The 72,089-nt window shown below is 34.8% G+C and overlaps 1 protein-coding gene and 1 pseudogene across 1 annotated transcript; both read right to left on the bottom strand.

Annotated features, from left to right (window-relative positions):
* Positions 1-19,602: 19,602 nt before the first annotated feature.
* Positions 19,603-62,264, bottom strand: LOC132557730 (hemicentin-1-like). Its single transcript, XM_060222250.1, has 34 exons — positions 62,242-62,264; positions 61,857-61,960; positions 60,551-60,832; positions 59,707-59,985; positions 58,748-59,086; positions 58,120-58,395; positions 57,557-57,640; positions 55,652-55,957; positions 55,105-55,383; positions 54,554-54,826; positions 51,637-51,921; positions 51,160-51,361; positions 50,883-51,055; positions 49,643-49,948; positions 47,227-47,553; positions 46,385-46,672; positions 45,863-46,162; positions 45,418-45,555; positions 42,979-43,140; positions 38,908-38,971; positions 38,028-38,302; positions 37,040-37,312; positions 35,159-35,452; positions 34,412-34,723; positions 33,848-34,147; positions 30,973-31,290; positions 29,421-29,720; positions 28,863-29,159; positions 28,098-28,358; positions 26,690-26,818; positions 25,929-26,109; positions 25,765-25,809; positions 20,092-20,151; positions 19,603-19,895 (listed from the first exon to the last, which is right to left on the bottom strand). The coding sequence occupies exons 1-34, from the start codon at positions 62,262-62,264 to the stop codon at positions 19,625-19,627; spliced, it is 7,806 nt and encodes a 2,601-aa protein (XP_060078233.1). The 3' UTR covers positions 19,603-19,624.
* Positions 62,265-65,102: 2,838 nt separating this feature from the next.
* Positions 65,103-67,896, bottom strand: LOC132557729 (uncharacterized; annotated as a pseudogene).
* Positions 67,897-72,089: the final 4,193 nt, after the last annotated feature.

Here is a 72,089-nt window from a genome sequence, read left to right as displayed (position 1 = left end):
CCCACTATAACGACTTTAAGTCTGTAGTTATTAGCATGATTGACATGTGTTTAATCTACCACATATTATGACTAAATTAGGATGATTTAGAGTCAGCTTTACATCTAATGGTATTTTTTGGTAAAGTAAACTAAAAAATGAAAAAATAAATGAATCTTAGTACTGAAGTACTGAGTTGCAGAGCCAAAGAGTCACAAAAGTAACACTGGACCGGTATGTATGATATGGCAAAAAATTCCAAAATGTCGAAACATTTTTGTCTCATACCAGGATTATACTACTTTAGAATAAATTTCTTTGTATAATTCTTCATAAGCATTTCATCCAGATTTCTTTTGACAGTAACCAGTAATTTTACTGAATGGTGTTGAAAAAAGGAATGCTGGTGTTGTTAGAAATGTAGATGCTTTTTCTCCTTGATGTATAGATGTTGATTTCAGGAATTCAACTTGCTTATGGGAATTTGGAATGTTAGTTTCTGCCATGTAAATTTTAGCTCAATGACATAGAATAGGTGGCAACAGAAAAGAAAAAGAGTGGGGTAAGGATGTAAGATAGGAGTAGGTAGGGGTAGATACATGTGATGTGGTTATAGACTGATGTAGGAAATGGGATGATGGAATGAAATAGTAAAGAAAGTTGGATTCACAGTTGATAAGGTAAATAACATAGAAAGAAGGGAAGGATTGATGTTTAAAGCAATAACATGTAAGTGAGTCACAGGATGGAGACCTGGATATCATGCAGTGGGTGTATGAGGAAATAAAGAAGTGAGGTGGGGAGGGAGTGATGGAAGATTCCTGGAGACGATACTGGTTTTATACCTGTACTGTCACAATCTCTCTCCCTGGAGACTGTATGATCCAGTCCACTCCCATGTCCCCAGGGTGATGGAGGGGATAGAAGGGTGTGTGAAATTGTTGAGGGTAGTGGGTTGCTGTGACAGTTCCTCCGGAGGATGGTAAGGTTCCCCTCGGGTACACTGTAACAGCATGTCAAAAATTCTACTTAACATTCTAATTAACCTATAATTAATTGATTTCTCTCTACAATAAACCTATAATTAACTGATTTCTCTCTACAATAAACCTATAATTAACTGATTTCTCTCTACAATAAACCCATAATTAACTGATTTCTCTCTAAACCCATAATTAACTGATTTCTCTCTACAATAAACCTATAATTAACTGATTTCTCTCTACAATAAACCCATAATTAACTGATTTCTCTCTACAATAAACCTATAATTAACTGATTTCTCTCTACAATAAACCTATAATTAACTGATTTCTCTCTACAATAAACCTATAATTAACTGATTTCTCTCTACAATAAACCTATAATTAACTGATTTCTCTCTACAATAAACCTATAATTAACTGATTTCTCTCTACAATAAACCTATAATTAACTGATTTCTTTCTAGAATTCACAATAGAATATTTCAATAGACCTCTTAATTCAACTACTTCTAATTCCACATGTCTTAGTAGCTTTAATTATAAATCAACCTACTTTTATATCACACTAAAATGTTGACCACTATAATTGTACCTTGACCTTTGACCTGATGACCCTGACTTCTGTGCAGATGTCTTCCACATTTCTAATTAATCCTTAAAGCCAGCAATCCCTCACTGATTATATCCTTATACAGTAATTAAAACAATATCACTAATTAATCATTCAATTGTGTAATTAAATCTTCCTTTTATTAAGGACATCATTCACATGCAATTTGTCTCATGAACAAAGCATTCAGCTTTCATCACTTTTTACCTGTAATTAAGACAAACATCTGTGTTCAAATTTTACTTGTAATTTAAGAAAAGCTGTTTTCTTTTTCTACTTTTTTATTTTGTGTTCAGTATTTTCTTGTGTTCATTATTTACCTGGATGTTCCCTCACCCCTGGACATGACTTGACATATAGCTGTGTACCATTCTCCTGTACAGGTATGGCAACCTCAGGTAAGAAATAGCACATCTCCTCCCCTGGGACATACCTCAGTCCCATACAGTTAATACTCTCCTCACATTGTCCTACACAATAAGCTATATCCTCGCCCTCTGGAATGGACATGACACCACCTGACTGACCGTCTGTCTCACGCTTATTCTCTAGCAGTGAGAGTTCACACCTGTATTCTGTAGAAATAAAAAAAAAATAGAATTTTCAGTAAATACTTCATCATCATCATCATCATCATCATCTCATCATCATCATCATCATCATCTCATCATCATCATCATCATCATCATCATCATCATCATCATCATCATCATCATCATCATCATCATCATCATCATCATCTTCTTCTTCTTCATCATCATCATCATCATCATCTTCTTCGTCGTCGTCATCATCATCATCATCATCATCAATGATTCATTTTCTTCATCACAAGTAATACCAGTTTTAAACATTTTTTGCAGAGTAAATTTAGAGATACCCTACAGCTAACAGCTGACAAATCTTCCTTATACAGTGGACCTTCAATAAACATAACTTTGACACCTTTGTTCCAGGGTACGGCTACTAAAATTACAGATAGAAGTAATATCTTTTCTGTCCTCCCTGTAACACATCTAATTTATGACATATCATTTACTTACATTTTTTAATGATAATTTTCCTAAAGTTTTGCATTATTAAAACAAAAATGTGTAAGAGAATGCATTCCTCCAAATTTTATTGGGTAAAAAACTTGATAAAATGACTTTTATTTTATGGTATATAAACTTACACTACATCACACAAATATAACATAATTGTCACCTTTACTACCTGGGTCACATATAGATACACAGCTATGAATTGCTGATCCAAATTTTGATAATTTTAAAGTTATTAATATTTTTTTATTTAACCAATTTCCATGATTCATTATAAATATATGGTCACTGATCTGCCGATAATCATGATCGTAACTACTTGGTGACACAAAATATGTCATAACTTTGATCACTTAGAACAAAATTGATTAATATCGTTGAACCTGTTTGAATTATACAAAATGATGCTCGCGAAAATAAATTAAGAGTTCGAGCTATCAGGGTCACTTTTAAAATAACGAAGAAATGTCCAAAAGTGTCCTTTCAGGACAGGAAACCACCAGTCGGAAATCATATTTTCTCGGGGAGCGATTGAAAAAATAATTTACTTTTGAAACACTTCTAGTACTGTCATACATGTTAATCGACTGTTCAGAAATCACAGGTCTCAATTTCATCTTCATAATTACGGGCACTGTGACAAAGAAAACACAATCCTGTTTGTGTATCGGCGGAAGTTATCAATTTAAGTCTCGCGATATGTTCAAAGCATTCGAAATGTAAGTGAAACAAAACAGAAAGGTTTCAAACTATCATTAGACAAAAAAGATATTGTTTTTATTGAATAAATTTTAAATTGAATGAGCCGACCAGAAGTCTGCTGTATATATTACCGGTTTCCGTGATTTGTACTATCGCTGAGTGACCAACGTGTTCCTCTTATTAAACCAGTTAAATATATCAATTTTATAAAATTGACTCTACTTACAAATTCACTAGGCCTCATCTTGTGATAATAAACACACTCCAAATCATGAAGTTCATACGTCAACTCTAAAATCTTATATCGGTAGTATGTTATATACCAGGAAACGGATTCTGGGTCGGGTTTCACGAAAATTCTTAAGTACGTTCTCATGCTCAAATTTGAGAACAGCCAATCAGAAATGACGTTATATGATCTAACGTCATTTCTGATTGGTTATTTTCAAATTTGAGCACGAGAACGTACTGAAGAATATTCGTGAAACCCGACCCTGGCTCAGGAAAGAGTGACGTCACACAAGAATCAATCAACTTTAATGGGAAACATTTTTCCAATATTCTTTTTCATTCTTGTATAGAATCATCAACTTATGCCTTCTGTCAAATTTGAACTAAAATACCTAGAATTTCATATTTCAGCTGAAACATCAAACTTTATTTTCACCGTTGGAGAGCAGTGAATGTTTCCCTCTAAATAGTAAACAGGCCCCACTTGTATAAAACATCTCAACTTGAGATTTCCTCAAGCCCAGATTTTCCTCAGCTAATATCTCCTTGAAAATATCTTGTATGAAAATTCCTCAAGGAATTTCAGGACATCATAGCCGAGGACTTCCTCCTGTTCCTTGAGAAAATTTTATACAAGCCGTTTTTGAGGAGATATCAGCAGAGGAAAATCTCGACTTGAGGAAATCTCAAGTTGAGATGTTTTATACAAGTTGGGCCAGGTCTTTAAAACCAGTCTTACCTGTGTACCATGACAATCTAAAGTTTCCAACATCCTGGTTAGATCCATCTGAGAAGAATCGGATGATGAGGAAATTGTTGAAACTAGAAAATGAGGACTCTATTTGTGATAATTCTCCCGTAAGTCGAGTTAAACACTGACTTTCCTCCACAGTAGCACCACCTACCCAAACCTCTACGTAGTCAAGGGCGTACTCCAGATCAAAATCTGTTACCTGTAAAATTTCCGAATTAATTATAATAAAAATGATTGTTAATTAGTACAGACAAAATTTCTAGCAAAGGTGACATTTTGACAGCTTTTAATATTGGAAATGATAATTAAAATGACATATAAACTTACAGTCACGTGTTTCTATTTTTATACCACACTGTGGAATTCCTTGTTATCTTTTACAACTTCCATGAATTTTAAAGAAAAATCAATTTTGTCGCCATTTCAATAGAAACCAAATGGCTTAAAAGATTGTCTCTATTTATATGAAAAAAATAAGTGCAATCCTGTATATACACTTTCGTCATAGTTAATTTTGTGCTGCAGTACTAGCAAACAAATAGAACACAATGTTCAAATTTTCAACAATACGAAGTACAAGCATTTGTAATTAATGTAGGGACGTATTGGGGATCTCATTATCAAAAATACAAGGTCAAAATGTTTCCAGGCTGTTTGTATAGTGTTATAGTTATTGGTTATTCTAAATCATTTCACGGGGTCTTGATAGCTGTCAGTTACAGGCTAAAGTGATGGCCTGTGTAACCTCAGTTGAAGACCAGATTCGATGCTCACTATACACTGTGGTTAGGTTTTTTTAGAGGCAGAGAAATGACCCGATCTATGCTGACACTGTTGCTAACTAAATTAAATGTAAAAGTCTCCCCTCCCACCCTCCCGCATGTTGTTCAGTGAGGCAGTCACCAGCTACTACAAGGAGAATCTATCTAACAAAAAAAAAAGAAAGAAAGAAAGTAAACCCGACTGTTCACGGGGTGACAAACACTCTTTTCGAATTCTTGTTTAATTGAAGGATTTTTATTTTATATAAGATTATAACCTGTATTACATTTATACTAAGCCTAAACCTGCTCCAGTGATTTAACATCACAGAAACAGAACTTTGGACATCTACATTTTAAATGTGTCTACAAACTCACATTGATTTGTATATATGACTCTGGTGGTCCCTGTATCAACCAAGTGCACATTGCACGATCAGGATATTGTCCGATTCCAGCTCCTTCAGGGCTGACCACCTCCCCCTCTAGGCCAGTTTGGTAGAAGGTACAGGTTGCTCCTGAAATCCACAGACAACTAATATACCTAACCGTTATGTTCTAAATCATAGACTGTTGAAGCTAATATTACAATAACTGCATCCTTGATACTCCAGAGGTTACGCCCACTATCATTCTACACCCCTGGTACCATACTCAATACTCCAGGGGTTACGCCCACTATCATTCTACACCCCTGGTACCATACTCTATACTCCAGGGGTTACGCCCACTATCATTCTACACCCCTGGTACCATCCTCAATACGTCAGGGGTTACGCCCACTATCATTCTACACCCCTGGTACCATACTCAATACTCCAGGGGTTACGCCTACTATCATTCTACACCCCTGGTACCATCCTCAATACTCCAGAGGTTACGCCCACTATCATTCTACACCCCTGGTACCATCCTCAATACTCCAGGGGTTACGCCCACTATCATTCTACACCCCTGGTACCATCCTCAATACGTCAGGGGTTACGCCCACTATCATTCTACACCCCTGGAACCATACTCAATACTCCAGGGGTTACGCCCACTATCGCTGGAAACATTACAAAATTGAAGGTTCCACGTGTGATACCTTGTAGATAAGACTAGTTTGATCGTTTGATGTCAATCAAACCAACCTCGCAGTAGCATAATGGTACAGTATGTTGTTCTGGCTTTAAAGTTGGGTATCACTCCTTTGAAAACTTCCAGAGTGAAATTTAACGTGATCGTAACCCCTTAATTACTGATGAGAATTCGAAAAAACCATAAACACTTACGACAATCTCTCTCATCTGACATGTCCCCGCAGTCATCCACCCTATTACACAGAGACATATTCCCTACACAGTGGCTATTGGCACACTGGAAACTTCCTGGAAATGAAACAAATTTTCCTTTTACATAGTAGTGAATTGCAGCAAGAAGCATCACATTAGAACATTTGAAAGGAAGCACACATAACAAAAATACTTTCTAATAACTGCATAAAATACTTTTTATATGGAAAAAATTATAAAAATTGTAAGAGAAAATTATTTTCACCCCTTAAGTACCAATTCATAACCAGGAAATTTTAAAAATTCTATATTCCAAAGCATTATTTACATGTTACATATTACACATTTTACAAATATTTTTTTTTTTTTAATTTTCTTCCTTTCTTTCAATTTCTTATATTTGTTTTTATCTAATATTTACATACCTTCTGGACATGGAGACATTTCACAAACAAAGGGAAGTAACCGATCACAAGAGTCCATGTACCAAAGGTGTTGATTGGTTGTCAGATTGACATATGTACATTTCCCTCTGTAAGTGTTTGGTTCAAACTCGGCCCAAACACCAACACTGACATCTGTCGCCCTTCCATCTCCCCACATACCGGAGAAGACATCGTTACCTTGGTAACCAATCACGTTGTAGCCTAATAAAACAGAGTCATCATGAAGTCACTTTGAAATAGAATGTAATTACTGTATAATGAAAACCAAACTTATTTATTCTAGGAATACAAGGTATAAACAAAACATTTAGAGTTATTTTGGTACTCAGATATCCGAGTCCTTGACTCATGCTTTTTCATCTGTGGTACTCAACTCAACATTAAAGAACTAATCTTTGTAATGGAACTTATCAAACATTTTAAAATGTCTGCATGAAGCTTAAAATATCCTATTAAAACACTAAATGTGACAGTACAATCTAAAGAAATTAAGTTTAGATACTCTCAATTTGGAATACTGTCCCCAGAACGAAAGTACATTTTTTGTTCGTTTGATCATTCACCACCAGTGAAAACCTTTACGAAAAATATTCATTTTCAAGATGGAGGACAATTTCTAGTTAGACAAATATTTGATTAGTTCTTGATCTCAACAATTGTTTCCTACAAAATCTACTTTCAATAATTTCTCGGAATAAACAAAACCCAAAGCAAAGAGATAGACTTCTTGGTCCCTACCAAAGTTACTCTTAATAATTTCTCGGAGAAAACAAAACACAGAGCAAAGAGATAGACTTCTTGGTCCCTACCATAGTTACTCTTAATAATTTCTGGGAGAAAACAAAACCCAGAGGAAAGAGATAGACTTATTTCAGCACAGTATTTGTTTGTACTGAAACTCAAAATGTGCGGATTTGTTACCAGACACATTAAGTAAATATCCTTTCAAACAACACAAACATTAAGACTAATTTGATTTTTTTTTATATTGGTATTCTTCACTCAGCGATATGTACCGATCCAAAAGGAGTTTACAGATATGTCCCACAGATCAGCCAGCCATTCATTCACCAGGTACCCAGTCGGCTCTCCTAGTCTTGCTCCATACCTTGTAACACAAACATTCATCTTGGAGAGTAAGCCTGTATAATTCTAGTCATACCATATTTTTATATATATATCTATGCTAACTTTCATAACCATTTCAGGAACAAATTAACTTATATGTGATATATCAAACATTTACAAATAATAAAAAACACTTTTTATTTTCGCAATTAAGTCATTGTCCAAGCTGAGATTTGTAAGCATAAAGTTTGCGTACACCTCCCTTACAGGTTACTGTATTCCCTGAACACGCACGTGTACATTTATAAAATACTTATTCCAATGTCTTACTTTTTGCAGTGATCATTAGCTGCTTGCCAAGACTTGGCAGTCCGAAATGGAAAATAACATCGTTCATAGCCTTTTGTCCAACCTGAAAATCACAGAAATAAATTTGTAAAATTATTCACTGTTCTCTGCTTAATGTTAAGGGACTTTTCTTAACTAGAGATCCCAAAGGGATCTTGGCGCCTGACATTGATCTTTTTTGTTCTTTATAAGTTGGGGCTTTTTTCTTTTCGATCTTTTCCTGTTTTTGCTCTTAATATTGAATTATGAAATTGCAGATTTCCTTTAAGAAATAGCGATAAAACATAATTGTCAAATTCAATATGGGAAGCATTATTTCTGATCAGTTCTATAGTGGAGAATCCACCACGTGGCTAAGAAACAACAGGACTTTCACAAGTAATTTCAGAAAGACCCATTGACTACTTCTAAGGGAATGGCAACACAAACTTCAAAAAAGACCTTAATATTCAGTTTCTGAAAAATCCAACAATTCCTTCTAAACACATAAATATATTAAACAATGTGTCAAAAGCAATCATTGTTTCAGGACCAACAATGGTTGACAAATAACAAAAATATGGACGGACGACCAATGCTTGGCGATAGCCTCTCTACCACCTGGGAATGAGAAGCTTAAACTAAGAAGAGAAAGTTTCGCCAATTTAGATCATCCAGCTTAGTTTAATCTTTTAAGTAATTAAATTTTGTATCTGAGAATAAATAATGTATACAAGAATGTAAAAGATATTCAAGTTGATTTTGAAACAAAAACAGGGATAAGAACTAACTTACCTTGTTGGCAAACAGTAACCAGTTTTTGTGCTTGTGTTTCCTGAAATTAAGCAGTCAAACTAATGATATATATATGTCAAAATATACTAAAAAATCATTAAATGTCATACAGAACTTCTTAGACGTCTCCATGTTAATCTGATGGTGCTATAATCAAACCACGTGTTGCTCAGTTGTACTGCAGTTGTTGTACACCAGAAGTTTGTTACAAGTGCAGAACTCAATAGCTGTAACACTGAATCTGAAGCTCCGCCCACATCAAGTGTTGGGGTGTCCTAATAGTAGCATCACGAGATCAAAGAAATAATACGCACATCGTGTTACAAAGAGTAGTAATCATGTGGTAAGTGGAGGTTATATATGTATTTCTCAACACACATTAACATGAGTAATATCACAGGACTTTGCATCTGTATTGATGAGACAGCCTACAACTACATACATGCACAGGACCTTGTTGTTATTAATTAGTGAAAGAAAGCGTCCTGCACAGACCATATCACAAAGCTATTAAAGACACCTATATATACATTTGTACTTATATATGATCTGATCAGATTACTGATCCTTTAGGACTCTATAAGATCGGAACTTCAGAAATCGGGGATCGCGCTTTCTACGCCAACCTGCCTCAACATTACTTGTTCATTCTAGCCAATGAAATACTTAAACTGAAAATATTTAGGCGGGAATATCAACATCTGAACACAACGTCTTCGGATAGTCGCAATATACAGAAATGTCTACACTCTGTGACCAGTGGCAGATTATCGCAGCCACTTTCTCAACCAAAAAAATGTTACAGAGATCACCGACTTTTATCACAGGGACTTGGCACAAGTCTTTACCCCACGGATAGACCAAGGGTTGGGGATTCGTGCCAACTCATGTGACCTATATAAGATCACTGCATGATAAAAACACAGGCAAAACCGTGTGAAGGTGCCTCCCAATCACATTGAAATTAATAATCAATTATTGCGTGATGTAGATTTCCCGGGCGGGGGTCCAGGAGTTTTTGGGTTAAAGAGGCGCACACTCTTTTACCTGAAAAATCTCGCCATCATTTTAAGTTTGTGCACAATCGGGAAAATGCCTACAAAAGAATATATGTATCTTGGATTATGACAAATTATTAGTAACCAAATTTCATATCTAGGTTTTCATATCTAACGGGCGCCTCTCCCTCCTCCTCTGGGCCCGTTAGCGAATCCTTATTATATAAACAGGCCTCGTGTCTAGAGTGTCTCCTCAGTTACTTATCCTCTTGTGCTTGTAGGCGATCTAACATCATAAACTTAATACCCACTCCATCTGAGATTTATAATCAACAAAGGGATCCCGAGTCAAATTGATAACAAAATCAATGTTGACGTCCCCAAGGTATTACGGTACTCTCACACAGGTACTAGTGACGAGGTGCAATTGTTCCTGGTATACACTCCGTGTTATCATAGTCCTGTGTTGTCTGAAGGTCTATTTGGCATTTTAGTGCCGTACGTTCTGGAGTCGATGAATTCCAGGTCGATATACAAAGAAATCGATGGAATGTCAGAATAATCCCGACTTAAGTTCACTTTCATTGCGAGTAATAAATAAGAAGGTCTCTGTGATTCCCACTTCATCGACCGAAAGTTTCTGTACATTTGTATCTGATTTATTTCTCTTACAATAAAGATGGCATACAAATAAAGGAATGACAACATTAACGAAATACAATATGGTATTGTATAATAAATACATGAATATTGAGTTATAGACAAAATCGTAATTCTAACTCAGAAATCGGAGAATGCGAGGTCAACACAACATATCGTATCAGAATTCCATTTTTGGGTATGTAACGCTGTGACTAACTTATTTTTTCTGAAATGTTTATTATTGAGTAATAACTGTTAAATATCCCATACATTTGGAATCCCCCTCTCCCTTTCTGCCCCCAAAATGGGGCGCACAGGTGTTCTGAGGAATAATCACTCACACTTATGATAAAATCGCTGTGCCCAATATAGCATCTTTGGGCCCATAACATAATCCTTTTTATTTTTATTTTCGGAAGATTTTACATGGTATTCATAATGACATAAACCACATTTACAGGGTCTCATGCTCACTGATTGATTATGATGATGATGGTAATTGATGATGATGATAATTGATGATAATTGATGATGATGATGATGATGATGATGATGATGATGATGATGATGGTAATTGATGATGATGATAATTGATGATGATGATGATGATGATGATGATGATGATGGTAATTGATGATGATGATGATGATGATGATGATGATGATGATGATGATGATGATGATGATGATGATGATAATTAATGATTCCCCGTGTATACCATTAGTGACAAGTGTAGACCCTTTTACCCCGGGCCGTCTTGTAAACGACCATATTAATTACTATAACGATTAAACAATTACACACATTACTCGTTCCATATCATTATTAATATGAAAATTCCCAAAATCTTGTTAACTTGACACGATGATCACTCGGTATAAAGAAAATCGTTTATCAAAGCCCTAAAGTTATAGGGTATCACATTAATACCTGGTTTTTTCAAGGTTGTTGAGACACCCTTGTCTACTCGTCTAAGCCCAGTCCTTAGATCGTGTACATTCCCTAACAGGTAACATCAACATATCGTAAAATGTTGTGAAGCTCATGTACTATATTTTTTAATCTTCAAGAAAACAGGAACTATTGCCCAGGTAGATCTGATGTGTTTGTTGCTTTCCTAGATAAGGCCTTCCACTCTGTATGGCAAGAAGGCCTATTTTATAAACTAAACAATATTAATACAAAGGGGGGAAATGGAATGTTACGGAACAGCTTTGTTATCGTTTTATTAGTAATGTTCTTCTGTGTTTTCAGGTCAGACCTTGTCAACTTGAGGAATGTACAGAAGACCCAAAATTGGACACCTGGCAATCTAATACGTGTTCTGTTCTAAAACATTTGTTCGAATTATTGATATATTTTCTGCTCTCTATCTCTGTTACTGATATAAAAGAAATAACATGACCAGTATGTTACTTGATAGAGCAGCTTGAGGGCTTACTGTAGACACTAGGTAATTTATCCTCTTATTTCGTGCCAAAATTTGTAAGAAGATGTGGAATTTTACAAAAAGTTTGAAATGCATTTGCTTTATATTTTCTTGATTCATTCTGTTTACATCATCACCTTACTGAGCGATGTAAACAGTTACAGAGTTAATGGGAAAGGTATGACACTTTTTACATCAATACCTTTGAATTGATAGACACACTAAAACAATTATTATCAGAGTGTAAGGGCATTTAACACTCGTTTTCTTTTTCTCGTTTAAATGGACTGGTCGTTCCCGAAACAGTTTGTCCATACAAGCTGGCTCCACAATAAAAGACTATAAAATACATTACACACTATTCAGATTGGTTGACAAGAAGCAGTATGTAAAAAAAATACATGAAAACGAAAGTTAATATTCCGTTAAGCTTAGGTATAAACCCATAACTGTCGATAGCAGGTTCATCAATTAAACACGAGCTACACTACACCTCGATGTGTGGAATTCACTGAACCGTGGTTTTACATGCTAGAGCTGAACGACAAATAGGACCGAAGCATTCGATTTATCGACAGCTTGTTAGATGTCATTGCATGCTGCTGTGTTCTAACACACCCAGTCGTTTTTGGCGCGATTGACCAGTCTTCAGGATTTAGTCAGTAACCGATTGTAATCTGGTTGTAATCAAGCTGGGTTTTTAACAAAGCGAGTTGAAGGAAGTCCATAACTATACATATTTTGCTTAAGATAAAGTACAATTTTCATAAATTAACACGTATCTATCGCATTTCTGGGAACGAAGCATTGGTAATATTATGTATTTTACTGGAGTGTTTGGTAGGAAACGTTATTAACAAATCTTTTTCGGAATAAATCTGAAAGAATTCTGAATGCGCTCGTGCGAATTCTTGTGAGAAAATATAGTATTCATTGTGATAAGGTTATACCATATAATAGTTAACATAAAACCTAACTTTAAAAAAATTGCCTTTGTAATGTTGAAATAACTTGTGCCTAATCCATTTGATAAGATTAAACGTTGATATAACACGTGTCATTGAAATATTAAATATTAAGGGTCAACCCGACAGCGTTTCTGGTATATTTCACTTACCGTTACTATGGCAACACCCATCAACAACATCACCGATGCCAAACGCTCCATAGCTTCTCTGAAATTCGTGTTCATTGTGCAGCTCTCCTTACAATACAAACAAGTTGTACACTTATATATTTCATCGACAAACCAACATATATGCTTGGTTTTCAAGTTCAGTAATAATCCAGCTTATAACCATCATGTCCAGCATCACATCTATATCCCAATACTTCTGATTTGTACGTCTTTTACCTTGTCTTTCTGTTCAACGTTTCAATTCACACCTGCCTATAACGTCCATTATGTGTCACCATATTGATAGAAATCTCAAGTGTTATTTCGAGCAAAATATTGCTTCTAGAATGGTCTCCACCTTTCAGCATCCACTTCCGTTTATCTGTCCTTATAACTTTCTATTATCAACATGATTAAATGTCGTTATTGTATTTAAACTTTGCCTCGGAAATATATCAAAATGCGATCATTTGTCTTTTGATTCATCAGAAAAAAATATCTGTAGCCGTTTTTAGTTTCTTTTCACAAAACATGTAATACGTTCTATAATCTGAGCGGTAACTTTGGCACTGTTTTTAATTCGAAATGTTCGTAAATATTTTCTTTTGATTGTAAACAACAGTGTGAATCCACAATAAACGTAACACAATATATTGACAGGTACAGCATCTTCAGGTCCGTGTCAGAGAAAGCACTCTATCCACACATTTCAATTAGCAAGCACTTTGATCGTGATTGTAAGCCAAATACAAAGCATTAGAGTAAATGATTTACATGAATTGCAATGATAAACCAAGATGTGTTCCGGAATATTTTTGTCATTGTCGTTTGTCACGCGTCACCATAGATACACGTATGATGGAGCTGAACCATCACCGATAGATTTATCTGTGGATATATATGTCATGCTTTCCCAGGCGTATAGCGGTTGAATGAAACAGGCTCATTAACCAGATACCTATGATCAACTGCTGATAGAAGCCTTATGCAGTCACTGACACGAAAATATCAATATATAAGTACCTCACTATCGCATATAAGTGATAGCATTACAAATATGCACCACACGTGATCAGAGATATTGATGGAAGAAATACTTGTTTGACTTGGAATCAGGTGTATGTGTTATTCTTTAATTTATATAAATCTCTACAGACCCTAAAAATCTCCTTCTAGTATGATATTATACACTGATGAAGCCAACTTACTGCCAACCAAGCCATAATTAAGCAATTATGACTACAGCAAACAACATATAAGTGAGCTGTACAAAATAAAAAGACATAATACAAATGATTTGTACTGGGTAATCCCAAGGGAGTACGGACGGTTGTATAAACAGCAATAGTACCTATAACTAAGCATCAGTGTAGATGAAAATCTTATATAAAAAGTGCGTGGAACAAACTGTGCCTCTGTCTCGTCTAACTTGATTGTTTTCATTTTAGGCTGAAGCAAATTACATATACACAGATCCTGCCATGTCCTTCAAATTCACCTTCAGATATATCGATGACGTATTGCCTTTAAATAAAAAGAGACGTATAAACCACATGAATTGTAAACTGAACCAAATAAAAACGCAATTTTACTATGGTGGCCATCTTGATGACGTCATAACCGGAAGTTCGTCCCAACTTACACAATGTTAACATTCATATTCGTGATCAGGACGTCATGGGGCTTCAGAAAAATATTGGTTCGGAGGTTTGTGGGGGGTTGGGGGTGGAGGGGGTGGACCCTTTTAGCTCCCGACTGAACCAAATAAAACGCAAGTACATTATCACGTGAAAAATTTGAAGTTGTGAGTGCAAAAGATGAAATGGCGTACTTTTTGTTCACTACCGACACTGTTCACACCGACGCATGTGCAATGCGTAAAATCGTGAATTCTGTACGTGCAATCACGGGTGTTGCCAATACATGTGAGTTTTCACCGAGACGTGCCCTTTATAAATTTTCCGTCCAAAAAATTCATTCAATGAAGGTAGCACATGGAACACGATCTCAATATTTACACAATTTCAGAGAGGAATCGCTCTTGGAAGTTTTTTTTTATTATTTTTTCAAACCACACATGACAAAACATAACAATACATAATATGGATTCACTTATAGGCTCACTCAATCGCTCAATCTTCATCATCATCATCATTATTCATCATCATCATCATCATCATCATACACACTTAAAATCATCGAATTCCCTATCATTGCCATGATCATCCTCATCGAAATTATCATCAACAACCTATCTTATACCATAATCATCTTCAGTATCATCTGCTTATAAACACCGATTTCCAATCAGCCAACAATCACACAATGTTACCATATTTTTAAACATAATCAACATGTCAATCATCCACAGATAGGAAGTGTAATTAGATATCATCAATGATTCAATATGTTAGCCTTGTATTAATTTCATTATTACACAATCATCATCAATCAATTGAACATTTCATCTTTTCACACTCATCAGTGCCATAGTCATCAGACATCACTGCAACATTCTTCAACATCATAAAGTTTAAACGCCGATCTTCAGTTCAAACACTAAATGAGAGACAGCTATGTGAATCTCTATTTACTTTGGAGCAAGAGTGTGTGTGTTTGTGTGTGTGTGTGTGTGTTTTTTTTTTTTTTTTTTTTTGAAAAGTGTAGAAATTAAGGTACTTGGAAGTTTGCAGGAGGGTCCCTCCGCCACTGTTGCAGCCCGGCGCTTGGGATGAAATGTAAAGACTATCACAATTCTTGTTGGACGCTTCCAACATACGGGTTCTGTTTCTGATCATCCACATTACTGGAAAATAATGTCACAACAGAATTTTTACATCAGCCGTTTTGAAGTTTTGATAAAGTTCTCATTTGGAAATATGTTATCACTTTGTGCGATATGTGGTTGGGCATGTTTGGTGCTGTTCGTAAGCCTGGTAGTGATGGCGGTTGTCGTCGATGAAGTTAGAAGACCATCTCCTTGTGACGACGGTAGAAGACCATATCCTTGTTATGCTTAAGTAACCCACAGGTAACATCTTCCAGGGCAAAATGGTAAAACAAAGTCGATTTCCTTTTTATTGTATTCAATTGTTTTTGTTCTCATCAAAATAATGAACCTTGACGTATTTTGCAATGTTTTAGAAGAACGTGTACCTTTGTATGATGACGTCGGGTTTTTAGTCTTTGCCATTAAAGAAGTGTTGTTTTCAGTCATATAATAAGATATAAAATTATCGTATATAGTGTAAATAGATTTCTTACAAGGATTTAGATATTTTATCCAATACTAAGGTTTAAGTGAACATTCAAATTCGCCTGCTAAATTTCAACAGTTTAAGCCTAGTGACGAGTCCTACGTGAACGAAACAGCTGTTTGACTTAGTTTAAATAATTATTCGCTTCTTCTATTTGCGACTCACTAATTGTCTTTTGTGAAATATTTTTAATATGGCGGGTGGTAGGCTATTTTGAACATGTACTTCCCCAACCTGTCCGAGACATTTGAATGGTGCAGCGGTTCAGAATACACCTTTGAAAAAACTCAATATAAAAAATTATGAAATTGAATTAATTCTGGTGTAAGAGCACCTTCTGGTATTTAGCAGTTATATCGACCAATTGAGCTTTTCTCATCTGCTTCCTATGTTTCAACAATTTAAGCAGTTAGCATCACTTTTGAACCCTAGAAGGACGAAACAACTGTATTTTTTGGGCTATTTTTCCGTTATTGGACTCTCCTACATCTCATCTAAAGTTGTAACGAAATGTGCTTTCCACTTGTGTGTCTTTTGTCAATGATATATAACAACTATTTGAATAAATGATTGGACTGGTCATCACTCAGTTCCAGTATCCGATACTTGCATACCTTAATGAAGTGGAGTGACATTGACTATAGTGTCTAGAGACGAGTATTAAGCTCTTGGCGTCATAATAAAATCAGTCATTCCCAAGTTATTTCTTAATTCTGAAATATTAAAAGGATAATAAAACCAGGTGGGCCGAGATTAAGGTTAAGCGTTTTCTCTATCTTGATCAAGATCCCCTGAAGTCTTGACACTGATATATTTTTGATCATCAGGTAAGGTACATGTTTTGTGCGTCGCACCATGTGACAAAATTAATGATATTTTTTTATACATTCTGACATTATGAAAATTCTTCAGGGGGTAAAACGAGACGAGGTATCTGCTGAAGTTTGACGTTAACAGAATGAAATTAAAATTACTTTAAATGCATTTTTTTCTGGAAAAAACTAAACAAATTTTCCAATATGTAAATGTATCAATAGATTTAAAAGCATTTTGGTATTGTATAAAAGCCGTTTCAAGATATTTTTTATCAGTATCGCTCACGAATTCAATGTGGATGCCGCTGGATGAGATTTGTTCACAACATACATTTATTTACAACATTACTGATTGTATAAATAAATAAATAAGATTTGTATTTGTTCAAAAGAATGAATATTGTTCAGTTTTTTCTTCAATTAAGGATGATATAAACAAGACAGATTGTGATACCTGTAACCTTTATTAAATTTAGCAGTACACACTAAAGACATAATGGTTGTTAGATTTTTACACAATACTCGCATAAATTATTATCTCTGCCATATACACTGTCGTTCGTTCTATGTAGAATTATACAAATGTTGTACACTTAGAAAGGTCAATCTGATAACTATATATACACAAACAAATAAAAAAAATCATGATTACCTTCATGGCACATTGTTGGGCAAGTACTTATTGAACTCTACATGCACATTTACAAAAAAATAAAAAACGCTGATATGTACATCTAAAGTCAATTTACATTTTTCAAAACACTGTCTACATTGTATATTTACTGAAAATTACATAGAATAACTTAATTATGATGAAAAACCCTTAAAGATGAGACAATGAATTTTATATTACGCAACGCAAAATAATGAATTTTTGTGATTTGACTCTATAATCTTCAGTGTCTTGATCGTTCCAGGTGAAAATAAACATCAAGTGCCTTAAAGGCATGAAGTCACCATTAGAACATTAGATTGGACTTGTTTCCAGAGTATTTGATTATATGTTGTAGAACATCAAGGAAGGCTATACAATCGAGGACAAAGCAGTAAAGATAAGTAACATAATCCTAATTATCATTTCATGCTGATCTTTTCAAGCCTTATGAACATACAAGCGAATTTAATATAAAATATTTTTGGTCTTTTAATCTTATTGGACACGTTTTGAAAACAAAAACAAACCCAAAAAAAAATCTATAATTGAATAAATGAAGATTTTTTCATTGATAAAGAAATCGTCAAATATCTACTGAAAAATATTAAACTAATTCTCGCTTAATATGTACAGCTGTGACACTACCTGTAGTCTGGAAAGTCAGTAAGTTGGAGGTGATCTAGGAGTTTCGACCCTAATTTCATACCATATTGGATTGAAGACCAATGCATGATCGAAGAGCTTTGGTCGACCTTCCCGATTGGCTGTGCATTTAAATGGAGATTATAAAATAAGTATCAGTGTTCACTCTGGTATCAATTTATACAATGCCTTAAACGGTTCCCCCGCTCATGTTTGTTTCATTTGTTCTATAGATTGGCAAAGCCAATATCTTCGCAGCTTTCCTTGATTTTCCCGTTATTTAATTTGTCGATTATCTTGGAGTGTTTGAATTCTTTGACAAAGCATAAAGCAGTTTATCGAAAATACACAGCGGGATTAATTTGGCATAAAGAAATCGCGTCTCTGAATATTATAAATAATAGATAAATCATATGGAACATAATATTATTTACATAAATATTATTTTCTTTTTAAATAGATAATACGTAAACAATACTGTTTGAATATAAAATTGAAATATAAATTACTTCAATACTTTCTGGTATCTATATCACAGAAACTTCGTTAGAAAAATAACCCTTAATCGGCAATCCTATTATAGAGTATATTAATCACACTTTTTCCTGGGAAAAATAGCACTTTTTTACTAGAAGAGTTATAGAAAGAAGATTCCTGCTTTGATTTCTTCATGGCTCAATTTTCTTGCACAGGAAATTCGTAATTCTACACTCCAATAGACAGCGACGTACTACAGAGCATAACATTCAGGTACTGAAGTTCCCTGAGTTTTTCCTTTTTTCAGTTTTTACGGAATTATGTAAAAAGATAAAATCAATATTCTATTTTAACATAAATCAACAAATAAATAAATTCAGTAAGTTCAAACCTTTCACACACTTACTAGGGTCCGTATCGCTAGCAAACGTCTCTGAATCAAAACCATCCATGTGACATTGGAAAGAGCACATATATATCGTTAACATTCATATATTCGAGTTAGGCTTTCGATACTTTCTAAAATGCTTTTGCTAAATCTTCAGAACTTGATTTCAATATTTGTAACTATCACTTCTTCAGATATCCGCTGATCTTTACCCGAATTCCGCATTGTTTAATTTTTGAATTTATCTCCTAGTAAGATTTTTGTGTCCGCAGCCGCGTCCTTTTCTGGCCGATTATCGTCTATAACTATCGGCTGAGAGGTGTCTTTAGATTTTTCCGGGTTTTCCATGCCCTCGGCTGCCTGTCGTTCTTGTTGTCGCTTCCTCTTTGCTTTCCTGCGCCGATCCTTCCGTCGTTTTGCCTCCTTCGTGTAAAGAGCCGTGGTCACAGGAGGAAGCACTTTCGGCCGTCTTTGCCGGAATCCGGTGTCTCTGTAAAACCTGAAAGGGTGTAACATTAATGTATAATACTACTGACAAGAATGTTAAATTATTCTGTCTTAAAGAATTTGATCCAATTTTTTCTCTCATATGAATTAGGACGAAACCACACAATCCGGTGTATTGTAGCTTTAGCAACTAAAGAGGAATGCTTCCCACTGATAGCTAAAATCACTATGGAATGCCTATCACTTACATGTTATCCACTTCGCTGCCAGGTGCGGCAAAGTAGTACGCATTCGGATCAAACCCGTCCCTGTTTGAATCAAGAGATGGATGAGAGAGAAAGATTAGTATTACATTCATCGAGCTTTTCAAACATATATGGAGACTTATGCGCATCACAGTTTTTCAGTATGAACAAGGTTGATATATGTCTATTCTGGTCTTAGTTTTGGTAACAAAAGCGTGACTTTAGAATGTCTATACGTTCTTATCCGCTAAGACCGAGGTATTTATGACCTGGATATTTGGTAATTCTGAGCTGGTGTGACTGAGATGTTTGTTTGTACTGAGCTGGTGTGACTGAGGTGTTTGTTCTGAGCTGGTGTGACTGAGGTGTTTGTTCTGAGCTGGTGTGACTGAGGTGTTTGTTCTGGGCTGGTGTGACTGAGGTGTTTGTTCTGTGCTGGTGTGACTGATGTATATATGACCTGTATATTTGGTAATTCTAAGCTGGTGTGACTGAGGTATTTGTTTGTTCCGAGCTGGTGTGACTGAGGTGTTTGTTCTGAGCTGATGTGATTTGGATGTTTGTTCTGAGCTGGTATAACAAGGGTATTTGTTCTGAGCTGTTGTGATCGAGGTGTTTGTTTGTTCTGAGCTGGTGTGATTGATGTATATATGACCTGGATATTTGGTAATTCTAAGCTGGTGTGACTGAGGTATTTGTTTGTTCGGAGCTGGTGTGACTGAGGTGTTTGTTCTGAGCTGTTGTGATTTGGATGTTTGTTCTGAGCTGGTATTACTAGGGTATTTGTTCTGAGCTGTTGTGACCGAGGTGTTTGTTTGTTCTGAGCTGTTGTGACCGAGGTGTTTGTTCTGAGCTGGTGTGACTGAGGGTGTTTGCTCTGAGCTGGTGTGACTGAGGTGTTTGTTCTGTGAGCTGGTGTGACTGATGTATATATGACCTGTATATTTGGTTCTGAGCTGGTGTGACTGAGGTGTTTGTTCTGAACTGGTGTGACTGAGGTGTTTGTTTGTACTGAGCTGGTGTGACTTAGGTGTGTGTTCTGAGCTGGTATGACTGAGGTGTTTGTTATGAGCTGGTGTGACCGAGGTGTTTGTTCTCAGCTGGTGTGACAGGTGTTTGTTTGTTCTGAGCTGGTGTGATTGAGGTGTTTGTTATGAGCTGGTGTGAACGAGGTTTTTGTTCTGAGCTGATGTGACTGAGGTGTTTGTTATGAGCTGGTGTGACTGAGGTGTTTGTTCTGAGCTGGTGTGACCGAGGTGTTTGTTTGTTCTGAGTTGATGTGACTTAGGTGTTTGTTCTGAGCTGGTGTGACCGAGGTGTTTGTTTGTTCTGAGCTGGTGTGACTGAGGTGATTGTTCTGAGCTGGTGTGACCGAGGTGTTTGTTCTGAGCTGGTGTGACTGAGGTGTTTATTTGTTCTGAGCTTGTGATGTGTTTGTTGTGACTTGGTGTTTGGGGTGTGACTTGTTTTGTTCTGAGTGGTGTGACTTAGGTGTGTGTTCTGAGCTGGTGTGACTGAGGTGTTTGTTCTGGGCTGGTGTGACTGAGGTGTTTGTTCTGGGCTGGTGTGACCGAGGTGTTTGTTTGTTCTGAGCTGGTGTGACTGAGGTGTTTGTTACGAGCTGGTTGGCCTGAGGTTTTTGTTCTGAGCGGATGTGACTGAGGTGTTTGTTTGTTCTGAGCTGGTGTGACTGAGGTGTTTGTTATGAGCTGGTGTGAACGAGGTTTTTGTTCTGAACTGGTGTGACTGAGGTGTTTGTTCTGAGCTGGTGTGACTGAGGTGTTTGTTCTGAGCTGGTGTGACTGAGGTTTTTGTTCTGAGCGGGTGTGACTGAGGTGTTTGTTCTGAGCTGGTGTGACTGAGGTGTTTGTTCTGGGCTGGTGTTACCGAGGTGTTTGTTTGTTCTGAGCTGGTGTGACCGGTGTTGAGCTTTGTGACATGTTTGTTCTGAGCTTGTGTGACTGAGATGTTTGTTCTGAGCTGGTGTGACAGGTGGTTGTTCTGAGCTGGTGTGCCTGAGGTGTTTGTTTGTTCCGAGCTGGTGTGACTGAGGTGTTTGTTCAGGGCTGGTGTGACTGAGGTGTTTGTTCTGAGCTGGTGTGACTGAGGTGTTTGTTTGTTCTGAGCTGGTGTGACTAAGGTGTTTGTTATGAGCTGGTGTGACTAAGGTGTTTTTGTTCTGAGCTTGTGTGACTGAGATGTTTGTTCTGAGCTGGTGTGACAGGTGGTTGTTCTGAGCTGGTGTGCCTGAGGTGTTTGTTTGTTCTGAGCTGGTGTGACCGAGGTGTTTGTTTGTTCTGAGCTGTTGTGACCGAGGCGTTTGTTCTGAGATGGTATTACTAGGGTATTTGTTCTGAGCTGGTGTGACTGAGGTGTTTGTTCTGAGCTGGTGTGACTGAGGTGTTTGTTCTGAGCTGGTGTGACTGAGGTGTTTTTGTTCTGAGCTTGTGTGACTGAGATGTTTGTTCAGGGTGTGACTGAGGTGTTTGTTCAGGGCTGGTGTGACTGTGGTATTTGTTTGTTCCGAGCTGGTGTGACTGAGGTGTTTGTTTGTTCTGAGCTGGTGTGACCGAGGTGTTTGATTGTTCTGAGCTGATGTGACTGAGGTGTTTATCATGAGCTGGTGTGACTGAGGTGTTTGTTCTGAGCTGGTGTGACTGAGGTGTTTGTTTGTTCTGAGCTGAGGTGTTTGTTATGAGCTGGTTGGCCTGAGGTGATTGTTCTGAGCTGGTGTGACTGAGGTGTTTGTTTGTTATGAGCTGGTGTGACTGAGATGTTTGTTCTGAGCTGGTGTGACTGAGGTGTTTATCATGAGCTGGTGTGACTGAGGTGTTTGTTCTGAGCTGGTGTGACTGAGGTGTTTGTTTGTTCTGAGTTGGCGTGACTGAGGTGTTTGTTATGAGCTGGTGTGACTGAGGTGTTTGTTCTCAGCTGTTGTGACCGAGGTGTTCGATTGTTCTGAGTTGGTGTAACTGAGGTGTTTGTTCTGAGCTGGTGTGATCGAAGTGTTTGTTTGTTCTGAGCTGGTGTGACCGAGGTGTTTGTTTGTTCTGAGTTGGTGTAACTGAGGTGTTTGTTCTGAGCTGGTGTGACCGAGAGTGTTTGTTCTCAGCTGGTGTGACTGATGTTTGTTTTCAGTTGGTATGATTGAGGTGTTTGTTTGTTCTGAGCTGTTGTGACTGAGGCGTTTGTTTGTTCTGAGCTGGTGTGACTGAGGTGTTTGTTATGAGCTGGTGTGACTTGGATGTTTGTTCTCAGCTGGTGTGACTGAGGTGTTTGTTTGTTCTGAGCTGGGTTTGTTCTTAGCTGGTATGACTGTTTGTTCTGAGCTGGTGTGACTGAGGTGTTTGTTCTGAGCGGGTGTGACTGAGGTGTTTGTTCTGAGTTGGTGTGACTGTGGTGTTTGTTACGAGCTGGTGTGACTGAGGTGTTTGTTCTGAGCTGGTGTGACCGAGCTGTTTGTTCTGAACTGGTGTGACTGAGGTATTTGTTTGTTCTGAGTGACTGAGTGTGACTGGTGGTGTTTGTTTGTTCTGAGGTGGATTGTTATGAGCTGGTGTGACTGAGATGTTTGTTCTTAGCTCGTGTGACCGAGGTGTTTGTTTGTTCGGAGTTGGTATGAATGAGGTGACTGTTCTGAGCTGGTGTGACTGAGAGTTTGTTCTGAGCTGGTGTGACTGATGTTTGTTTTCAGTTGGTATGACTGAGGTGTTTGTTTGTTCTGAGCTGGTGTGACTGAGGTGTTTGTTATGAGCTGGTGTGACTGAGGTGTTTGTTCTGAGCTGGTGTGACTGAGGTGTTTGTTCTCAACTGGTGTGACCGAGGTGTTTGTTCTCTGGCTGGTGAGACTGAGGTGTTTGTTATGAGCTGGTTGGCCTGAGGTGATTGTTATGAGCTGGTGTGACTGAGATGTTTGTTCTTAGCTCGTGTGACTGAGGTGTTTGTTTGTTATGAGTTGATGTGACTGGGGTGTTTGTTTGTTCTGAGTTGATGACGGAGGTGTTTGTTCTTAGCTGGTGTGACTGAGAGGTTTGTTCTGAGCTGGTGTGACTGAGGTGTTTGTTCTGAGCTGGTGTGACTGAGGTGTTTGTTCTGAGCTGGTGTGACCGAGGTGTTTGTTTGTTCTGAGCTGGTGTGACTGAGGTGTTTGTTCTGAGCTGGTGTGACCGAGGTGTTTCTTTGTTCTGAGTTGATGTGACTGGGGTGTTTGTTTGTTCTGAGTTGGTGACAGAGGTGTTTGTTCTTAGCTGGTGTGACTGAGGTGTTTGTTCTGAGCTGGTGTGACTGAGGTGTTTGTTCTGAGCTGGTGTGACTGGGTGTGTTTGTTCTGACTGAGAGCTGTGTGACTGTTTGTTCTGAGCTGGTGTGACTGAGGTGTTTGTTGTGAGCGGGTGTGACTGAGGTTTTTGTTCTGAGCGGGTGTGACTGAGGTGTTTGTTCTGAGCTGGTGTGACTGAGGTGTTTGTTATGAGCTGGTGTGACTGAGGTGTTTGTTCTGAGCTGGTGTGATCGAAGTGTTTGTTTGTTCTGAGCTGGTGTGACCAAGGTGTTTGTTATGAGCTGGTGTGACTGAGGTGTTTGTTCTCAGCTGGTGTGACCAAGGTGTTTGTTATGAGCTGGTGTGACTGAGGTGTTTGTTCGGAGCTGGTGTGACCGAGGTGTTTGTTTGTTGATGAGGTGATTGTGACTGGGTGTGTTTGACTGGTGTGAGAGGTGTTTGTTCTGGGCTGGTGTGACCGAGAGGTTTGTTCTGAGCTGGTGTGACTGAGGTGTTTGTTCTGAGCTGGTGTGATCGAAGTGTTTGTTTGTTCTGAGCTGGTGTGACCGAGGTGTTTGTTCTGAGCTGGTGTGACTGAGGTGTTTGTTCTGAGCTGGTGTGACTGAGGTGTTTGTTCTGAGCTGGTGTGACTGAGGTGTTTGTTCTGAGCTGGTGTGACCGAGGTGTTTGATTGTTCTGAGCTGGTGTGACTGAGGTGTTTGTTATGAGCTGGTGTGACTGAGGTGTTTGTTCTGAGCTGGTGTGACCGAGGTGTTTGTTTGTTCTGAGTTGATGTGACTGGGGTGTTTGTTTGTTCTGAGTTGGTGACGGAGGTGTTTGTTCTTAGCTGGTATGACTGAGAGGTTTGTTCTGAGCTGGTGTGACTGAGGTGTTTGTTCTGAGCGGGTGTGACTGAGGTGTTTGTTCTCAGCTGGTGTGACTGAGGTGTTTGTTCTGAGCTGGTGTGACTGAGGTGTTTGTTCTGAGCGGGTGTGACTGAGGTGTTTGTTCTGAGTTGGTGTGACTGAGCTGGCTGGTGTGACTGAGGTGTTTGTTCTGAGCTGGTGTGACTGAGGTGTTTGTTCTCAGCTGATGTGACTGAGGTGTTTGTTCTCAGCTGGTGTGACTGAGGTGTTTGTTATTAGCTGGTGTGACTGAGTCTGAAGAAATTCTCTATATATTCTTAAAATGGAGGAACACTAGCCTTAGAACACTATTATCATAGTCATGATTACACCCAAAAGTCGATCGAACCAAGGAACATCCTAAGCAGAAGTTGATACAGGGACATTTGAATAAGTACATGTATAATAAGACCAGATGTTACGGAAAGGTTTGCATTTGCTAGATTATAAAATTGATGTAATTTTTTCCAAATTCGCAACACCTATACAAGAATGCATACAAGAAAAACTAACCTGTGGCTGTAATCTCGTTCAATAAATGAACCGGCATGAATCTCCCTACAAACAAATACAGCAATTAAGATTTATCTTAGAAACTGAAAATGAAAAGGATATATGTGTCTAAGGTCTGTTCACATTCTGCAGTACACAAACACTATCTACATATTGTGGCATACCTTGGATAGTGACGCTGTTCATCATACTGATGTCGAGCTGGTCCAAAAATTAAGGCTGGGTCCTTGCTTCTGGGGTAGAGCGTCGAATGTTTGTCTTCGGTGTCAGGTACCACGGAACTTGGTTTATGTTTAGGCTTTTTCTTCTTTTCTGGACTCCTGGCCTTTTCTTTTTTCTGTTTGTCTGTATTTGAAAATATGCTTCCGATAAAGATAGTATTCCGAGGTAGACGAAGAATGGTCATAGCAGACAAAATATGAAGAGATAAGACATATGTATTGTTATTGGGTGATATCTTCTTAAAAAATATAGAAGTATTTGGTATTTGTGGCTTTTGTAAATCCCATCAAGGAAAATATGAACAGTCTATACGACTATACTAACAATCTGATAAAGGGAACTCAACATACTACAAATCGCGAGTCATTTAAGCTGTGACGTCTAAATTGTAGCCAAAGAAATGCACAAATACCAGATGAATAATTCATAGTTTAGTCTATGTCGAATAAGAATCTGCAGTGATAAATGTTATTAATGACCTCGTCTTGTTAGGAAACTTAGCATTGTGCTTGAATTATTGACTCATCAAAATCGAGGGAAATGTTAAGGAAGGAACAGAGATCTGAAATCTGAGTGCTAGGAACACAAACCAGACAAGATTTATGGAACCTGAGACCGCAGCACATATCCAATGATCTACCGACGGAGGCAGTTTAACGCTTTATTAACAAACTTTATAGTTTGTATAATCAGTTCCATTTACCTTTGTAAGCTTTACAGCCAACACAGCAGATGATGAGAATGAGGAGAAAGAAAATAACACCAAGAACAATGGCGGCGATGACGGCACTTGAAAGGCCTTCATCCGCGGTAGAGGCGCCCGTAGCAGGTGCTGAAATATCCATATAGTTCAACTTAGGTCTTACGATAACATTCAAGTGTAAAACATTTATCAATCATATATTCATTAGGCTATATATATATCAACATTCTGTAGTATTTAGTTCTAAACGTCACTGGATTGTCAAATTATCGAAAGAGTTATTATTTCAAACACTATTTTAAGATGTTTTCAAAGCAACTAAAGCCATTAAAAGTTAATACTGTTTTATTGAAACTCATCACAGTGTTAGTCACATAATGACAATGAAATGGAGGATGACAATGACTTACAAGATTGCGATTTATGATAAAAATGTTTCTATTACGTTACAGTCTGTATCTCACACAAGCGAATAGTTTGTCTTAACACTATATCACGGTCATTTAAATAAAACATGGATGCAAAAATGAGACATTCTATACTATTTATTGTGTAAATACATGTATTTGTTAAATTATAGTTCATGTATCAAGAAAAAAATAACACTTTGAAAAAAAAACACGTTTATATGAAATATCACTTGGAACAATAAAACTGTTAGTTAGAACACTCCCTCACAATAGAGTGAATCTTCAGAAATGACAGTTCATTTACACATTATGTTTTAATTTTTCTTTGTAAATTTAACTTTCAAGCGTAGTTTGTTAAAATAGTACATGATCTGGGCAAACATGTAATGATTTGCATTACTACAAATATAATTTACTAGATTTATACATAAATACTTACCAAGTTAATTGCAAAAGACACTTCAAATGATAAATCATTAGATTTGTGTTCAGTATTATTCACAAGGGTATTTACATCACAATATTATTTTTAAAAATTATCAATCAACAGATATTTCACAAGATAGTATACATACTGATCAATAAGTCATTAAGAAAATATTGTATTTAGTAAGACATTACAAAATTCATTTGATGTGATCCAATCAACTATGTGGCAAATATAAAGTTTTATCAACAACACTTTAAAACAAATTGAAATAATACCTAACGTTCTGAAACTGTGTTTTTCAAGTCCTGTAACTATTTATTATTAGGTTTGATCTTCAAAATAAAATTGTTAAATGGTATGAGGGTCTTACTCGAGCGGGAAAATTTACTTAAATTAGTGAATGTGATTTTGTAAAGCTCAGAACATTTGTTTATAATGAATATAATAGCATGTGTATCACGTATTACCAGAATTGCCTGTTTCCTAATTAGTACAAACCTTAAGGTGCTATCACACAATTTTCAATATATTAATATGGGAGTAGAAAAAAACTTCTATTCAAGCTTACCACTGTCACCTAGAGCTTCAATGGTATAGATGAATCCCTCCGAGGACCCGAGAGCATTCGTTGCCACGCAAGTGTAAATGTTCGTTCCAGATTCTACTGACACTTCAAGAGTCTCCGATGTTCCAACTGCTTCATTCTCGTGCATCCATGTGTAACCAGTTGGAGCAGGATTTGCAAGGACTTTGCACACGAGTTGTACGAGTTCATCTACATTTTCAGTGTATTCAGTCTGAACATTGTTGGTATCCAACTCTGGTGGATCTATATAATGAAAAAACATACTTTAAGAAAGGCTTCGATGCCATCAAGATAGAAACAATAATCCAGCAGATTGGATTGTGCGACAATCAAATGAGCGGCCAATTGTCAATGAGTTTTAGCTTAACTTGAAACTCCATTTGTCCAGAAACAGCAGACAGCAAAAATTATGTCTTTTCAGTTATCAGAAAATTGTTTGACTATGCATGTATTCTGAACTGATGTTTCACATTAATGATATTTGCCTAATATCAGGTTATTCCTAATAGGGATCGTAGGTTTATCAAAGTAATATACAATATGTGTATTCAGCTTGAAATCAGTCAGATAATCTAATGGATGTCTTATGAAATAGATCTGCATGAAGGCAGTCATGTTCCGCCATCAACATGTCAAATGAACATGATCTCCGGATCATAAATGTTAAGAGAGAATGGCGATAAAACTCTTATAGGAAACATTGGGATAGTGAAGTTAAATGTTTGTAAGGAAAGTAAATCCATTTACATTGTACATCAACTGAAAACGAGGCGCTGCTGTTGCCCAAATGGTTGACGGCTTTGCACGTGTATAGCCCAGAGTTTTGCCTGGTTGCTCTTGGAATGTTAAGTTCATCATTGCTAACATAGGAGGAGTCAACTTCTGTCATCACACTGGGACTGTCAATCCTGGAGAAGTACCACATGAATGAGGCATTGTTGGCAGGATGGACATCCGTCAGACAACGTGCACTGATATCACCACTGGTCTCAGTAACAGCAACGGCGCTTAACCCGTTCTCAAAAGAAGTTGAGGTTGGTTTAGCTTAAAATAGACAAAGACAGCTATTTAACTTTTAACACAACGCACTGCAATTAGATAATTAAAAGATATAAAGACATTCAATAAGTTTAAGGTTGTTCATGAATAGTAACGGTATCCTCGATATTGGGTCATAAACACATACAGATCTTTATAAAAATAGACATTTGTATCAGCTTTGATCCATTTTCATATAGAACTGAAAATATAAGAATGATAACACTGAAACATTTATTTATATTTTAAGACATTTGATGAACTTACTATAAACTGTTAGCCATACTTCAGCTCTTTGGGAAACCCCAGCAGCAGATTGTACGATGCAAAAGTAGACGCCGTTATCATCGACGTCAATGTTGTAGATAATTAACTTATGCATCGGATGAATATTCGATACCGAGAACTGTTCATTTACTCCTTGAAGTAATGTTGCTTGTGTATTGCTGATACTTTTGTACCAAGTAACATTGTAAGGGGTGAGTGAGGACACAACACTACAGGTGAAGGTTTTAGTTTCACCGAGGATGGAGGTTGTGTTGGACAAAGCAGTTGCTGAAGGTGGTCCTGATGAAACAAATTAGATATAGTAGTGTTAAGTGGTATATATATTGTAAAATCATTTACAACACAAAAAATATGCATATACAAAAAATGATGACTGGTTTGAAATTTGATCATTTTATGAATTGCTGAAGTTGATAATTATAAAAATAAATTGGCAGAAAATCTGCTGAGAGAGAATCCAACTCTTAGCAGGAAGATATCATTATTGATAACAGATCAATTAAAAATTCAGTTCTGTCATCTGAAATCCGCATTGATTTTCATAAACTGAATACATTGTTAATGTCATAATGCATAAATGTTAAGTTAGATGTTAATATCTAGTCATTCAATAACATACATGCAACGTAAAAGAGAAGCGTTAGTCTGTATTCTCATCCAGTCTCGAATACTAATACCAGTATCATGCCATACAACAACAGACATGTTTGAAAAGTGATTTTGCTAATGCTGCAGCTTTTGAACATCTTCTGGTATAATGGATATATTGGTTGAAACACTCATGAGAAGATGAGATAAAATTTTCTGTCACAATAACGATTCGACCTTAACTATTGAAATAATCTTACACGTGTCTCGAATGATTGCACAAAAGACACATAATGGAAAACACATTCAAAGACAATTATAACCATATACAGTATGGCTATCTAATGAATAGAACTGCATCATATAACTATGTCAGCCATCTTGGAATCGTCTGTTATTAGGAAAACTTGATATGTTCATCATACATCAGCAAGTGAACAGTTTTAACAGAGATGGGGATGGAAGAAATTTGTTTCGTGTCTGCGTCTGTGTCAGGAAATTGCAAATAACCTAGCAGGGTGTTTGTCGAAATCTTCTGAAGTGCATAGTATACTTGAAATATTACATGATTGTGCGTTTCTGTCTTGTTGGTTAATAGAAACTTGCAGGTTGCCTGACAAGTTAAGGACATGTAAATATTGAATTCATTTCAAATTATCAGCCTGTGTTATTGGTACATATATACTGATGGTCAGCGATGATCAACTACTTCCGGAACCTCACTTTGAAATACTTAATTCCTAATAACAATGCATTTGAAATCTTTCAAAATAACATACAAGCCAAACTTGCAACAACATCTTTCATTGATATTAGAGAATATTAACACAGCAAATGTGATGTCTGAAAATTCTTAATTCGTTGAAATCTAAAACCATGTAACTTAACATTTCATATCGTTATGTAAAATGCTATAAATTTGTAACTAGTCGATAAAGATTACCATGAACGGTGATTGGCAGTGACCCATCAGCAACGTGCTGTAATCCAAGTTGTGTTGAGGCACATTCGATAGCTTTTCCAGTATCATCCTGGTCAGGAACGAAGTATACTGTGGACTCGACACTTACTAATCCATTTGCGGGCTGCTGGATAACCGTATACGTGCTTACAGGTAAGTTCTCGGACGCACCGGACATAGAAAGCATCGACCAATGTAACCTAGGCTCAGGATGACTGGGTCTTGTTTTACACGTAAAAGATGTGTTCTTACCAGATATGACATCCGAATTTCCTGTTAGCGATTCCAATTCCGCTTCAACTATAAAAAAATGTATTGTAAATTGATAACATAAATATAAAATCAATATCAACCAACATATAATTGGTGATTCTAAATTCAGCATCCTCATCAATACTCCCCAGTTTTCACTTTTGAGCATCCATTCTTATTTTACCAACATACTAGGCACTATCTTTCATTGTGGCTACATATACAGTTTTTCCTTTACTTTTTTGTTATTTTTCTTCTGCAATTACTCATTAAAACATTTTATATTGATATATTTTTTAAACTTCCTGTTTAAACAAGATTGAAGATATCATTCAGAATAAAAAAAGAAGCACAAAAGAAATTGTTAATAACTCCAATTATTTAGAAATATCTCTGTCCTAGCTAATGACATATTAAAAATGTTTAAAAAATATTTAAGGAAGATAGGAGAATATGAGCAACTACTTCCAAAATTCAAACCAGTCAATGATATATCTTTATTATATTGCACGCGTGTATACGATCAATTCATTGGACCATGAAATGTTTTATGGAAGTTTTGTTCGTTACGGAGAAACGTAAATATATATTTATTCAGTTGCATCTTCATTTTCAGTGATACATTTTCAATTATAATTAAGTTATATATCAATATGTATGCAAGAGATTATCAAATAGATGCAAAACATAAGAAAACCAATTCCTACAAAATACGAAACTAAAGTGATCAACTGTCAAAAGAACAATAAGTGGCGTACATTTGTATGCTGAGTGGGCGTGAACTAACCTGGTCCTCATTATGATATTTTACAATTGACCAGTGAACAGAAGAAGTGTATCAAGGTACTGTTATTGATATATACAGCACAATGAAGAGCTTCAGTGGCAATACTTAACTTCAGATTAAAAAATTAGAAAGAGGCTGTGTGCATATTTCCTGGCAATAAAATAGTGTTTGAACAAAACATTGCTAAAACGAATAGATATTACCAGGCTTGCGTTGCTTATTTATCTGTACAAGCAACAAGTGATTAATGATAATAAACATCAACCTGTTAATTGTAGTTAAGTAAACAGACAACAATATAATTAGAAGTAAACATAAGAATCAGCATTAAACCTCTCTGACAACCATTAAAACATAATACATGCACAGAAAAAAATATTTAAAGAAACAACAATAAAATCATAAACATAATCTGAAACAAAACAAAACAAAAATAAAAATGCAAAAACCACAAAAGGTATACAGTACAACTAAATCGGTATTTTAGCACAAATAAGACCATGATTGAAAAATCCATCAATAATTTAGCACATTTGATTTCGATTTTTATCAATGCTAATAATGCAGTTAAAAACGTCATACTCCTCATAATACCTCATAATGTTACATTAAAACAATATGCCTGTTTGTAATGTATAAAACGTAAATATTTTCAAATTTGATCTAAAAACACCGAATTCCTTGTATTCATAAACCCTGAGTATTTACGCGTACCTTTCCTTCTATGTAATCTGACTTTCTTGTGGAAACGTTGATGTAATGAATTTTTGAACGTTTCGAACTTTTTCACTTTCCTTATGAGATGTATATAACCTTATTCTCAGTTATCATTGCTTTTTTGGATTGACCGAGATTTACATATTGGGTGTCGTCGATGAAGCAGAGGACGCTCACCCTTTTGGAGTAGAAGTATTGTTTTCCTTGTACTTTCTTCGGGCTTTTCTTGTAGATCTTTCTTTTGTTTATTTGCTGTCCTAGTTTTATTGAATTTGAATTGAAATGCGGCATATTGTTATTTTCCTTGTTTTTATTTTCCCATTTTTACTGTTTTTAAAAATATCATGCAGGAGTAGAAATACAAAACTGGATTATTTTTATTACAATGCAATTTAATATAACCTTTCAAAATGAAATATACACTGCGAGATCTTCAGAGATAGCCTAGAAAATGCAATTACAATGCTGTGAATGAGGGCAGCATCAGTTCCGTCATCCAGGAATATACGTGTTCTATCAAAATCCTGAATGATCACATGAAACATTTACTATGTTAATTTGACAGCTTTTTAAATTACTATTCAGTTTTCGAGTTATTTGTACATGAGCATATGTTTTTCAATATACAATATAGAACAATGGTCAATAGGTATTACAAAGTATATAGATTGTCACACTGTTGCAAGCTGTAAACATGACTTTTTCAAGGGAAAAGGCATTCTATAATATTCTGGCATGTTCTTCAAAATTTTACATTGATACATTTATTTTAATGGTATGCATAATTGGTTGGAGTTATCCAATTATATTCAGAACTTCTGATTTAAGACATAGATATAGATATAGACAAATGGGAAAATATTAAATTGTTCCAATACACATATGGATTATCTGTGTACACGAATCATGAAGAGGGGAAATAATAATTTTTTTATTTTTGAGCATCAAGAATCATGTTTCAATGATTTTCGTATATTCCACAATCTATGATCAATGTTTCCTTTGATATATCCTAACGAACAAAAACAAAACCACCATGAAAAAATCATTTTTGCAGCATCAGGTTAACATTGTTATGTATAGGTCGGTGCACTGCCCTACCATATACATCCTTTAGGCTAACTGCTATGCTCATTCCATTGATATCATTCTGAGCTGTGCATCTGAACTCAGCTCCTTTCTCCGTTAGCTGTACTGACAAATTATAGGTAGCGGTAGTGACGATTGGTTCTGTACTGCGGTCCTGGTCGGGGATACTTGGGATTGGCACACCATTTCTGTACCACATGAGGGTCGGAACAGGATATCCCCCGATGGTTTTACATACCAGCTGATGATTCCTGCCAACTGTACTTATGTTTGTGTTGGGAAATCCGTCGATAGTTGGAACTGAAGGTGCGGCTGATAACGAAGAATGTATATTTTGTCTTTGTATTTGAATCTGATTTAATTTTCATGCAAGTTAAGGATAGACAAATATTCTAGCAATAGGTCCGACCTGGCCTGTATTTTGAATTTTGAATCGTGATTTGGACTATATTTGTATAACTTCAATTTGTTCAAAGACGAACTTCATTTGTTTCAAATTTTCAATATCTTACTAGCAGCTGATAGCAAATCGCAATACTTATACGATTTCATAAAGAAGGACTCTTTGCTACTTACAGTTCACGGTAAGAGTGGCAGCTACATCAAAGGCTGTGCTTGTCTCAGGATGTCTAACCGCAGCCACAAGCACTTTTTTATTGTATTCCGCTCTTTGTACAAAAGTGATACTAGCAATTGCATTCAGATAGCCTGCAGCCGTTTCTACCGAAGTTACTGATGGCACGTTGCTAGGTAACGTATTTCCTCCTACTGACCAAGAGACTGCAGGTGCTGGGTTGACCCTTGTAAAGTTAATGGAGAATGTGACTACGTTCCCTTCTTCGCTAGTAGTCGGACCAGCCAGTGAATTGGCTATATTGACAGGTGGGACTAAAATTTGAAAAAAAATAATAATAAAACAAACATAAATCAGAATTCAGCTATATTGCCAAGAAAGTTTTCTGTCAGCACGATTGACAGCAAACTTCTGAAATGACTGGAAAATTTATATATCGTAATAAGTCAAACAGCATGGGGAAAAAATCAGATACACAGGATCGATTAAATTTTGATATGGAGACATTTCTTTCCAGTCTGTATTCATATTAATAATACCCAGTTTATAAAGTATGAAGAAGTCTAAAAAATACGCCTTGCTAAACAATATCTTTAGGCCTTGAAAAATCGACAATATGTTTGTTCTATTCATAACTTCTGATCCAAACATTGCTAAATGTATTCTGAATAAACAATATCTGTCTCTTATTTCTGATATTTACTTAAAAAATCCATATGCCAACATTAACATACATATGTATCACTTACTATAGACGTCTTCAAACGTTTTATGTCTGGTCTTATTTGCGACACTGTTCGTCACAAGACATGTAAAGTTGGCATCACGGTCGGCGAATGCCACAGTATAGAACCAAATGTTGGTTTTAACTGTCACACCATTGCTTATACTAGGAAAGTCTGTGGCATCTTTAGTCTCATTATTCTTTTTCCAGATGACATCAGGAGTTGGCTTTCCTCCTTCTGAAGTACACGTTAATGGTAGAGTAGAACCTTCCGTTGGTTTGAGTACAAAGTTAGTGATGGCCGGGAAACCGCCTCCAGCTGAAAATTTAAGGTGTGGTTAACTGTTATATGGTAAACAACAATACAAATCACTTCATACCGTGAATCAAACCAAGTCAATTGTGAGGTCCAGATAATTTGATAACCTTGGAACCCATTTATATCGTAATATAAGATCAAACACATTTCTAAATTCTGAACCATACCACTATTTGGATGAATTGTAAACTGGCATGCAGGTTACGCCAAACCTCGGGGACTTTAAGTTTAAAATATGGTACTGACTATGACAGCTCTCTCTCTCTCTCTATATATATATATACTATACATGGTTTTGATTATTACAGCTCCTTTTTACTGGAAAGATATTTAAATATATTTATCTACGGTACTGACTATGCCAGCAATGTTTCCTTATACTGGGGAAATATTTATATATACTTACATTTAGTACAGAGAGTGATGGAATTGTTCCTTTATACGCGGAAGATGTATATAGATGTACACTTGGATATGGTACTGACTATGACAACATTGCTCCTTTACACTCGGGAGATAATAATATATATTTACATTGCCAGTACGTAATATCTATTGGGTCCTAACAGCAAAACAGATATTTACATGTAATTCCTATGTCATATCTGACATCCTTTCTCTCCAAAATGGAATCAGCTATTTTGCTATTCCATTAATTGTCTGGTCGTTTCGTAATTGTTTATAATGTCCAATGAAGGGCTTTTATTATCTTACTCAGGTAGCGTAGACAAACGTGTATCAGTGAAACAGATGAATGATCCCCTAAAACTTACTTGGACAAAAAATTAAGAAGAGTTAATGAATCTAAAATTTAGAGGTCGAGAACACTGAATTTGGAACCCTGTGCATCATGACCAATGAAAGCAAAGTTATGCTACGGATCTAAAATTTGAAGGACGGGGGTTGCGGAACCTTAATTTGGTTTACCGCACATCCTCTAAGTAACATCATGTATACACCAAGCTTTCAAATACTAGCTTAACTGAAAGCAAGTCTACGCTGTGGACACAAATGGTTTAACAATGGGCAATAACTAGTTTAATGTAAGCAAAGCTCTGCTCCAGACAAAAAATTTCAACAACGGGAAACAACTCTGTAATTTAGAAGTCACGGGTTCTTGCTTTGATAAACAATACATTGGTTTTGTTTGAATAATGTTTATACAAAATTAAATAATCCTAGTTTAAATGCACGAAATTTTAACAAAGAGTAACAAATCTGTAATTGAAGGAAATGGGCCCTGCATCTTGTACACTACACATTGCCTTCGTATGATCAACATATATCCCAAGTTTCATGATTATTTTAACTGCGAGCACTTTTAAAAAGAATGGGCAACGTGACCCTCATATGTTCCCTTGAATATTTTTGTTGAGTATAAAAACTACCAAAAGTAAACAAGATAAATAAAGTAAAAAAAGATTGTTTGCTTGTACGTGGCATTTAAAAGATCTGTATACACTAATAAACAAAAGGACATATACACTATATAGATATATGGTTTACACAATTACACTTTTCCTTATACATCAATATACGTGACACTTTATGGTAGAGTATTCGGGTTGTTTCTATCTTCATACTCACATATAACGCTGAGTAAAGCAGCATTGCTCATGGTTGATTGACCAGCAGCATTTGTAGCTGTGCAGCTGTACGGACCCTCATCAGAGGACTGGACACTAAAAATTGTCAAAACATCGCCACTCAACATGTACTTGGCACCGTTGGATAACTCTGTGGCTCCTTTGTACCACTTTACAGAGTATGTAAGTGATGACGTCGTGTTACACTGACCAGTGAAATCATTGTTTACAATGACGTCAACTGAATCTAGTGAAATCATAACACTCGGTGGACCTTTAAAACAAAACAAAATATTAAATTCTAATTTAAAATTTGGAAACTAGTTTTAACTATGTCATTATTGCTCAACCTGTAAATTGCATTCCGCATGAGCCTTACAGTGTTTTAGTTAAAACTTGAATCTGTAGTTATCTCCCTTACAACCTTGACTTTGATCAACATAATATTCGAATTGCAATTATCTTCTTTATAATTTTTATTTTTTATTACCTCCCTTACAATGTTAAATCTAGTTATCACTCTCACAATTTTGAAGTAACCTCCCTTTGTAGTCACCTCCTTTACGATGATAAATCTTTTTTTATCACCATCACAATGTTGAATTCGTAATTATCTCCCTCACAAACTCGAATTTGTAATTATTTCCCGCAAAATATTGAATTTGTGTTTATTGTATTTACAAACTGTAATTTACAATCACCTCCTGTATGATAATTATTTCGTATTGATGTCCCTCGCAATGTAGAATTTGTCTTTATCTGCCTCATCAACTTGAACTTGTAGTTAAACATGAATTAGTAGCTATATTCCTTCAAAACTTTAATATAAAACTTCAATTCTAATCTTAGATATGTAGATATTTCCCTTGCTTTCTTGAATTCATCCCTTTTGCAAGATTAAATTTGTAGCTATTATCTAACAAGCATATGTTATCGCTGATTTCCCCTATAAACTTGTACGTGGCCCTTTGAATCCCCTGTTAACCTACCATGGACAACCAACTGAGTATTTCTATTCTCAACTGTTGATGTCTGAGGATGAAACACGTTGAACGTCAACTGCTGACCATTATCAGCAAGTGTCGGGGTATAGTACAGAGTGGTCACAGTTCTGACGGTTCCGTCCGTGTTATTAGTAACAACTAACGTGTAGTTGCTAGGGTTTCGGTTCCCAATAATCCAGTCCACCACACACTGTGGTTGCGAACGTGCAACTGCTCCCAGCCATCTGTAAGGCTTCCCGGAGATCAAATTAGGATAAAGACTGAAAATTTGATAAAGCTGGTGTGTTAGCAAACATTTTTTAAGAAAGAAACGAAATTTTTTACATCAACATTATGGTATATGATGTGGAATTATTCACAGAATACTCTTCCTGGTATTATTTCATTTCATGAGAACAAACAGCAGCACGTGATCCTGGTGATAAGAAAGCAACAATATTTTATAACTGATCGGCAGATTCTTTTCAATATTTCGTAGTTTGTATAAGTTCATTACTGCATTTTAAGTTCAAGTGGTATTCTTTGCGAAAAAGGCAACATATATTTGACACTCAATATTGCGTAGGAACCCAGTGTTTCACTAACTTTTAAATGCAATACGCTAAACACCGAAGATGACTTTGTGTTGAAAAATTTGATCGGTTTTTCAAAGGCAACACAGCAGCAACGTAATGTACATATACAATAAGCGAAAAACTAAAGAAAAAACATATTTTCTGTTGATAAAACTATAATTTTGATATACATATGTAAAGTTTTGCCTTTATCACTTATTCATTGTCATAATTAAACTAGAATTAACATCCATGCACATTTATGACGATTTGTAGCTTAGTTAGTAATGTATGAAAAAAATTAAACTTACAACTGCGGTTCAGATGCAGTTAGTGGTTCACTCGGTAGTACCAGTTCAATGCCTGAAGGTGGAGCTGGAAAAAAATAGGATCAATGCCTAAAGTAGATGTAAATGGTAAATAACAAATTAAATATATTTAGCACACGTAATTTCTGCATCAGATCATAGTACAGCAAATTAACAATTTAAATTTGCTACTTTCACATTTTTTTTAATTAAAGTTAATTTAGCAGTATCGAGTATGGAACATATAAACACATAACAATATAACATTCTACTTTAACATGAGCATAATTAACATTTTATCGAATATGGATCAGTAGGAATGTGTTATAATATTATTAAGGTGGCCAAAATATAAAGTTAATCAATAAATATCAATCTTAGAACTGGCAAAATATATTTTGAAATCATGACTGATGGCGTAAACATTGTTAGCAAGCAAGCATAAATCGATACAGTAAAATATTACGTAATTGTTGCTAGTCAAATTATCATTTCAAATTTGGTTACATCTAGATTACATCATCAGAATTGGACAAAGTTCCTGGAAAAATAGATAAGAAATTTCTTCTTTAACATGTCATTGATTACAAACTTTCAAGCGAAAAGCTAGTTCTTATTTTCTTGATTTTTATTTATGAAAATCCTCAACAGAACAAATAATTTACTTTGTAAGATCGACATTAATTACCAATATTCATCACCAGTCATTTTATTTACGCTAAGCAATATCTAAAATCAGACATTAACAAAGTTCTTCAATGTTTTTGAAATATTTGTCTACACAGATGTTAACCTATTTTCAGTTTTTAAGAGTAATAAACTTATATCGGTAATCACTAAATGAACAGATATACACATTAGTACATTAATGTTACTTTTAATGTAAGTTCTGATAAAGATAAACTAATATTAGGAAGCACGTCACCAGAACTAAATACCTATTTCAAACTTTTTAATAAAAACTAAAACCACCTTAGAATTTAGATAATTAGATAATATACATAAGTAATCCAACTATGTGATGGAAAAGCTCATATATAAATAGTAAATGTTGAACTAGTATATTTAAAGAAAATACCTGCCCAAATGTATATGGATCTTTTGAAATTTGGTTAAGACTAGCTCTGTAATTAATTTGCCAAAATCGATACAGAATAACCTCCTTGTCCTACCGTTTATCTGCCCCAACTGCACGGTTGCTGACGAGTTCCTGACAACATGTTCCGATTGACAAGTGTATTCTGCAAAGCTGTCCCCCTGAATAGAGGCTATAAAGCTGTATCGGTTTGTCGTGATGTTGTTTCCTTGTCCATCAGTCGTTTCGTTGGAAATGATGCTAGGGATAGGGATGCTATTTTTTAACCACCTGACCACGGGTCTTGGATTCCCATTTCTAACGGTACAAAGATAAGACTGTAGGGTGTTTTCTGTTATATTCATCTGATAACCTGTAATAACTGGATCATCTGTTCGAACTGGAAAACAAGCATAATATGATTCCCAGATAAATATATTCGGTTCTTGAATAAGGTAAAACACAACATGCACTTAACACAATGTTTCATCTCATACCTCATATTGGTAGCAGAATTGTTAAAACTGCTATAACTATTTAATTCTCGTTCATGTTTACATATGGCACACCACTATCCAAACGATTTTCAGACAAAACAATATAAGATCATATACAAACGATATATAGTAAGCGGAAGTGTTATATCCAACTGGCACAATCATTCAAACATATTTTATCCTCGCAGAGTAGTGAAGACAACTAAACTGTTTTCTTCATTTCACATAAATCACTGATACTGCTTCGATTCTTTTCAAAACAATGATGTAACGTTGTAACACAAAAAGGCCAAGGGAGATTTCAATATCATAAAAAATGATTGGCAGAATCATTAATGCCTCAGATCTTTGAAGTGATTATTCATTATTCGCTGATCTCCAAAATTCAATAATCACAAACAAACAAACAAAAGAGATAATAAAGTTTCTAAGACTTCCGCCATTTTGAATACGGTTCAAATGCTAGTTATTGCATTTTCAGCTAGGACCACGAGGGAACAACGAAAAGATCAATAGATAAAGGAGCTCCGAATGACTTTTCATTCGGAAAAAGATCCTGGGAATGAAATTATGTTGTCTCTTACATATAGAAGAAATATAGGTAAGAAATATATGTAATCTGGCGAATTGTGTAAATTTCATGGGTCCGACTTCGGACTAGGATGTAAGGATGTAAAACTAGACAAAATAGCAAAATAACAGGTTGTAGGCTTTCAACAGCATCCGCATCGATTCCCAGCTAGATCAATGACAACAGTGGATTATGAACAGAAATGTGTTTTGTGAAATGTGACAGTATCATATCAGGAGCATTTCTATTACGTTGAAAATATAGTTCAACATCTGAAAGATTTACACATGATGCAAGGCGGAACGACGGATGAAACACAATGGCTTTGCCAGAAATTACACGGACTTTAAAAGACTTTTATCAACACGCAATTTTGCTGGAACCAAGACGAAATGCTTTCTTTTTCTCGCTTTTTACTTGAGAAAATAACGCTGCTTTTTTAGTTTTTCGTCTTTCTTTAAAATATACTGTAAACATAATGTTAGTCTCAAAAATAAACCAAAATGTTAGTGTGACAAACGATGGTACAAAACGTGAACGATGGTTTCTTTTTGATTTATCATATTTATAGTATTCATTTAAGGTTAATATATTATATTATATATATGAAAAACTTTCTGGTATAACTCTCGAGTTACTTTATCGTACATCTTACTTTTTAATTTATCATATTTATAGTATTCATTTAAGGTTAATATATTATATTATATGTATGAAAAACTTTCTGGTATAACTCTCGAGTTACTTTATCGTACATCTTACTTTTTAATTTATCATATTTATAGTATTCATTTAAGGTTAATATATTATATTATATATATGAAAAACTTTCTGGTAGAGTTACTTTATATTTTTATTTTTATTTATATATATATATATATATATATATATATATATATAGTATTCATTTAAGGCTCATATATATATATATATATATAGAAAAAATTTTCTGGTATAACTCCCAAGTTACTTTATCTAACATCTTACTTTTTCTTTATTTCCAATGAGATTAACGTATTTATAACCATGCAAACTTTAATGTATTTATTCATTTATCATATTATCGCACATTTGATATCATTGGTTTAAGTCGATATAAGATTCGGTACTTCTAGGCCTTATTAGTAAGTTTCTTTTACAATTATATCTAAATAACTATGTTTTTTCTTTTCCCTTTCTTTTACAATGCATCCAAACAATGATGTGTTTTTATCTTACATTTAAAATTCCTATTGACTTATAAGGCATTTGCTTAATTCTGCATCAAGTAGTTTACAAAAAATATGATTACTGGAGTCAACAGTGAAGAATATGACTGTAATGGACCTATATGTCCACCAATTAAATTCCAATGAAATTTTAAAAAAAAATCATAACCAATGTTAGACATATCCAGCGGTGTACAAATATTTCTTATAAAGTAAATAGTTACAGAGTGTTCAATTCTGTACTGTCCGGGGTATCTATATATTTCTGTATAATATTCATACAAACATATATTTAAAATCCCAATTCTATATTCTAGTTTTGTTAAATTAAAGAAGTCTAATTCCCTTCCATGTCTTTTAGCTAAATTTCTTTTCATGCATTTTCTCCAAATTTCCTAGGAAAGAAGGATGGCGCAGAGTTAACGCACCTACATCTACCATGTGGGTATTCCCATGCTAAGATATTTTACAAGGCAAGCTTCCATAGGAACAACAACACTGAAAATAAATGGAAAGAAATGTTTCGCATTTGCTGTTAAGTGTGATTTAGAATTTCCGTGATTTCTTCTATACATTTATATCTCCAATGGTTAGCCTATGGAATAGTAGGGTTCCTCTTAATTTCTGGAGATTTAACCAACATGAATGCCTGTGTCTACAACAGCATATGGACATTAAAATAATCAATTACATGTATTCGTATAATTGTCATATTACACATACATTGTACATTAAGTGTACGAGAAGCATTTGTTTTACGTCCTTCTGAAGAATGCTGCATGATACAGACGAGGTCATGGCCGTTATCACTCCTGGTTGGCATAAAGGTTAAACTTGAATTGGTGCTGAAGGTTTCATCCGTTTTATCAAATGAAATAGTCACGCCTGCAAATATAAGCAATTAGGATTAAATTGGAGAAATGATACACCTGCATATTTACACAGAAAAAACAAACAAAGCATTCCTTGATCACCCAAAACTGTGCTCTATATTTTTATCATATTCAGTCAAATTTTTAAAGTGAACCCTGAGTGAAAATAGAAATGAATATAATATTATCATTTATGATTGAAAATTTAAATAATGTTTAAAACAATCTCAAAATCGGCAGACCCAATACCGAGATATTGTCGTGTAAGATGTACGATTTTCACATGTCCTTCTACTAGTTATCAGCTTAAGGGTGGCTAGAGCTCAATGGGATCCAGGCGGATGTGACGTCACAAATTCAACGACTGGTAGCAGCCGCGATGGAAGAAATAGGCTAGATCGAGAAGGGCCGTGCTATGCAACGTCTGATTGTAAATAAATGACTATTGATTTTAATGAATAAGATAATTCTGAATATAGCATTATCTAGACGGTAAACAGTCATATCAAATTTGCCAGAATTTTCAGAGAGTGATTGATTTAAACATTTTTATTGTCAATATTAAGAGGGATGAGGACAACTTATTACAACATAACATCTTCTCCCAATATTTTTAACATTTACAAAGTGAAAATGGAAAACAATTACTACCACAGAAACATGCATATATCTTTAATAACAATTTATTAAAATCTGTATTGACTTATTGACGGACTGCACGTGACGAACGCTCTGCGGTAAGATGAGGATTTCGGGAAAAAATTGAACGCAACATTCAAAGTACCGTAGTAAAATTTAGCAAAGATTTTTTTTCTTTAACTGATATAACGATAACAACACAAAAAGTAGTGAAATAGTTTTCAAGAGGATTACCACAAGTATACGAAGCATTATCAACTAGCGAATTTAATTGAAAAAAAAAAAAACCCAGACAGCTCGAGGGCAACGAAACCTGGTAGCATTGTATATAATTTATGAGCACTGATGAGAAATTTGCCGTAATTCGTTACAGAATATCTATAATCCGAAGTTATATACCGCGGAACACCACAGTACAGAAATGTATCAAAGAAAAAATATTTACAAAATGACTTAAACGTTGTTGTGTGGTGTTTTTTTATTAATATGATTTATGACATGCTATATATGTCTTAATGACAAATTGACGTCATCGTGCGTTACTTATGTTAGGTCGGCAAATGAAATATTTAATTTTACTGACAGTACTTATGTATGAGAAGCTTAAATACATCACGGGCCTATGTAGAATATAACCGTAATTAAAATATTCTCCTTACACATGCAAAATACAAATTGCTTCCGGTTTTTATAACTACAGATAAAAATACACGTGTTGCTGCTTTTTATGAGTAAAGATGTTTGTACTGGTGTATTTGTTCCAACGGTAAATGTATATTTTCAATTTATGGTGGATGCGCTTTCGTTAATTTGACTGAATTCTCAATCGGTTGTCAGCTTGTGTTGTATAAATACCGGACTTGCATAAGTCCGTATATAAATTTAGGATTCGTTATATTTTCTAGCGACCAATTGGATAATAAAAAATATTTATTTATATTAAGAAAAAATCCGTTGGTTTGATCAAACACGGAGTTATATATCTATTCTAAGTCCATGGTTCAGACACTCGTATACAATTCATCGTTTTCTACTTAAAAGATGATAATTTCATAATTGAATTAGTAAAACGTCAGATCTATATGTGTGTACCACTTAAAGTATAACCCACAGAAGTGAAGTGTCAACTTAATGTATCACTTAATTAGCTAAAAAAACATCGTTCACATGATGTTAGCTTCCCCATACATTTCTGTACGGCAGTTTTGACAGCGTTGGACTTGTGACGTCACAGATGTGGTCTACCCATATTTGTGCTTTTCAGATATATCACAATAACTAGGAAACAGAATTAGCTACCACGTTCACACTTTCTTCACATCTTATTTTATCATAAGGAGTATTTCATAGCTGAATTTAGCAAAACACTCAGGATGTACTTTAGGAATTATTCAGGTAGTGACGCTAGGTAGGGGAGATAACTCGTATAAAAAAGTATACGCCCGAAAATGATTACATTAAATTATAAATCTATAAATTGTTTTTTGTCCTATTATCATTATGATATTCTGGATAACATCCCCTAATTGCTTGGCTTGAACCACAAACCAACAGTGCTACTTTGCTGTCGATCGTCTAGGACAATATCTAAAGTATACATCTGGCTCAAAATACAAGTTCTGGTACTGCATAAGTTTATCAAAATAAATACCATTGGACCTCCTGAAACCATTTATCATCCAGATGACTTCAGGTTGCACAAACATTCCCTTGGTCTCACAGTAAACCGTGTACGTCATAAATTCAGTAACTGTGCTGATGTCTGTCAGAGATATATCATGTGAAAATTCTGCAAAAATAAAGTTTCAGATTTCAACAGGTGCTGCCTATCAGTTTCATTAGTTTTTATTCAAAACAAATTAGCATGAGTAAAGACAGAGTTTCATTGATTTGGCATGAATAATAAACTATATTTAGCCTTAAATAAGTCCCTGTAAAGACACATCGCCTCTCAGTCCAAGTCTTGGGGGGAATTCATCAGCATATACTGAAACATTCTGTCGTATAAACAAGATAATGCTCAATAATGTATGGTCAATAACAGATGTTGTTTAACATCATTAACACGTACGATCCATCGTTACAAAGCCACTTACTATAAACATCAGCAAATCTTCTTTCGCTGGAGGTAGTACTGTAAGCATTGGATGCAGTACATTTGAAAACTGCACCTCTGTCAGTTGTAAAGTTTACGACAAATGTTAAAACACTCGAAATGGGATTGGTATTGTCGTTGCCATATATTGACAGAAAGCCTGTCTGTAGAGACACACCATTCCTTTCCCATTCAATTGCCGCTTGAGGGTTACCACCAGAGGAATTGCAATACACGGATACTGTGTCACCGTGGTAAACGATACGATTAAATCCGGACATGATCGGCAATCCAGCTTCCTCTATAAATCAATGTAAAAGTGACATTGAAAAAGTATTTCTTCTGGACTGAAAAACAGTTTATTACAATCAAAAATTCGTTGAATGATTGAAGATATAGGGAATTATAATCAAAGATTATACAGACACAAAAATGATAATCAGAACGAGATGATAATAGATATTTTGTAAATATTTTAATGTAAGTGAAACGATCGCAGTAAAACAGGTATAAATCAACCTACCGTATACCCTCAGGTAAAACTCCGCGGTATTTATTGCCATCCCCACACTGTTCATGGACGAACAGACATACGTCACACTGTCCGTGTAATCTGCATTTAGAACAGTCAGTATTTGGCCGTTGGTACCCGTGATGAAGTACTTGGTTGAGGTAACAATCCTCGTGCCAGATGCCTTATTCGTCCACGTAACGTTGTAGTCCAGACCAGATATAACATTACACGTCACAGTAAATGTGGCACCTTTCCTAACAAGACCAGAGGGGGAATCTATAGAAACTCGTGGCTTATCTGTAATAAAGATCAAATACCATAAATTCAAACGTATATTGGAATCACGTCTGATTGCCAATAATGAATGATCTATGAACAACGAAATAAGTTGAATTCTTTATATTTTATGGGAGTCGCAGACTTTTAAGGAGAAAAGGAAAACACGTTTTACATACAGTTACTTATTCAGCTCCAAAAAAATACACACACACATATATATAAGGATTAGATTAGAAATAAGCCCTGTTAATATAGAAAACCTAAAACCTAAAAAGTGTCGAAATGTTTTTACTCATCATAATATGAAATGCCATCGTTGACCGAAAATATCTTTTGTTTATGAACATTCACCTCTTTGATGTAAAATGGCGTATGACTTGCATTACCACTTTGTTAGGCCCAAAAAGTCCTTACAACATCTGGTCCCTTGGAGAAAAATATATTATTGATTAGACTACAAGTTACAAACTGAAGCAAAAGCCAGAGGCACTGTGTCAGATTGGAACAGGTTCAGAAGGACACTTCTACAATGATTACTTTAAGGATAGGTCTTCAAGTCATGATATACTCACATCGTATAATTATAGCAAATGAAGCATTGCTGGAAGTCGTCTCGGGATGCGTCACCATAAATGTAACATGTGTTCCATTCAAATTTGATGACATCAATAAATCAAGTGACGACATATATGCATATGTTCCCTCCGAGTTAATTATTTCCCCGATATATGACGGTGCCATGTCCACATTGCCAACAAGCCAACGTACTGCAGCGGTCTTTGGATTGTATCTTGTTATAGTACCGTTGATGCTATAAGTTTGGTCTTCATTAAAACTTGCCACTTTATTTTCTTCGTCCCAAAGGACTGGTGACATCTCGACTTTTGGCTGCGGGGTCACTAAGGACAGAAGTGTATGACAAAACAAACATGAATCGAAGTAGGTTTAGTGTAATTCGTATCTCTAGCTTACTCTGAAAATATAATCACTATAAATAATCAGAACAGTGCCAAATATATCACGAAAAATTCCAAAATAGACGAGTCCTATATTTGGTATTTCATAACTTCAATATAACAGTTTCTTTAATGGAAATATATTTTAATGTTGAAAGACAATAAAATACTTTCTGCAATAAAGAGTCCTACACTGTTCACACCTTGTCAAATTGTTTCATGACAGAAAAGGTAACAATAGTATTTATCATTTTTCTTTTGTCAATTCAGTATAAACATAATTGCCCAACCATTGAGAGCTTTTACTCGTAAATACACCATTATGAAAGAACCACCATGTCTAACCCACCCAAATAAATTGAAAATCATCTCATGTCATTTCACTACAAAATATCACTTAAAGTTAAACAGGAATATTGAATTTGGACAATACAAGTAACCATACCGGAAAAAAACTAATAGAAATTGATGAAAATAATTGTATTCATTACATATCAAAAATTATGATACTGCCTGTATCTTAAGTGCAGGAGACGATAAGTCGACTAGGATAAATGTGACAGTTTCGATCTTCTTCCCTTTTCTGAATTTCTTAGTCGAGTAAGAATGCTTCATTCCTAAGTACACAACTCAACTTGAAAGCTTTGATCTAATGAAGCATGCACAAAAATTAGCCATGAAAAGTACCTTTAAACATATCATATTATTTTCATCAACAGTTTAATTAGTAACAGCAGTGATATGAATGAGATAATGATGGGTTAGATTCCCTTCACCATACCATCTAAGCATTTTACAACCAACAATAAAAGCAAACAAATGAGACATTGAACATGCAGATGTGAGAAATGTCGATGAATGTATGCTATAAATGGTTGACCTGATTTGATTGTTTTTAGAGATGGTCATTTGATAACTATTACAAATTACATTGTTAATGTCTTCACTGTTATTACTTTGTGTGGTAAGAGGTAGCCTATGTCATTTAACACCGATTAGTTTATATAAAATTTCCATAATCTTAAAGGGCAGTCATAAGACATGAAAGGTGACCATTAAATGTCATAATTAGGAATAAAGGGAAAGCTAATATGAAAAAATACAGTGTACTTTGTTGACATTGACACTGACATATGGTAAATATATCCCTATGGCATAGGCTTATTGCAAGAAACTACATAAATTGCGATCTGTATTGAAACACATACCTACAAACAAAAAAATCGAGTAATAGGGAAACAATCATGCGTAATAAAATGTTAAATAATCTTGACATAATCTTGAACGTGTGAAAAAATATACTAATGAAAAAGGATGTTTAAAGTATACAAATTCATCATAAAAAGCTCAGCACACCTCTCCGACACCAACGCTAATTCTGTTTGTACATATCTATAGTCATTCCTTTAATAAGCCCAGGTCTCAAAGTAGATTTTGTACAGAACAATGAAGTCACACTTTATTTTTTTCAATGAATTACACTAGACATGTTTTGGCGTTTTTTACCAGTCATGGGCTTATTGCTGGATATCTACGTTAAGAAAGACTTATAGACTTCAAATGTAAAAGTCATATCTTTCTACGTATACAAATTTAAATGTTCAACAGCAAATTATTCGAAACAATGGAAAGACATGCTTCTGAAATTACATTGTTTTACTTGTGCATATTTATTTCTTAATTTCTAATGTCAAACAATCAAATTTAATCAGTGATTTTTTGTTTTCTTCCCATATATTTAATACAATTAGAAAGTATTTAATAAGCAACGATCATGGGGTATTTAAATTACGACATCCATTCAAACATACTGGCATCAACTTTAACAACATTTATTGTTACTGGTGTTAAATAATGTATTTCTTCATTTCCTTGAATAAGACGTCATCATCATATATCAATGTGAAAATAACTTAAAATCATTTTTTCTAAATTTAGTCCTAATAAACTCTTCTTAAAATATTATCAAAATATGAGGTCGTATACAATTCATCTCTTAATTAAATTCTACATCACATCAATTAACTCTTACCATAAACATCTTTGAGTGCGAATTCAGTCGAAACTGTTGCGTGTTCGTTTTCCGTCTCGCATACATAAACGGAACTGTTGTCACTGAATGCAACGACTGAAGAATAGTCGTTATACACAAAACTAGCAGACACATCTATTGAGGCTTTAGATGATCCATCTACGACCACGTCAGCTGTGCCTCGTTTCCAGACCAGAGAGGGTACTGGAAAGCCAATGCTAGTACTACAGTTCAATACTAAAGATTCTCCTTCCAGCAAAATTCCATTGGGATGACTTGTTGTAATGATAGGCTTGGTTGGTATACCTGAAGATTAAACAACCGAACGATATGAGAATATCACATGACAGCAAATTGTTAGTATTTATCAGATAAAACATTAATAGGTGACTTTCGACTAAACTTAATTATTCGCTATAAATAGTGTCACATTGAGTTGAAAAATTCATTCTATTGCTAAACATCTATATCTCTTAACTTGCTGAATAAAGTAACAATGTTAAGGGATTGTTTTTCAACACATACTGTTGCATCCATTGCAATATTTACTGCTGATAATACATCGATGGACCACACACTAAACGTATCGTCAATTTTATGGCTGTTTTAGTTAAGGCGTGGGTATTTGGAAACTTTCTTTGAAATACGAAATCTTGGTTTTTAGATTTTGTTTTGTTTTGTTTTGTTTTTTTTTAATGGATAAAACTCATTAATTGGAATACATGAATATAACTCATACAAACAACTTCTACCGATACATACCAATCTGTTCATATAAAGTTTATGTTATATATACACTCGTTCTTGGAAATAAATAGATTATAAATGGGACAGTCGTGTGGTTAACCAATTTTACAGATGTGTGAGCCTCAAAAACTGCCCGTTTTATTTCGTCAGTTACCGTTTAGTAAACATATAATTGTTACATTCAATCATCCCATCTTTTGATGTATAATTCAAATCTCCAACAGCATGGTATGTTCATATCAAATGTAATAAACTTGGCCAGTAAAATAAATCTATTAAGAGTTTGCCTTTCTTCAGGGATCACACATGCACTGACAGAGTATCTCTGTTAGGAGAATGTGTGTCTTGGGGTCACCTCTACAGGAAAACCACATCTTATAAGAGATTAAGAGATCAGTTCTATAGAGAAAATCGAGGTAGTCAGCATCATCTCTAGAGAGACTACCTCTGCAATGAGACCACCTCAACAAAGGTAAATCCGTGAAGAGACTACCACTGCAGAGATCATCTCTGTAGTGAAACCAGCTCTGTAGAGAATCTAACTCTGTAGAGAATCTAACTCTGTAGGGAAGCCACCTCATGTAGAGAAGGTACCTCATGTAAAGAAGGTACCTCCGTAGAAAAGCCATCTCATGTAGAGAAGCCACCTTTGTAGAGAAGCCACCTCTGTAAAGAAGACACCTCTGTAAAGAAGCCACTTTATGTAGAGAAGCTACCTCTCTTGAGAAACCAGCTCTGTAGAGAGCCACCTCTGTAGAAAAATCAGCTACCTCATGTAGAAAAGCCACCTCTGTAGAGAAGGTTCCTCATGTAGAAAAGGTACCTCTGCAGAGAAGCCACCTCTGTAGAGAAACCAGCTCTGTAAAGAAGATACCTCTGTAAAGAAGCCAGAAGAAGCCACCTCTGCAGAGCAGCCACCTCTGTAGAGAAGCCACGTCTGTATAGAAGGTACCTCATTTAGAGAAGGTACCTCTGTAGAGAAGCCACATCTGTAGAGAAATCAGCTATGTAGAGAAGTCACCTCTGTAGAGAAACCACCTCATGTAAAGAAGCTACCTCTGCAGAGAAGCCACCTCTATAGAGAAGCCATCTCTCTTGAGAAACCACCTCTTTAGAGAAGCCACCTCATGTAGAGAAGCTACCTCTGTAGACAAGTCACATCTGTAGAGATACAAGAGTCGTTAAGAGTGTGTAGAGGATACTTCTCCTTCGATAAAATTTCTTCTTAAAAAGCAAATAAAACTCACCGAAGGCAGTTAAGTTTGATGGTTGACCAATTTCCGATTGTCCACCCTGATGTCTCGCTCTGCAAGTATATAGGCCAGAATCGGTAATCTCGAAAGGGCTGATCGTCAGCACGTTGTTCACTGTAGAAAGTTTTCCTCTACTAGCTGCCACGTCAATGAGCACACCGTCCTTGTACCATTGAATACTGAAATTTGTTTCAGTTGACGAAACAACACAAACTACTGAGGCGGCAGTGAATAGCTCCACCAGCCGACTTTCGGGGACGTTTTGAATCTCCGGAAGCACTGTAAAATTATTTAAGAATAATGTTACAATACATTAATTTGAAGAAGTAATACCATTTTTCTCTGTCTTATCGTGAAGATACGGAAGCAATGTATCATTTGAATACAAAACTTTGCTAATCAGCTTATAAATCACTTGAGACAGTGTCTAAACAATTACTTGAACTTGGCAATACAACATATAAGCTATAGTTGGTGACTTCTGGATGATTGCCATAGTAACTATCCCATACACGTTCAAACCATCTACATTTATTCTTTTCAATAGGAATGGATATTCTGCACAGATTATAAAATATGTATCAATTAAACGTTATAAAACAATTAAATTTTCATTGATAATTTGCTTATGTTTAATATTGACCGTTTAGACACAGTAAAGCTATCCATTCAGAACAAACAATGTCATGACCAAATTAAGCATAATGATATAAAGGCATATAAGGCGACCACAACTGTATATCTCTCTTGTCATATAACATAACATCTTAATTGGTTCCCTTGCTAATGAATATCAAGTTCAAAACATTTCTAAAACTGATACTGGTGATCTTAATGACCATTAGATCTTAAAACACAGCCTCAGGCCACAGGCTTTGTTGAATCTGTAGAACTTTTTACTTATCGAAATGGAATCGGTCATATGAAATGACAGATTCTAAATACAATAGAGCTGGAGTTGACACATATAGTGAATTCCTTATGATATAAAAAGTCACAACAAAATAAAATCAAAACTATACTTACAATGTAAAAGTACCGAGCGAGAACGTATCACCGTTGTGTTTGTCTCCAACTGAGTTACAATGCATGTGACGTTCTTGTTCATGTCACTCGCTTCAAAAACGTGTGAAAAATACGACGATATCTGATAATCGCTTCCGTGAGTCGTAACGTTTGCTGTTGAAGTCACAACTGATGTCCCTACAAGCCATCTGAAGGTTGGATTCGGGTACGCGCGTGTGTTACATAGAAAAACTGACATCTGCGTTTCATATACCTCCGTAGGTCCGCTAAGTGACGTTTCAGAAGGAAGCACTGTAACCAATGACATGTTAATAGTGTTAGTAGTGTTCCTGTCAACCTCTAAATTCTTTAGAAAGTCTCCGGATATATACTCGAAAATGTTAAAGCCTTGACAAGTATTAGTCTACTTATTTACAAAATTCAAAATTTTTAACTATATGAAATTAGACGTCGGATTAGATTTGTCATAAACTTAAGAGGCTAATAAGCATAATACGTTATTTGGGCTTTCACCTGAACCATACTCGAAAATAAGCCTAAATTCGAAAATAAGATAATCCCAATAATAAATAAACCAGTTCTGCTTACTATTACTATTATTTTTTTCGAATTTTAAGTATATCAAAAGCTCTAAATGTTTCATAGATTTTTCTTCTCAAAGAAAGTAGACAGTTGACAGGTCAGTAAACAGTAAACTCTATAGCGGTGAAGAAACTATATGATATAAAATACATATCTACATTACATATCATATCGTATATTAGTATATAGATAAAGAATTATACTACGTTTATTCTTCAGGTTATAGATACATTGATACTAAAATAAACAAATAAGACGAAGAACAATACATTTTGTTATTTGGTCCTCACTAATACACCAACATTGTTCGTTCTTTACAGATATGTTGTGTTGCTACTGTCAAATGATTTTTCACGTGATGTCATTGGAAAGTATTGCAGAAAACCCTGTTTGTGAGTTGTGGTTACACCTACGTATGATAACAGATACGATTCCTATTGGCAGAAAACCCTGTTTGTGAGTTGTGGTTACACCTGTGTATGGTAACAGATATGATTGCTATTGACATTAAAACCTGTTTGTGTGTTATGCTTACACCTGTGTATGGTAACAAATACGATTCCTATTGGCAGTAAAACCTGTTTGTGTGTTATGCTTACACCTGTGTATGGTAACAAATACGATTCCTATTGGCAGTAAAACCTGTTTGTGAGTTATGCTTACACCTGTGTATGGTAACAGATATGATTCCTATTCACATTAAAACTTGTCTGAGAGTTATGATTACACCTACGTATGGTAACATATATGATTCATATTGACAGTAAAACCTGTTTGAGAGTTATGATTACACCTACGTATGACAAGAGAGATGATTCCTATTGACTGTGAAATCTGTTTGTAAGTTATGATTACACCTGTGTATACTAACATATTGCCTGACATAATTTTTTTTGCTGAATGATTACCGATTGTCTAGATCCTACCATCATTTTTTGTCTTTAATTAATTTGTCTTTTTACTTTATTTTTGCGAATGAAAAAGCATTATCTTCATATAGCAACATGCTTTTATAATGAAGCTAAACTGGGAATGTTTATACACCGTCAAACTATCATAAAAACGAATTTCCAAAATTCACTTCTAAATGTTCCAAAAGAACTTTTCTAAAAAAGACTTTATATTGAAATACTCTCCATTCCTAAACACAACAAGTTTCAACTGTAACTTTAGTATATGTATAAAGATATTTAGGCAGATTAATCTAAGATCAAGCATTTTGTATATATAAATAAAAGGCCAAGCTGACAGAATATGATAATAAAGCAAAGAAAGTATATTTCAATGTATAAAAATACCTTACCATAAACATCTTGGATTTTCTTGGGGTCAGAAGTCGAATTGCTGTAGAAATTCGCAGCATTACATGTAAACACATCTTCCCGACCACTAAACGTCACTACAAATGTGTAGGAGCTAACTAATCCGGCAGGAGCCGTAAGGAAAAGGGCTCCATTACGGTACCAGGTAATTATCGGAAGAGGGTAGCCGTCCGCTGAGGTACAATTAATGGTCAAAATCGTGTTCTCTACCACAGCGACCTCAAGGCCTGCGATAACTGGCTTTACAGGATAAGCTACATAGACAAACCAAAAATGGCATTTGAATTGATTTTCAAACACATTATTTTAAATTTTAATGCAATCAGTAACATTAAATAGCACATCGCCTTTCCCTGGTCATTAAACTGCAATTACCACACGAAATTCATTATTGATTCCTGCTCAATATTCTTTCTCATGAAAAAATGCTTTAAAAGTAAAACAAAATTTATTCAGACCTCATATAAATTTGTTTTCAAATTGAAAAATCGGAATAAATCCTGACTGGCTTCATAACAAGACTAAAATTTACCAAATACAGTTGCCACCAAAATGTTACTGCTGTCGGAAACTCCAGCAGCATTCTGGGCTGCACAGTGGTAAGGTCCCTCGTCACTAATATCGACAGCATTTATGGTAAGATTGGGACCATTGAACGTAAAACGAGTTGTTGATGACACAGCCAGACCGGTGTTTGATCTGTGCCAGGATACCGTCGCCCCAAGCTCGGAAACAACTGTGCAATGGAGTGTCAGAGGCCTGCCTTTCTCTACCGTCACAGAGGAATTTGTTATAGAAACTCTTGGTATAGCTGAAGAAATGAAAACAATGTACTGTCACTTTGAAGTTGAATGTTAGTTTAATGTTAAATTTGTTCGTATAAACCAAAATATTAATCTGCAAAATTATATCATATCAAATTTGTAAAGTGAAATCGGAACTACGAAGGCCTTATCTTGTTTTAATACTAAGCTAAATATATTTATACGCTTGCATACCGGAATACATCCAAAAAAGAAGTTAAATTTTACATTTTCAATGGGCTTATTGATAGATAGATATAGTTTTTAACTACTTACAGTAGCCGTACAGTTGTAACGTTTTATTTATCGTTGGTCCGGTTTCATTAAAGGATACTCTGCACACCAGTTTCATGACTCCAGAATCGCTGTATCGCGCTCTATGTGTCAGGTTAGAAAATACATTGTACGTTCCGTCTGAGTTACGATCTTGTGAAATTTGTCCCGCAAGAAATTCCTCATCAAGAAACCAAGATATGGAGGCTGGTGGTAATGTTCTCATGGTTTCACAGTAGAATAGGCTTGTCTGATTTTCATATAATATAGAATTTCCCAAAATGGTAGTCCTTTGTGAAGAGGGCAGAACTAAAACACAAAAAAATTTTAATAGGTTACCGAAATATTTTTCAAATGCTTTTGACACATGAAATATGTTTATTAAGCCTTGATATACTAGCCAGTTACAAATATGGTTTTCATATTAATATCAAATACAGTTGCATTATATTAAAAAAACATTATAAATTAATAGACAAATCAATAAATGTTTTTAGGTTTCAGAACGGAAGATATAATCAAAATATTTCAATACTTGTAGCCTGTTATATCTCAATTTCTATTCATATTTTATTTTTCACAGGAAAACGAAACATTACCAAAATCCTTTAGCTTGGGTAGGTTAGATTTAATTCCATACTCAAGTATAGATTGGTTAATCAATGACCACACACGAAATACACAAACGTTATGTTTACACCATTTTGTTGATATGGAAATGAAATCAACATGATATGAATATATATTAGTGATGATAATGCTGTTTCAATAGCAATACACTTTATTCATCGGGAAAATAAATTTATGAAGAAGTTCGAAATTCACATGTCTCTAGGCGGAAATGGTTACGTTTTAAACTGTAAAATAATGTAACTGTACAAGAGAGTTTACTTTTATACAAATAAATATATATATATATAGGTTAAATGATCAAATCAACATTAAACGGATAGTGCAATGAAGAGATAGAAATAAAAAGGCAGTGTACACGTAAAAAGATTTACTTATTTCAAATATACAACTTGATCTCAACCAAGACATCAAATATTTAATCTTTCTTCTAAATCTAAAGACTATGCCGTACTTGAAATGGACAAAATTTTATACATAACCTAATTTGATATTCACATGGCAAATGGAATCTCATGAATCAGTTATTTCTTATTATCCGTTTTCTTCATAATATTGTTTGTTACATTTTTGCAGTGTAACAAATTGGGTTTTTTTTTCATCAAATTTAAAGTAACCAGTAACCAGCATTACACTTCACGTTCCATAATTTATGTAACATATTTGTTAATATTATCATTTCACTTGTTTTGTGTGTCCTTGTAGTTATATTAATATCTCCATACATATGTGCTTGTACAATGTGTGTGACGAAATATAAGCGGCAGACTGAAACCACTCGACATATGATATAATTTTTTGTCACAATACATCCGATGTATGATAGTTTTGCAATCGATGCAATGGCAACTCACATCATTGCAACAAATAGATATCCTTTTTATGTCTTAACATTCTTAATACGTGTGAAGGGCACAAATATCATGTGTTACAGATGTCTGTAAGGGAAATGCAATTTGACTAGTATCTGTTAATGCTGAGAAATCATCGAATGACGCGGTCATTGTAAAATATATTTTACAATTTACATGTATACTCACTCCCAAATGATTATCAAAAACATCATACCATGAACTGTAGAGATTAATGCTGTAGTGAAGAGCGTTCCAAAATCGTTCATGGTGGTACAATTATATACAGCCCCCGTATCTTCGATATAATTCACAACAAATGTTAGTGTGCTGGACACGAAACCCTCCATGACTCTAATCGTGATGCCATCGTAGATCGGGGTTACTCCCTTAGACCAGGTTATGTTTGGAGAGGGTACACCATTACTTGTAGTACAAGTCAGGGAAATTGTCTCTCCTTCATATGGAACAGATGATGGCGATATAGTTATTGTCGGTACTCCAGGAGGATCTGAAAATAAAATTATGGTTGTCTCTTTGAAAAATACGGTTGATCATGTCAGACTAATTTATTGACAAACGCTGGAAGGAATAGTTGAATAATATTATGCTCAGTCTAGTACATCAATTGTGTTGTATTGCTTTTCCTGTTATTTTCAAATGACCAATCAAAAAGAGAGCAACATTTTAACCAAATTCAAAATGACCAATCTAAAAGAGAAAAACAATGAAATTTGCTATCAAATGACCGATCAAAAAGGAAGCAACATGTGAATCTATTTTCAAATGGCCAATCAAGTTGAGAGCAGCATTCAAATTTCAAATTTCAAATTTAACTTAAAATTAACAATAACAATGAGAGCAACATTTAAATTCATTCCCAAATGACCAATAAAAAAGGAATCTATATTAAAAGTTATTCTCAAATTACAAGTTATAAGGTGACCGACATTGAAAACTTTGTGATTCCTGTGAATAAACAATACGTACCATAGGCACTTAAAACCATTTGGCTGGTTTGATTGGACAAACCAGCCTTGTTCTCGGCTTTGCAAGAATATGCCCCATCGTCTGCCGTCTGGAAGTCCACAATGGTAAGATATTCACCGGACATGAAATAGTTGTTATCCGTGGGAGATATCTCAAAGTTGTCAATGAACCATAACACTATAAATCCTAAAACTGAATCTACTCGGCACCTGATGTTCTTGTTGGTACCAATTTTCACGTTGGATGAAGTAGGTTCCAGGCTAACCCTTGGTTTAACTGTAAATAAACAATAAATATTTAGCTCAGTTATTGTGAAATTAGCATAAAATATCTTTATCAATAGTGGGCAATTTGAAAGTACTTTGGATAATCCCTCGAAATCACCAAAATTGACTCCATTTCCTTCGCTCATGATTGAACAAAAATTGTTGGTTCAGTCTTTATTAAACAATAACTCAACGCCGAAAAGCAATAAACATACGGTTTTTCTAGGGTTTTTGTTTTTGGTGAAACGAAGATACAACCCATATGTAGGATATATGGTATTCGTAGGCGGTAAACATGAGCAACACGATTAAATATTCCGATGTTTGCTGAAATAAATATGTATGTTTAATATATAACTTACGGTAAATCGTCAGGGTCAATGTGATCGACAGGTTAAAATCATGTCCGTCGGGCTGGTGCAATACGCATATTAGAGGCTTCCCTACATCCTCAGGTGTCGGCGTAAAAGTGAGGTTTGATATCGTACGAACAGTTAGGAAGTCAGAGTTATTGACACTTGACTGACTGGCCTGTGACGTCATGTCGGTGTCCCCAAGGAACCAGAAGAACGCAGGAGCTGGTCTCGCTCTGACCGAATAACATTGATGTTGGATGGGTCCGTCTTCATAAGCTTCACTAGCACCATCTATAGCAGGAGATGTTGCTGGAGCTGTGATAAGAAATAAGGCATTGACGAATACTATTGACAAAAATGTCAACCATTTTGTAGTTTTTGTACACTTTTTCCTCCTAGCGCAGTACAGTGTCACCTAAATTTTAGTAGAATCAACAATAGACACTGATGCATTATCTCGTTATAAATCTCACTTTAAGACACATTCATTGTGATTACATCTTCCTTAGGATTATTGCATAATACATGCCGAACAAAAACCAAGAAAATACCAACATGAAAAAATCATAATAATCCAAACTCAAATTTCATCAACCTAGGGCAATAATAAGACCAGGGCCCGTATTCATGAAGCCATTTTCATGCTCAAGCATAGATTTTGTGCTCAAGCAGACTTTTTTATAATTCGGCTAAATCATATAAAATAATACAAATGTCAAATATAAACATTGAATATCACTTTGACTTGAAGTCCTGTCAAACGTGTTTTAAAATCTTTGGCAAAATCAGCATTATTTATTAATTTTTAACTTAAACAAGATATAATCTTGAGCACAAAATTCATGCTTGAGCATGAGAACGGTTTCATGAATACGAGTCCAGGTGTTCTTGAAGAGCAAGCATCTTCTACTTCGTCAATCTATCAATTTAAGAGCAATTTGTACATCCGTCCTGCTTCTACTCACCATACACATCAGTCAAAGAAGCAACAAGAAAACGTGTCCCAAAGGCGTTAGCAGATGTAACCCTGAACGGTACTTTAATATCTGCCAGAGATGGAATGAAAGAAAAAGTGTTGTAGGTGACGTTGCCAATAGTTGTGGAACTGCTATCGAGAGCGGTTCCATTTCTTGCCCACGTCAGGGTCGGGACGGGATAACCACCATATATAGAAGCGTTTGTGTAGATTGTCTTTCCTTCAACACCCGTAACAGGAAACGTGATGGTAGGGACACCTGGCAATTCTGGAAATTCAAAATCACATAAATTTCGTAATTAATATTTTTCACAACCTTTCTCAATATCAGGAACAGATAGAGAAGACCAACCCCATTTATTAAGAATATCCAACATAGAGAAATATACATTCAAGAACGTTTTAGGTCTTTATTATATAGTACAGTTGTGTAACTCATAACCAATTCGTGTGTTGAAATAGATTTAGTTGATCAAGGAGTTCAGAAGGATAAAAAAAAGAATAATGAATTCTGGACATTGGGTAGAAGAGGGTTAACGATTGACTGTATAAGCAACGAGGTATGTGTTATTCAGTGTGACGATTTCTACTTTCATATCTAGATCTTTCCATTTACTGATGGCAATATTCCTAGTGTTCCTAATCACTCCTCCAAATTGCTTAATATCACAGCTGATTCAATAATCTTGCTTCAAATAGCATGCTTCTTTTGACAGAAATAAATGGCTTACAAAAACATTGGGAGGTGCAGTTTTAATGAACCAGGCAGAAAAAGTATTTCATGATCAGCATAATGATGGTAGCCAATAAAACAGTTCAGAAACCAGACTTACGATACACTGTGAAGACAACAGGTGTACTCAGCCCAGACGATCCGGCAGCATTGTAAGCACTGCACATGTAACTTCCCTCATGTTCAAGAATTACTGGACTGAAAGTCAAAGTTCTCTGGCCAATGATGTAGTTCAATTGGTTGTTCTGCAATGGTGCATTACTTCCAGTTTTGTACCACAAGACTGTGACACTTAACACTGTTTCAACATTACAGGTGAGCATACGTGTTGTACCTAGCTCAGCCTCTGAATCCACTTCTGCGACGTAGGCAGTTGGAATGACTGAAAGTTGAAACATAAAGCAATATTTTACATCAATTTTTTTTGTCAAGCGTCTCTAAATTTTTTGTATTTAAAGAAATAAGTTTTCATAATGAACGATTTCGTTCGTTATTTACAAGTATGCGGTAATAATGCTATTATGACGGGATCTCAGCCTAAAATAGAAGAAGATTAAATGATACAATAATCGGGGTTTGAAACGGCAGAAATCTTTAGATGAAGCAGAAAGTGCAGACATGGATACATAAGTATGAATTGTATCATTTTTCACAAAAAAAAAAAAAAAAAACAAAAAAAAAAAAAAAAAAAAAAAAAAAAAAAAAAAAAAAAAAAAAAAAAAAAAAAAAAAAAAAGAAATAAAAACTTTGGAACAGGACAGCAAAGGTTTCAATTTTTTGAGGTCGTAACTAAAACTGAAAAAAGAGTTAAATGGATTAATTTTCCATCATATACAGATCACGAACGACAGGAGGAAGTTTGTTTAGCATCAATTTTTCATATTTATCCGGCAACAACCATCGCCATGTAATAAACCTTGCAGCATCTTGTTTGGTAGATTACAAATGAATGTGTTATGGTATACTGGTGCCTGTAATACTGGGTCGTAATTTTTATGATGGCCCTGGGCTTATTGCAAAATAAATACTCGATATAAATATTGGGCTTTATCAATAAATCGATCAGCTAATGTTCCCAATAGGAATCTGTATAGAGACAAACTGAATTTTTCCTATACCCAGGAAACAATATATATGAATGACAGGATTTGTTTTATCTCTTATTAATGTTTTTATTTAACATTAATTATTATTATTAGTTTTATTACTTCCTTTTTTTTCAAATTAATTCACACGTCTTGACACAAATTATATTTGTATTATCAACGTACGGTAGACAATAAGTGCATGGTCAGTGGACAACGGGGTCACGGGTAGAGTGACGTGATGAACGAAGCATGTCAAGATTTTTCCAACATCAATTCCTGCTATAGGTAGTGTCAAATTGGAGTACACATTCAAAGTACCAGTCTTTTGTGAACTAGGTTCTTGAGTACTTATAGCTCGTGACGTGACATTTTCTCCTCCGTATGTCCATGATATTGTCGCAGCAGGGTTGCTAGCAAATGTACTACATACAAAAGAGAATGTGTGGTTTTGTAGTACAATGTTGACTCCAGAAATAGTAGGTGCGGTCGGAGTAACTGTAAAAAGGAAGACGGATGCATATTAATTCTATTGTATCAAGTCTATCATTAATGCATTTTATGATATCAAATACAAGAAACAAGGTTATAATTTTATATCCATGTCTATAGACACTTTTGGTCAAATTGTAGACAATATATATACCTTGGAAAAATATTAATTCCTGTTCTGCATTAAGAGCAAACAATCAATATTCATAAATACCTATGTGAGACAAAGTAAGTCATGTTTCTTAAAAAAAATGTTATAATTGTTAATGGCGTTTTCATTAATTAATTTTGAGTAATTATTCCATTCATATCGAACAGCATATGTGTTAATCGGTGGAGAGAGTCAGTATAAGCAGAGCGGAAGCGTATATTCTTTAGAAATACATATATAAAGTATGACATATACATTATTTTGGTGTTAAATGTTACAAAAACACCTATACATTATCCACCAGATATAAAGTTGTCATACATAATATTTAATGTAAAAAGATGTATTGTAATTACATGGTATAATTTTGTATAAATTTATACACTGTATTTACAATATCTCGAACAATACAAATACATTTACTAAAACATAATTAAAACACTTAATATGATGGTTAATCATAAATTGATGATAATGAGTAGATTACTTTTTAATTGTTGAAATATATCATTGTGATATAATACCCTAAATGTTCCCTGAAAACGTAATAAGCGTTAACATTGTGTATTGTTGATGTCTGAAGTTATTTCTGCCTTGAAAATTCCTTAAGCTGCGGCGCCTTTTACATGAAACATTTTAATAGACATAAGCGGAAGGATCATTACCCGTGTAACAGGCTTTTGTAAAGAAATGTCTTTATTCATAACGAAACTTTTACTGTTTTGCTAAGCGTTGAACGTGTATTGCATCATTATTCAATAGAGTATATTATGGATCCGTATTTTGAAAAAGGAGATCTTGTCCTATATAAACCAATCGTATTCCATTTAGATTCAGGCGGTGTAAAAGCAATATGCAAATCAATACATCAGATGTCAAATCATTGCATTTATTTTGTTTCTAATGCGCAAAAAGACAGTGTTCATGCAATGTAAAGAAAAAATTATAAAAGCTTTCACAATCAAAATAGTGAGCACCTGTATATAGACGTTAATGCCCCTAGAAATCTCCCCGGTGATTCCCATGTAGTTGTGCACCTGTAAAAATCAAAATACTTGATGTTATACAAAAAAAAAAAAAAAAAAACAAGAACAAAAAAACAAAAAAACAAAAACAAAAACAAAACAAACAAAAGCAAGAACTTTAGATTGTTTGTCATATATTGTAACTTAATTCGTATTGTTTTACTTCTTTGTTTCTATTTATTGTTGTTTAATTTATTATCTGTAATTTAATTATAATTGTATCCAATTCTAAATTTGTAGTGAAAGATATTTCAACACTTGCCAATAGTGTCTCACACTATTCGTTATCTTTATTTAAAGAATTGTTTACTTTCATGAAAGGAGGGGTGACAAGGTGGGCAATTCTGTAGTCATTTAGTGGTACTAAAAGATACTTTAAGATTAGTGTTATAAAATTTGCTTTCCAAAACGTCAGATTTGTTGTAGGATCTTAGATAAAATGTTAAGTTCAAAACCATGGTGAAGTAAAACGTTTGATAACAACTCCGTTTTAGTGCAAGTTGTAATTTTTGTGTTGTGTTTTTGTGCTGAATTTAAAGTATCCTTGCCGCAAAAATTAGACCTACCACTGAATGGTACATACTGGCACCCCACCTTTATGATAGATATATTGTATAGCTACCTGTTAATATTGATGTCTATAACATCTGTTGACACCTACCATAAACGAAAAATGTGTCAGTCAGCTTGTATTTTTCATATACTTTTTACCTATTGAGAAAATATCTCAATGTAAAAAACATACAAGGCCAATATTAAGATTGAACGATGAACAGCAATGGATAAAAGATCAATAAACACACTAAAACATAAAAAGGGCAATATCAACACAAAACAAAAACAAACAACACAAACACACAAAAAAACATAATATATAATGTCAGCTGGACTGAGGGTAAATGTGTGTCCCATGCGGGTCACGGTATTTTCTGGTGTATTATTTGGGCATAATTACCTAAACATATTCAGTTTTCCTTCTTTGTGCATCTGATCTGCAATGTCCTCAAATCAGGAATGATTATATATCCAAAGTCATTGTATATCATGTCTGTCGATCAGCGACGAGAAGTAAGACGCAGGAAAACAAACGTTCTTTTTTTCAAATCGATATCAACAACGTAAAATAGTCGTCACATAACGATAAACAATACCAAACAAATTTCGTGTTGTAAAATTTATTAACAAACTTTATGATATTACAATATTTTCAAATTGGTGTCAGAGAGGTTGTTGATGCTCTTAATTAATATAAACAAAGAACAAAACCCCCCAAAAATATTTTAATAATAGTAACTAACAGAGAGTCTATTCATATCAAACGAAAATCTTTAGAGATTGTTCATGTCTAATGCCATACACTAACAAATTATTTATAAGAGTAAATCAGGGGACTTTTTGTGGAAGGAGTTGCAGAAAGCATTATTTTAAAGATCTATTATAGAACCATTATAGAATGAAATTATATTGGTTGGTTAGAAAATATAAAATATAGATATGATTTATTAAATACACGTATTATAAGTTGTGATATGTTTAACACAAGTTTTATATCAATTAAAGTTATATTAATGTCATTGAATTTACCACTGTCAACTAATGTTTACATGACGGAAAGTAAACAATTACTACATGTAATAAAACGTTTCTAAACAGTCAACCAAAATCTGACATGGCGAAACCAATATTCTTAGATTCAAAACTTTAAAAAAATCGCAGTTGAGTTTAAAGTGCAAAATTATAATAATATCAGAGTTATAATAAAACACTTACTTATGTTTTAGGATTGTATTTTAAATAATTCCCCTAGAAATAATAACACCAGCAAACTATATACATAAACAATAGTCAGATTTGTGTTCACCATTAAAAACTAAATAAGAAAGCTCTTGAAAAAATATGTTAGCTAGCCACACAAACAGAAAAATCTATTAGGTCATCGGCACACAAAAATTGAATGTAATTCTTACCGTATACGTCCAGGAATTTTACTGAGGTGGATCGATTTCCGAAAATGTTGCTCGCTACACATGTAAAGTTAACCCATTTGTCAGCAAACACCACTTGGTGAGTGTAATCGTTATATGTGATGTTATTTGCCGTAGCAGAAGAGGAGTCCACATTTGTGGTATTCCGGTACCATGTAATCACTGTGTTAGGCACTCCATTTGTAGATGTACAGTTCATCAGGACAGTTCTTCCTGCCACAGGGTAATATTCAAATGTTTGGATCAATGGTTTTGTTGGGATAGCTACAACGATAAATAAATAACTATATAGTTTTATACCACAATATAGAAAATAACTTGGACATTAGTTGAAATATTTCATCTGGCTTGATATTCTTTGTATAAACTCAAAACGTTAAATAAACATTCCTTACCTCTTGACACGACAGATTTTTCTTCCAGTCATTGTTTGAAAATTTCTTTTTAGATAGCAATGATAACCTTCACATTTGACATTTTATCATTCATGGCAATTCCTACTTGACACTTACATGAATGCATGGTGTATCAAAATAAGAACACAGTCACTGTTCATTGTTTAATGATAGAAACGCTCTCAAATATTAATAGTATTTTTGATCTCGAAATCTTACAACGATATTATTATAACCTTAGATTAAAATCAGTGGATTTAAAGCAATAGTAGTAATTAACTGTAAACGCACAATCACCCAGTATCAATTAGAAGGCGGTACTAAGGTTTATTACCGGCAGTGATTAACTGTATCGGCCTAGCACCTGCAGTTACTTACTTAGGAAGAAGTAAAGGTTACCATAATTTATTAACTGTAGTGATAACCTGTAACGCCTTACTACCGCTTACCGCTTGGAAGGAGGTAAAATTTACCATGATTTATCACCGGTAATTATAAACCATTCAGATTATAGGCGTAAGCAATCACAAAAACTGATCATGAAGTCATTACTTCAAGCAATAAATTTCCAGCATACCACAACACTTAAAGAAAGTCATTGTCTTTTTATAAAAGATGTAAGACAAGATATTGTCGAAGTTGCCTTGTTTGTTACAAAAGATAAAACAAAACACTGAGAGTCTGCAGAAGAAATACAGTTTTCGTATTCAAAGTTCAAGACTTAGAAAAACGAAGGTCATTTTCTATAGACCTTTTTGTTAAAATCATGCCTTTTGAGATTTCGTTGGTGTTGAAAATGTCAGTAACGTATTGGAACTAAGGAAAATTGTGCTTGTTTAACATATATAAGTTGCAGATCTAAGTCTGGTTCTACTGTGAAACATTTATGCATTCTTCACTAGGACAATTAATTTCATAGATTCAAAACAAGGGCCGTTATTAAAGGTTGATTTATTGAAGATGTTACTAACCATAACCGGTAGTTCGAGCTGAAGCAGAAGGCGAGGACTGTCCAGCATAGTTACTTGCCACGGCGTAGTACCTTCCATCATCTGTACTCTGATAATCTTGGATGGTTAGGGTTGCGACAGTAGGAGGCGTTCTCCAAATAATATATTTTGAGTTATCACCAATTACCTGCTGAGTGATACCAAAGGACGATACATGCCACCATGTGACATTGAATTCTATATCAGATGTCACGATACACCTAATGAAGTGAACTGTCGTTAATGAAACATTGGCAGTAGCAGAGGAGTTGAGCTGAATTGTTGGTTTCACTAAAGAACAAAATTTAATAAATTATCAAAAATGTCTTCACACAAGCTGAAGTTTACGTATGTTTAAATTCATCAAAGTTTTCAAACAGACTTTAAGAATTGTATCAAATTTACACGGTAAAATGCAAATGAGATCGTTATTGTTTTAAAAAGCTTGCTACAGTGTTGAAAGCAGAACTATCGATCTCTTGTTTGCTCAAACAACAAGTGTTAGTTGCTATATTGTGTATGTAAAAAGATACATTGTTCGTACATGTGAAAAGATGATTTCCAAACCTTTGATGGGATTGTCAATAATTAACAAACATGGTGTCATTTAGGTTGTCTCTTATTTTGAAACAGATACCTTGTTTTATCTAGACAAACTTTCAATAGGTCAGCAACAGATCATTTTCCTTTACAAATATCAATATTCTCTTTACTGCCTGATAGAATCTTCCGAAAATTTAATGACAACTGTCACATCAGTATACTATCGTTAGCTTCAATGAAGAATACTGTGTTCTCTGTACTCAAATATGGTAATTATATAGAAACGTTTTGTTTGACCAATTCTGTCATTGAAAATTGTTTTCTTACGGGTATCAGCACAAATCTGACAATTCTAAAGTAATCACTAACTACTTCGTGAAGTGGTGAATCTTCATCATACTTCACTGCTGAAAGAATTGTCGGGTATTTTGAGAAAAAACTTACTTCGTACGGTGACACTAATGGGCGCGCTCTTTAAGTTTGACGTAAGCGTCGAATGTTCTGCTTCACATTGGATGATAATGGTGCTTAAGCCGGCTATAGGTTCAACAGTAATTGTCGTTGTCGTCCGCTGCGTACCGTCAGCAAGTTGTGATTGCGTAGGCGAGAAGTAGGCCTTAACCACAATATTGTCTACTAGCCATAGTAAGTTGGTAGGAGGTTCTGATCTGGGGGTCTCACATGTATAATTCACTGCGATCCCTTGATGGGCTTCAGAAGGTCCATACAGATCAGTAGTTTGAGGCTGAACTAAAGGTTGTCAAATACACACAAATACCATGCAGCTATATTATCATCGTCTTTTATGAAAATCTCATATTTGGCAAAAAATAAAGCTAAGGCCCAAAGCCATGCTTTTTAGTGGGTAACAAAACAGCATACTTATATCAATTATATTCAATGATTTAATAAGCCTACCTGTAAGAAAAGATGATATTTCAAATAAAAATAGCCTTATGGACCTCCATAGAAAGTTTTACAAAACAGAAGGTTACTGGCGGGGTTTATCCAAATAGGTAGAGTTAAGAAGAATTAAAACATACTACAAAAAGCAAGCTTAAAACAAGGATGGCAGTGGATAGAAATGATATAGGTTTCGTTTCAAGGAATATTTTTGTACAAAGATTTCAAAAGGTAGTATCAAAATGAACTAAGGTTATGTTACTATCAACATTCATTCACAATATTAAAGAAATGCATATATTCAATCAATCGTTTGGTTTTAGGATTGTTCAAGTCAACTTGTACACTCCTGTGTTATGTTTAATTATACTTGAATTAAGATCTTATGTAGTATAAATCATATTGGTTAAAAATAGTAGTTGATAACTGATAAGACACTATCTTCAGAGATATAATGTAACAATTTTGAAATAAAAAAGTTAGAGAACCAACATCATTTAGAGATCGGTCACAATACGATTCTTCCGTACCTCTTTAAAATTTAAACATGCAGGTTAATATTTGGCTGAACAAAAGGATTTTTCCACAAAAAAGAGATTTTGCCATTTATATATCTCAATCCTTCTCCTTCTTTTTTGAAAAATTGATACATGCAATTTTGTATTTAATTTTCCATAAACAACAGGAGTGAGACACTGAAACACATATTTAGTGTTTAGTGCTTTCAGAGGTGAGTCGTTCAAATCCTGACGTTTTGAGATAGTGTTAGAGAAATGAAACGATTCAATATAAAGAGTTTCCATCTCAAAGAGTTGTTACCCCTACACTAAGTTTGTACTTTAATTTCTTGGAATCAATTGACAGTACCTACTGATGTCTTTTGAACGACATTCTCTTCGATAGATCGAAATTATTTGACAGTATCTACTGATATCTGTTGAAAGACACTCTCTATCACCTAAAGTAGATGATAAAGGAACAATACTCGTCACGATGAGGAAATGTTAAAATCACAAAAGTATATATGTAATAAGGCTTGATACTGAGGATGGAGAATAACATAGAACACATACTGATCAGTACAGAATGAAAAACTGTTACAACAGCAGTGATCGTTTGAAAAGTCATTTTAAATTTTCTAATTGGATTTGTAAGGACGTTGGTCATATTATCAAAGAAAAGTTTAACACAGATATCGATAAGTTTTTTGTTTTTGTTTTGTTTTTGTTTGTTTTTGTTTTTGTTTTTGTTTTGTTGGAGAAAGGGGGTGGTATTTATAATTAACATATTTGAAATGAAATATATCCAAATCTAAAGAACAAAAGATCAAACCATAATATAGTTATATTTCTTTTACATTCCGTTGGGCACATTAAAGTGATCGCAAGCAAGCGGAATATCCAAATTCACATATTGATAATAAGACATTCATTTCAAAACAGATTACTGAAAACTGAGATTCTAAGAAATGTATACAAAATGATGATATACATACACAAAAAAATGATTGACGACAATGATGATGACTTTGTTACACATACACAACAAGGACTGAATTTATTATGATAATTCCAAAGGATTTTTTTTTTTCATAAATGCACATTTCATAGAGTGCATCAAAATGACCCTTGTGCTATTCTCTGATCGTAACGGGAAAGTTTTGGAGGTCTACCTGACTAAGTGAGTGCTCTCCAGCAAATTGATCGTCACATTATACCCACCTGAATCAAAGTAATTATATCTATGAAACTTGTTTCAACATTACCATGGAAATATATTTCTTAGATTCTATTTAGTAGACGACTTCCACGATCAGTCAAGATTTAATATTTTTTTGATAACGTATTGCTAAAATTGGTATATGATATAAGAATTTTTTTTAAATAATAGTAACTTTATTTTGACAGCAAGTGATATAACTCGTGGTACATGTTATAAAGACATGCCATTGAAAAGAAATCAATATTGAATTATCTTGGAAATATATTTCAAGAAAGAGTCAAATATTTATCGAGGAGTTATCTGTATATTGCCTCACTATCCCTTGTATTCTTGTATTAGAAATAGAATGTTATTGTAATAGCAAAATCCAAAAGACGTTTAGGTAACTTCCAGAGGGAGAAGGAAGAATCATTTGTGCACGAAAGTAAACTATCCAAAGCCAGTTAAAAGCGTTGTGAAGTCCTCCACCTTGTGTTGGTTACATTTGTTGTGATTATATGTTGGTGAGACGGATAAGTCAAAACAGTTTTATTTCTACCAAATAAAATCAGCTGTTTAAGGAAGCCCGATTGCAGTCTGAATACTTATAAGAACGACATGCATCACACAACATTCCAAATTTTCAACAAATCCCTATTAACGCTTTGTTCAACGCAGTTATGTAGCAAAATGCTTAAACGCATCTATATAGCAAAGCAAAACAAACAAAACGTTTTTGTAGTTTTCATACCGTATACAATTATCGACTGTGAAGTAAAGGATTCACTGTTCAATTGGTTTGACGCATTGCACATAAACGTCTTGCCGTTGTCCACAAAACGAGCTGTATAAAGTACATTGTTAACCGTCGTTGTTGAAGTTCGATTTTCTTCCGTGCTAAAACTTCTATCAACTGATCCATTTGGGAAAGTCCATTGTACAACAGCACGTGGCTTGGCTCCTTTTGACGTGCATGTCATGTTCAAGACACTACCCTCAATAAGAGTCCTGTTGAACCCTTCGATGACGACGGGCCCAGGACCAACTGAAATAACATATTCAAACTCATCATCCAGACCCCCTGTCACAGATGCTTATTCCCTCCGTGTAATTTTACAGTTTTCAAAAACTGTAAATTGTCATGCAAAACTTTATAATCAATGGAAAAATTTAATTTTCCAGTATTGAGCATTTGAATCTATGTCTACTCTATTCTATTAACACATTTAGAAACGGTTTCTCGGAAGTGAAAAGTGAAAGAATGTTTCAGTTCTGGATTTTTATGAAAACAATCTATATTCTTTCTTAGGGAATACAGTTGGCATATACGAATATATTTTGTAGTGATGTCTTGAAACTTCTGTCATTGTTTTGTTTTTTATACATTCATATACTATTACTTGCGTTATACCAACTTATGCTAGAATCGACATTTATGACTATTTCGTGAAAGCGGCACTTACTGGTATTAACTTAACTGGCATTATTTTGAAGAATAAATGCAGGATATATGTAACTGCATTGGCCTTTTTATATCGAGTATGATTTTTTCTTTGTAACAGATGACCCGTTTTCCTTTCAGAACGTTTCGCTGCTTTTTGCCATGTGGTAAGTCCGTTATGATGAAGTGATGATATAACACATCTCGTATTACAGAGTTCTTGAATGCAGATGAATCATTGTGTTCAAATTATAAAGATGTCCAAAAGTTACATATTTTATCACTGATTGGCACATCACAAAATATTGTTTAATGATATTAGTGATACAAAACCCCACTGGTCGGTATTACTAAACTCAATAAGTGACATTTGTAAATCATCGTGATGACATTACTGCCATATTTAGACATGTTGAAGCTTTTCCTTTTTTATTGTTTCAGGTCGGAACTTCAAGTTATTGTGTTGTTTCATCAGGTATTTTTTTATTGTATTGAAATGTTATTGATTACTGATAAATGCTTGATTTTTTTTATAGAATCATCAGTTTTGCGAGTTTAAATGATACATTTCATCAAATGTCAAGTTTTGATTGACACAGAAAATAACAGCATGTAATACTTAATAAATTCAAACAAATGAATGACAAACTCCTATATGTCGAACTTAGATGATTCGAATTTCTCGATGTATCGAAGTCTTTGTCCGGTGCCACATGTTATTCTTATATATTACAACTAACTGATTCCGCTTATGAATCGAAGGTTTATAAATCGAACTCTTCGATGTATCGAAGTTTTTTCACGGACAGTAAGCTATGATAACATAATCAAGGACACCTCTTGATTCGAACAAAATTTTACCTGTACTGTACAGGTATATTCGCCCCGCGGCAAAATTTCACACATTTCAACGAAGAGTGCTGCCTGAC

Source organism: Ylistrum balloti, unplaced genomic scaffold, assembly GCF_031769215.1.
Source record: "Ylistrum balloti isolate Yb309-2 unplaced genomic scaffold, AGI_CSIRO_Ybal_v1 Utg370714, whole genome shotgun sequence".
NCBI classification, from domain to species: domain Eukaryota; kingdom Metazoa; phylum Mollusca; class Bivalvia; order Pectinida; family Pectinidae; genus Ylistrum; species Ylistrum balloti.
This window is presented reverse-complemented; position numbering and strand designations above follow the sequence as displayed.

What these genes read in the sequence shown, in the direction of transcription:
- LOC132557730 (XM_060222250.1), bottom strand. Translation starts at nt 62,264, where the DNA reads ATGACTTACTTTGTCTCACATAG. An exon ending in GTTTTCAGTTGATGTACAAT is followed by an intron (nt 28,359 to 28,862) that starts GTAAATGGATTT and finishes TTCATTATATAG; the next exon opens with ATCCACCAGAGTTGGATACC. An exon ending in GAACAGCGTCACTATCCAAG is followed by an intron (nt 25,810 to 25,928) that starts GTATGCCACAAT and finishes ATTTGTTTGTAG; the next exon opens with GGAGATTCATGCCGGTTCAT.